The sequence below is a fragment of the Paroedura picta genome, chromosome 7 (assembly GCF_049243985.1).
Source record: "Paroedura picta isolate Pp20150507F chromosome 7, Ppicta_v3.0, whole genome shotgun sequence".
Lineage (NCBI taxonomy): Eukaryota > Metazoa > Chordata > Lepidosauria > Squamata > Gekkonidae > Paroedura > Paroedura picta.
Genome location: NC_135375.1, coordinates 15,516,453 through 15,573,958, shown reverse-complemented (window position 1 = coordinate 15,573,958; position 57,506 = coordinate 15,516,453). Strand labels below are relative to the sequence as shown.

Here is a 57,506-nt window from a genome sequence, read left to right as displayed (position 1 = left end):
TTTTTCATATGTGTTTTTCTGCTGCTTTATATATTATTTTCAGAATGCTTCCCCAAAACAATCAAACTGATGTTTAGTCACGACACCTAAACCTCCCGTTTTGAAACAGCATGTCTCTGAATGTTAAGTGGGGAAGGGGAGAGCACACCCCAAGCGGCGTTGACTTTTGTGCCCATGCTTTTGGTCTTTCAAGAATATCCTGTTGGCCATTGTGGGGGACAGGATGCCCCATTGGGTGGACAACTGATCTAATCCATCAGGGCTTCCATATATTTTCTTAACTAAACAGCAAATAAAACTGGAACGTGCGTAGAAGATTTGCACGCAGAAATGATTCCACATACCGGTCAACGTATGACAAGTTTACTGAGGCCTGGGGGGGGGGTAGTATTTTGCTGAGGGACGTCGCCACTGCCGTCTGAGCCCCTGCTCCACTTGCTTTCCCACTGCTGCTCCTGACTTCCCGCCACCTGCTGGGGGGCGCTGTCAGCAGCAGCTGGCCGTGGGTTAGACACAGCCAAGCCATGTGTCTTTCTTCTTTGCAGTTTTGAGGCCACTGCACAGCGTTATTCTGCAGAGGAAGCTGGCTCTTTTGTCTCCTGTTTCATCTGCACAACAACCCTATGCAGTAGGCCTCAAGTCTTTCAATTCAACAACAACCTGTGTGGGAAGCCTTAAATGTTTCTTCTCTACCACAACTCTGTCCAAAGTCACCCTTTCTGCCTGGGGAGCTGATCTTTATACTCTGCAGGTGAGCTGTAATTCCAGGAGCTCTCCAGGCCACACCTGTAGGTTGGCTACCCCTGGGTTGGAAATATTCCTGGAGGTTTGGAGGTGGGACTTCAAAATCGTACAATGCCTCAGAGTCCAGCCTTCAAATGAGCCATTTTTGCCTGCAGTTGGTAGGGAGTGGTGCAGGAGTGTCCCTCCTGGCCTATAGGTTATGGCCAGCCCTTACCAGCAACTGTTTGTATTCTGGGGCGCAGACCGGCAGACCAGCATCAGTCCTGTGAGTCTGAAAAGTGCAGGAAGATCTAAATAAATATTTACAGCCTGAAACTAAATAGAGAACATGTAAATGTCTGGAGACACATCATCACTGAAATAGTAACTGGCAAATAACCTTGGCCTGGCAAATAAAAAAAACAGTATTAAAAACCTTACTAAGGTCAAGACTGCTGTGCGCAGACAGTCTTCCTCTCAGGGTTGCCAGCTTCCCTGTGAGGCTCGCTACCCCACCTCCCTCATGGGGAGTCTGCTATGGGGAGAGAAGGGGAAGACGATTGGAAAATGCTTTGAGACACCAGAGGCCTGCTGGGTAACTGCGGCTCATTCCCAGTTCTCTCAGATCTCTCACAACCCTACAAACCTCACAGGTTGACTATTGTGGAGAGACAAATGGAAAAGGTGTTTGTAAACCGCTTTGAGACTCCTTTGGGTAGTAAGCAATATGGTACAAAAATCCGTTCTTCTAAGGAGCAATCATGAAAGAAGCATGGGGGCACATAACATTTTACCAACAGTGAAAATATGGGAGACAGAAGGAACAGGGTGGACACCTGTGTACTGTGACTACCCTATGTGTATTAGGGCAGAGGGGCATTTCGGTGAATGTGGCCTAATTCACACAAGAAGGGAAATTACGCAGAACTGGGGGGAATTGGTTGCCATGTAATCTTCCCCTAAGAAGAGTCTCCAGTCTGATTTTCCCTTCACATATCTGAGGACATGGCTCTGGAAAGCTCATCTGTAACCACTATGCCACAATTCCCAAAGGTCAGTCCTCTCCCACAATCAACGAACATTCCACACCACAGGTTCTTGACACCCATATCTCCACACCCATGGCCTCATTTGCCACCATGCCACCACAACCTCCCACACAACACACATGACAACCCCATGCCCTTACAGACTGGACAACTCCTCCCCTTCCTCTTCCCACTGCCAAGCTCTAGCGCCCGTTGTATTCTTGGAGACAACAGGCTTTGCCCATAGTTTATTATAAATTGCACACTGAGATCAAAAACAACATTAAAACCGAAGAATCAGTCTGTGCAATATTTTAATGATACAATATGACAACGAGACCTGGTTGGTGGCATATAAGAATGTGAAAGGCCCAACAATATCTTCAAACTGCTCCTGCCGAGAGGTCTAAATAAAAGAGTAAGAGGTAAAGGGGAGGAGAAAGGGGCGGGCCGCGTCCGTGATAAAAACTCGGAGGGGCCCCTCCGAGTGTCACTCCAGGGCCAAGTAGCCAATTGGGAGCTGTGCGCAGCGCAGCTCCCCATTGGCTTCTTGGCCCATCTTCGGAGCGGCCGGCCAGGGAACCTTTTTTCTAATCCCAGAAAGATGCAGCTGGATCACAGCTAGCCGTAAAACGAAAAATGATTTCTCCATGTTAGGGCTACCAGCCTCCAGGTGGGGCCTGGAGATCTCCCAGAATTACAGCTGATCTCTAGACTGCTTAGATTAGTTCCCCTGGAGGAATGGCTGTTTGGGAGGGGGCTCTATGAAATTTTACCCCATGGCCTCCCCAGGCTCCACCCCTAAATCTCCAGGAATTTCCCAACCTGGAGTTGGCAACCCTACTGCATGGGCTCAAGGCCAGTCTTTTCTCTTTTGCCAGTCACAGGCCTGAGATGCAAACCGGTATTGAGGTGGCTTTAGGTCTGGAGAAGACCAAATCCGCCCTCAGTCATGGCCTTCGTTTCTATTGGGCCGCCATGTTGGCCTGAAGTAGAAGAACAAAGTTTGAATCCAGAGGCCCCTGGAAGAACAACAAAGTTTAATTTCAGCCATCAGGTTTTGTGTGCATTTCTGGAGAGGTGTGTACACGAAAACTCAAGAAAGCTTATACCCAGAATTAAACTTCCCCGGTCTTCCAGGTGCCTTCGGATTCAGACTTTGCTCTGCTGGAAAACCTTCACCAGTTTAAACTACTTCACAGGTCACTGAAAGGGGAACATGGAGCAGAGAACATATGCACTCCTCCTGAGCTCCTTGTAAAAGGGAGGGTGTGTGTGTGTGTGTGTGTGTGTGTGTGTGGAGATAAAAAGGCAGAGCAGTGGCAGAACAGATTCCAGGAGGTCTGAAGCTCTTTCTCATTCCACACCTGTAATTTCTTCTGCAGCATCCCACAGGAGAGGAGCAAGTGAGAACATGTTCATGACCTTTCTAGGCTTGCTTTTGAAGGTAGATGGTTGCAGCACCACCACCACTGAAGTACGTATGCGTGCATTGAGGCTTTTGAACTCTGGTGCTGGAGAAGACTCTTGCGAGTCCCTTGGACTGCAAGGCGAACAAACCGGTCAGTCCTGGAGGAGCTCAGCCCTGACTGCTCCTTAGAAGGCTAGATCCTGAAGATGAAACTCAAATACTTTGGCCACCTCATGAGAAGGAAGGACTCCCTGGAGAAGAGCCTAATGCTGGGAGCGATGGAGGGCAAAAGAAGAAGGGGACGACAGAGAATGAGGTGGCTGGATGGAGTCACTGAAGCAGTAGGTGCAAACTTAAATGGACTCCGGGGAATGGTAGAGGACAGGAAGGCCTGGAGGATCATTGTCCATGGGGTCGCGATGGGTCAGACACGACTTCGCACCTAACAACAATGAATGTACGTATCTGTCTGTCTGTCTGTCTGTCTGTCTGTCTGTCTGTCTGTCTGTCTGTCTATCTATCTATCTATCTATCTATCTATCTATCTATCTATCTATCTATCTATCTATCACATGGCCCATGCCTCCACGAATTTATATCATGCTGTAACTCTCCCCCCCTCCCTCCCTCCCTCCCCCCATGCTGTCAAGTCACAGCTGCCTTAGGACCCGACAAGGTTTTCAAGGCCAGAGAGATCTGCCCGTCCCGGGATAACTCAGCCAGAGTCGCAAGCGCGTTAAGGGATCGCGCCGGCACCTGTCTTCCTAAAGCGCACCGTGCGCTGCGCGACTCCTCCAGACGGCCGGCGCTTTCCCCCGACACGTGTGTGCGAGGACCGCCCGTCAAGCCCCGCCGTCCCGTCCATCCCGGTCGCTGCCACTTGCGCCCCTCCTTGTCCTTGCTTCCCCACGTGGCGCGGCTGTCCCGAAGCGCCCCGATGGCCGCGGCTCGGGCGACCAGGCGGCGGCAGGGCCGGCTCCGCCCCGGCAGGCGAGGGCTGGCCGGGCGGAGAGCGGGGCGGTCTCCAGGGCGCAGCCGGGGCTGGCTGGCTGGCTGGCGGGCGGCCAAGGCGGGGCGGGCGCTGGCCGCTCGCCCGCCCGCCCGGCCCGGCCCAGCTTGCGTGCCGTCATCCTCCTCGCCTGGCTCGGCCGCGCCGCGCGGGCTCTATGACCCCGAGGTTCCGAGCGCCGATGACACGGATTCCGAGGCTCCCTCGCGGAAGCGGCCGCCGACCCCGACCCCGGGCAGCAGCGGCGGCGGCAGCGGGAAGGGAGCTTTGCGCGCGCAGCAGCCCGGACCGGCGCGGGCGGAGGCGGACGGGCGCCCCGACGACGGGCTTTCGCTAGCGGCGGACGCCTCCCTCGGGAGAGCCCCGCGCGCCCGGGGATCCCCGCCGGCAGGCAGGCAGGCAGGCAGGCAGGCCTCGGCCGGCGCGCTCCAAGGGCTCCCGGCATGGAGAAGCGAGGCAAGCGGGTGGACTGCCCGGCGCTGCCCCCCGGCTGGAAGAAGGAGGAGGTCATCCGCAAGTCCGGCCTCAGCGCCGGCAAGAGCGACGTCTACTACTTCAGGTGAGCCTGCGCGGCGGATCCTCTGCCCATGGGCAGAGGGCTTGGTTGGAAACAGTGTCCTCGTTGGGGAAAAGGCTTTCCCCCTTTGCGGCTGGAGAGGAATGGGAAGGCGTTTGTATGCCGCTTGGAGCCTCCTTCCGGTTGGGAAAAGCGGCATATAAGAACCAACTCTTCTTCTTCATGAGGACTAGCGCCTTGGGGAGGCCGCGCTTGGCTGCCCAATCAGCGGTGGCTGCTTAGGCTGGAGCTGCAGGGCTCTTGGTGGCCATGAGAGGTTGCTTTTTGTCAAGATCTAGCTGCCTTATGGGGAGAGAAGGGGTTCAAGGCAAGGGATGTGTGCGCAAGGTGGCTTGCCATTGTCTGCCTCTTTGTAGCCATCCTGGGCTCCTGCCGTGGTCTGCCCCTCCGGCTTGGCCTTTGGCTGCTGGCCAGCTCATGCTAGCAAGGAGCGATATAGGCCAGCCGTGATAGTGTGCCTCACCCGCTCCTCTCCCTGAGCCCTTTGGCTCGGGGACCTGCCACCCCACCCGTCCCCTTCTTTCCAGTACTTCCAGTTTTCTCGCTTTGGGAGAACTGCCTTTTCCGGCTCCCGCTCCTGGAAGCTGGCCTGCTTTGTGGCCTGCCAGCGTGGGCGACCCGCCGGAGGCCTAAGGGCAGGATCCGGGCCCCTGGAGCCCCGTGACCTGACCCCAGAGGGCTTCTCCACCCGTCCGTGTTTGTGCCATTTCCATCACACCCTCCTTTCAAGGCACCGCGGAGCCTCGTGGCAGCCCTGCTTGGCGTGCTAAAACTTTGCTCACAGCTTTATCGGCCAAGCGGAGAAATCACGTTGTTTAAAAGCAAAGCGGCATGGAGAAATGCTCCGCGTCTATGTGCTAGTGTCGTTTGAGGGTGGTGGGGGGGGGGGAGTTTGTGCCTGATGCTCTCGATTGCGCTTTTCTGGATCGTCTGGGCGACACATTGGATCTTCTGATCTGACTCCTTCGAAAGGGGTCAGGATGTGTGATGAGAGGCCAGATTTTCTCTGGAGCACGGTGGCCCCTAAAAATGCCAACTGGCTCTCTCCATGTGCCGTGAAAATGCCCCCTGAAAATGGAGTTGGCTCTCTCCATGCGCATTGTGAGGTAAAAGGTGGGTGGGTGGGTGGGGAACCACAACCCACCCTCTTCTCGTCTCTCCTGCGTGGGAGACTCCAGCCTGGCCCTGCCTGTGTGTCACAAAGAGCTACTATGACATGTCCTCGCTGCCAGAAAGTGGGACGAGGGAGGAAACCGGCTCTCTCCATGCGCTCTGTGAGGGAAAGGTGAAACGAGCCTGAGTACAGGGCTGTTTCCTCCCATCTCCCTGCAAGGCCTCACCTTCATGGAGGGCCTGATGTTTAGACTGAGGAGGTCATCTCCAAATGAGGTCACCCGTGCGCTCGCAGAGACGCACTGGCAGCATCGAAAGAAGTCGACATTCATCGTGCAGCTGTAAAGTTGCGCCATGTCGCCAGGCCACACTGCCCGTCGCTCCCGCTCTGAATTAATATCCTCTATTGTCGTTGGCGAGGCCGGGAGCCATGCTGGGCCGAGCTTCCTGCCCCACCCGGGTTGCCACGAAGAGCCTCGAGAAATGAACCTGCCCGGGTCGTCTCTCAACCCTCACTGTCCGCGCATAGCTGCCTTCCTTCGTTCTGTGCTACCTCCCCGGCTGCTTTCCGTCTTCGAAACGTGGACCCTGCTTTTCAGACCTGGCTCATGGCGAAAAGGTTTAAAACCTGTGTTTTGTGACCTGTCTGTCACGCTTCAGGCCTTGCTTGGAACCCATCCTTCCCGGCCTAGAAGGCACCAGGCGGCTTGACACTGGCTCTTTGGAGTGAAGGGGATCATGTACTCCCAGTGGCGCTCCTCTGTTCTTCCTCAGCCGGTCCCCAGGACAGGCTGTTCCTCCGTCTTTGTATTTCCTGGAAGGGAAAAGGCCTCTCTGATGTCCACGCAAGGGCTCCCTCCTGCGGCTCAGTTATCTCCCGATGCTGCTGCCCGTTCCGCTCCGTCTCCCTCCCGTTCTTGGCCGTCTCCAGGTGACACCGCCCCACACCCCTTTCTTGTTTTCTGCTGCCACGTTGCATTCTTCTCCCACTGTGGCCGTGCGACTGTTTTCACCCATCAACGCTGCTGCGCGGTGCTTCTTGCTAGCTGCCCCGTTCCCCTTTGACGTTCTCCTGGCAGCGCCTTGCGCCTTTGAAGACCAAAGCTGTGCGTTATGCTGGATTCCAAACTTTCGTTTGGCTTTTCTTTAGAGGGAAAGGAACACTTTGGGGCTGCCGTTAGGGACTGAAGGAGGATTAATTGGGGAACGGTGGCTTAACCCCTTGCCGTCTGGTGTCCTTTCAAAATTCCCCCTCCCCGGCGTTCTTCTCCTTTTCCAGGAAAAATAACAAATAAGCAGCTCTCAGTAATTTCCGCTAGAACAAAGTTCATCTGCATGCACAGGTCAGGCCTTCCCTTCCGATGTGCATGTACATGAAAGCTTATACCCAGAATTAAACTTTGTTGGGCTGAAAAATGTCACCAGACTCACACATGGTTCTGTCGCTTAGATCAGGGGTAGTCAACCTGTGGTCCTCCAGATATTCATGGACTACAATTTCCATGAGCAAATGCTGGCAGGGGCCCATGGGAATTGTAGTCCGTGAACATCTGGAGGACCACAGGTTGACTACCCCTGGCTTAGATCACTATGGCTGCCTACCTAAATTATCTGGACAGTCCAGTTTAGCCTAACCTCATCAGATCATGGAATTTAAGTAGAGTCGTCCCAGGTTAGTGCTTCAGTGGGAGACTATGAAGGAAGTCCAGGGCTGGTTCACAGAGTAGGCAATGGCAAACCTCCGCTGCTTGTCTCTTATCTTGAAAACCCTACCCGAGAGCCGGTACGGTGGTATGCTTAAGAGTGGCAGCCTCTAATCTGGAGAGCCAGGTTGGTTCCCCACTTCTCCACATGCTGTCAGTTGGGTGACTTTGGCCTAGTCACAGTCCTGTTAGAGCTGCTCTCACAGAGCAGTTCTTTCAGAGCTCTCTCAGCCTCACCTACCTCACAGGGTGTCCGGGTAGAGAAAAGCGGCATATAAGAACTAATTCTTCTTCAGTAATATCAGGGCTCTCTCAGCCTCATCTCCCTCACAGGGTGTTTGTTGTGGGGAGAGGAAAGGGAAGGCGACTGTAAGCCGCTTTGAGACTCCTTCAGGTAGAGAAAAGTGGCCTTCTGCTGCAGACCCCTGTATAGTACTCATGTGCTTGGCACAAAAGGACTTCTGGCAGGTAGGTGGGCCAATAGACAAACAGACCACACATTGTAAGCCACTTTGAGATTCCTTAGGGGAGAGAAAAGCGGCATACAAAGCCCCAGCTCTTCTTCTTCTAAATCAGCGGTGATTTGACAGCCAAATAAAGAAAGGGGAGAGATTTGGATAGCCCAGGGTAGCCTCATCTCGGAAGCTAAGCATGTTCGTGCTTGGATGGGAGACCACTAAGGAAATCCACGGTTGCTACACAGAGGTAGGCAATGGCAAGCCACCTCTGAATGCCTTTTACCTTGAACCCCCTACGGCAGGGGTAGTCAACCTGTGGTCCTCCAGATGTTCATGGACTACAATTCCCATGAGCCCCTGCCAGCGTTTGCTGGCAGGGGCTCCTGGGAATTGTAGTCCATGAACACCTGGAGGACCACAGGTTGACTACCCCTGCCCTACGGGGTTGCCATGTCAGCTGTGACTTGATGGCAGAAAAAGCCAGGGAGAGGGGAGGGGCCACTCGGAGAAGAAAAATAGCTGGTAGGGAGAACATTTAAGATTCTATCGCTTCCTATTCTAATCAGTCTTCAGTGACTTTTTTTAAAGAGCCGCAAAGCCGAGGAAAGTCACTCAAAGTGCTGTGTTTTCTCCCTTCTTATAATACGGAATTCATATAATAACATGGAATAAAATGTACACAGGTGATCTAACAGAGTTTAGCCTGGCATGGTATTTTTCAGGTTTTGCACACAGAAAGCTGAGTCAGCAACAGGGGGGCTTGACTGACGTGACACAATGGGTGTTAGCAGTGGGGTCCAGGTGCTCTTCTATGGAGCTGCCCATTTCTTTCTTTGTTGCCCCACTTCCTGCAGTCCTGGAAAAGACACCCATATGTGAATTTGTAAATGAAGTTGCATCAGAATTCTGTAAAGTGTACTCCTTGAAGCTCTTGTTATCTGCTTTTTGGAGTTTTATGGTATGGGGAATTTGCGTAATACCCAAGTTGGTCATTTCTGGGTACTCTAGAATTCAGAGGGTTCCCAACCTCCAGAGGTTAGCTGGAGACCTCCCACTATTGCAACCAATCCCCAAGTGACAGAGTTGGTTTTATACTCCGCTTTTCACTACCCGAAGGAGTCTCAAAGCGGCTTGCAATCACCTTCCCTTCCTCTCCCCACACCCTGTGAGGGAAGTGGGGCTGATAGAGCTCTGACAGAAGTGCTCTGTGGGAACAGCCCTAACAGGACTGTGACGAGCCCAAGGTCACCCAGCTGGCTGCATGTGGAGCAGTGGGGAATCAAGCCCGGCCCTCCCCAAGCTCCACCTCCTGAATCTCTAAGCATTTTCCAGCTTGCAGCTGGCAACCCCAAGCACTCATCTTGGCGTCCCGAACTGACTGCAAGTGAGACTTGTGTAACTCGTTTTCCCCTTGGCGTAGGCAGCGGGAGACAGTTGCTGCCCGCGCAGGCGATGTTCAGGGGGAAAGTAACCTGCAAGGGAGCCCAGCAGATCTGCCCATGGTCATTTGGAGGCAGCAATGCAGGTCCCTGTGCAGAACCTGTGATGCCCAGCAGCCATCTTGCTGGCGAGAGGCAGGATCGGACTGCCCCTGTGTTCGTTATTCCAGTTGCGGGGACATTAACGTGAACTTCAGAAAGCTTTCATCGGTCCGGGGGAACGATGCTCTCAAGACCCTCTTCTCGGGCACGGTACGCGGCCGTCACCAATTTCCCCGCGCTCCTTTCAAAAATCCCTTTTGCTGGCATTTGAGAATCAGGCTGCATTTGCTCCTAGCACATTTCATGCTGCTTTAGGAATCAGGGGGGGGGGAGGCCGGTGCTCCTTTGCAGTGGAATTTGGAACTCAGTGGAACTCAGGGACAGAGGCCTTGCTGCCTCTGTCCCTGAGTGACCCACAAAGTGACAGGTGGCAGTTACAGGAAAGGGCGGAGGGAGGAGGAGGAGGAGGAGGAGGAGGAGGAGAAAGAGCCCAGCAAGAGCTGTTCCACCACTACTGCGTGAGGCAAGCAACATGGGTGTGGCTCCTGCAAAAAGGCCTCGACCTGCTGATAGAGCTTTGCTACGTTTGGGCAAAATGCCCAGCAGTACCGGGGTGTATCCAGCCATCTTTGGACTCTGTGGAGTGGCACTTTCCCATGCCCCCTTCCTACTTTAGCACTCCCTCGGGAACAGCATTGGGGGCAAAGGGGGTACGTGTCTGCTCTGCCGAGTGGGGGGATGGACGGAAACCCTCTCTTCTGCGGATGGGAAACACCCTTGTGTCAGAGGAAATGCATGTCTGGATAAACCCCATCTTGTCCATTCAGCATAGTGGGAGGAGTTAGCCCAAAGTGGGAGAGGCAATGCCCCCGGGTGCCATAGTGGAGATAGCTTTTGACCAGTCCTTCTCCCACATTTCAGGGAGCCTCTTGTGGCGCAGAGTGGTAAGGCAGCCGTCTGAAAGCTCTGCCCATGAGGCTGGGAGTTCAATCCCAGCAGCCGGCTCAAGGTCGACTCAGCCTTCCATCCTTCCGAGGTCGGTAAAATGAGTACCCAGCTTGCTGGGGGGTAAACGGTAATGACTGGGGAAGGCACTGGCAAACCACCCCGTATTGAGTCTGCCATGAAAACGCTGGAGGGCGTCACCCCAAGGGTCAGACATGACTCAGTGCTTGCACAGGGGATACCTTTACCTTTACCTTTACCTCTCCCACATTTCACTGTGGGCAGGGTTAGCTTGGCCATCTCCTTGGATATTTTGTAAGACCCAAAGTTGAATAAAATATGACATGGGGAGGAGCTTCCGTGAGTCACTGCTTCATTCTTCAGTAGAAAGGAGCAAGAGTCCTGGAACGCCTCAAAGACTCACCAGATTTGTGGCAGGGGAGGAGCTTTTGAGAGTCACTGCTCAGTTCTTTAGTGACTCCTACCCTGCCATAAATGTTAGTCTATAAGGTGTTATTCTGCACACAATGGATAATGTACTTTCAACCCACTTTTGAAGCAGAGTTTCTGTTTCACACAGGAAATTCCAGCTGCAAAAGCAGGTGCAGAATGAGTTGCTCTTTTCTCCTGGTAGAGAGAGAGATTGAAAAGAAGGAGAGCTGTTTTTTTTTAATCACCCACTTTTCACTACTGGAAGGAGTCCCATAGCAGCCTAGAATCACCTGCCCTTCCTCTCCGCACAGCAGACACCCTGTGAGTTTGGTGGGGCTGAGAGTGCTCTGGACTAGCCCGTGGTCTGTAATTGGGAGAGGGAAGGAGGGTGAATAGAAACCTTTTTGAGACACATGTGGCCTGCTGGGTGACCTTGCGTCCGTCCCAGTTCTTCCAGGGTGTAAACTGCACGGAGCTTTTATTCCAACCCCAGATCGATTCAGTCCCTGCCCTCTACACAGAATGCGATGTCCCTTTGGATTTGGGGCGATTTAAAATTTCCTTCTGCAGCAAGAAGGATTGATCCAGAGTGACCCTACCTTTATTGTGGGATATCTCAGACTGCTGCTAATCCTGAATATATTCAGAAAATCGCATTGTTTTGAATCTGGGCTCTCCTCCGTGGTAGAGGACCCGTGATTGGCTACAGGTGGTCATGTGACAAGCCTGCCTCAAAGGAGAAGCCCCTAATTTCTCTCAACTTCTGTGGCCTTGGATTTTTGTGTGTGCCTTCTTCGTTCCCCCCCCCCCCTTCAAGAAAACAAAGGATTTTTTCCTCCCTCCTCTGACTTCTTGGATCCTCTCCCCCCCTTCCAGAGAAAGAGTCTCCATTTGCCTCCCCCCCACCTTCTGAGCCTCCCTAACCACGTGCAGAAGACTTTCCTATTTCAATGGGGAGGGGGGGGGGAGAGGAAGACCCGAGTTCAAAGCGATCTGAATTCAACAGGATTGACAATGGAATAAACAAAGTAAGTGCAGACTCTGCCCTGGACTCTCTCAGGCTTAGCTGCCTCACAAGGTGTCATGTAGGGAGAGGGAAGGAAGACAATTGTAAGCCTCTTTGAGACTCCTTTGGGTAGTGAGAAGCAAGGTATAAAAACCAACTGTTCTTCTTAGGTGTGGCCCCTTTTCCCTAATACTTCTGCAGCTGTTTAATTAGGGCTAGAAAGAAGTACTTTTCTTCCTTCTCATGGGCACTCAAGGAAATAGAACAAATAAATGGAAGACATTTTTCATCCAAGGAAAAATTGCCATGCGGAACTTACTGTCACAGAAAGTGGTGGCAGCTACAAACTTTGAGAGGGGATTAGATTATCATATGGAGCAGAGGCCCTTGAGTGGCTATCTGCCACAAGGTCTAGATGAAACACTCTGGCTCTGTATTCCTGGTGTTTGGGGGGGCAACAGCTGGCCTGGTCTACAGTCTGAGGGGAACCTGTGTTCCTGGCAAATAAATGGTGACCTGACCCTCACCATCCCCTGCCAGTGGCGGGCCGGAGGGAAGGAATCTGGCCGCTCTACCCGTAGGCCGGGCCGTGGCCCCTGGCCTGCTGGACCGATCTGTGACGTTTCTGCTGCTATTCCGAGAACTGCCTGGGAAACGTGTTTATAAACTCGACAAAGAGCCTCAGAGGTTCGAGAGCGCTTTCCAAATTGCAGCCCACCGGACTGCAAACACTGCGCCGACGGCGGCCGCAGGGCCTGAAAACGCGAGCCCAGAACTCCGCGCTCTGTTCTTCTCTGTACGAATAGAACAATAAAAGCCCCCAAGGCTTTCAAGACCTTTGCCCATTCCCCGGGGCCTTCTCTGACCCAGTTCCTTTGCTCCAGCCCTCACGAAAAGTCCCTCAAGGGCTTTGTTTACTGCTCAACGCAGGCTGCATTTAACAAGCAGAGGCCTTGGGGATCCCGCCTGCATTCCCCCCCCACGCTCCGGCCTCTTGAGAAGGGGGGATGTTTGCATGCATCCTGTCGCAGCTGTCAGGTTCTTTAGCCAGTCCTCCGTGCGCTGGGGATTTCTGCCGGCCCCCTGGCCATTAGAGCTGTTGTAGCAAGCCGACCTCCTGGGATTCAGTCACGGCCACTGCCTGTATTGGACCGGGGTGTGTGTGTGTTTGAGTGTGTGTGTGTGTGGGGGGGGGAGGGCTCCAGCCCTATGCAAATACGGGGCTTATGATTGGTCAATACCCGGCACCACTGCTCGGCCCTGCCTTCGTGACGCAGGCCTGCTGGGAAGGCCGCCTGGAAAATCGGAAATGTTGGGAAACCCACAGATCAGTCGGAAGGGCTGGAGGCGAACGGAAGTTTCCCTTTTATTTGTGGCTGCCTGTTCTCATGCATCAGGCCTTGCATTGCCAGGTGCCTCCCGCCACCCCCCCAGCTGGACTGGAGGTCAATAGGGGTCACTTCCCAAGCACGGGGGATTTTTGCAGGCCTAGATGTAAGAAAGCATCTTCAATTTTCCCTCTCTCCCCCCCCCCCAAAAAAGGCTGAGGAAGAGTTTGGTGCACCTTTAAAGCTATTGGATTAAGAAAAACAAAACACTTGGTGGTTTTAGTCACTAAAATTTAGTGTTGACAACTTTGGGTCGGGAGAATCCTGGAGATTTGGAGGTGGGTAAGGGATGGCATTTGGGAAGGGGACTCGGCAGGGTATGATGCATAGAGCAGGGGTGGGCAAACTGGTTCTTCAGATGTCCATGGACTACAATTCCCATGAGCCCCTGCCAGCATATGCTGGCAGGGGCTCATGGGAATTGTAGTCCATGGACATCTGAAGAACCACAGTTTGCCCACCCCTGCATAGAGTCCAGCATCCAAAGCAGGTATTTTGACCAGGTTGGGATGAGCCCAGGTGGGACCTGTGGGGTCCTCTGGAGTTAATAGTTCATTGCTAGGCAACTGAGAACAGTCCCCCTGGAGAAAATGGCTGCTTTGGAGGAGGGATTCCATAGCACCATACAACACTGAGGTCCTTTCGCTCCCCAAATCCCACCCTCTCCTGGCTCCACCCTCGAAATTTCCAGGTATTTCCAACCCAGAGGTTGATCTTTGTGGCATGGAAATCATCTCTAATTCTGGGAGATGTGCAGGCACCCCCTGGAATTTAGGGGGAATAGAATCGCTACTGTCTAAAGCTATTTTCAGGAAATATTCCTTCAGAAAGATTTCATCTGTGTGAATAACCAAAAATAAGATCTGAACAAATAACATAGTCCTATGGAGATAGAACACAGACCTAACGATTGCTATTCAAAGCATTTTTTGGGAAGGATTCATTAATCTAAACATACCTGAAGCATTTCTGTGAAGACTTTTGGGTCAGAATCAACTACATAATTTACATTCCTTTTCATTGTTTGCCTCTCCTGGGATTTTCTCCAACCACCTGGAGTTTGGCAACCCCTCAGTAGACCTGACTCACACCTGAATTTTGGGTGGGGCGAAATATGATGCAGGAACACCTGAGTGCTGCCAAAATCGGCAGCCTTAGTTCATGCAATACTTAGTTCAACTTCCCTAGGGTTACCAGGTGTCCTCTTTTTAGACGGCATCTCTTTTTGGGTACCCTTCCTCTTTTGGGCTCTTTAAAAAAAATGATTCAATTCAATTTATTTAGTATGGTCATCGACCAGCAATTTTCCAACATGAAACATAAAAAACACATTGGCTTCTGTAGAAGTGAGCAAAAGGCTGGCTAAAACATACTCCCCCCCCCAAAGAAAGAATCTTTAACAGCGGGTCACTGTTAAATAAAAGGCTAAGGCCTAAGTGGGCGGAGAGTGGGCGTGGCCAGTCCGGGTGAGGGCCCAATCAGAAGGCGCAAAGGCTTCTAGGCCCAGACGGAAGGGGGGGGAAGCAGGCCTTCACCCCAGGCCCAAAAGGCCTCCCCCCCCTTTCTGGTGCCCATTGTATTTAAAAGTACAACGGGCTTTAAATCTAGTATTATATAATCTAAACAGTTATACATAAGAGAATGTCAGTTTAACAATGTAGTAAACGAGGGTATAAAATAAAAACGTGACTATAAAACCCACATAATTGCTGGCAGTTGCTCAGTGTTAAAAGCGATCTGCTTTTGCTGATGAAATGTCTTCTTTTTGAGCCGGGTGTTTTGCCCTATAGTCCCCTTGGGGAGGCAAGATTCACCTTAAACAGCAGGGGATTTAAAATGATATTTGTCATAGTGATCAATTGTTCGAAGTAGTCAGTCGGGAAATTATTTAGTTATTAAATTATAGTTGTAGGCTGCCATTCCAGGCCTGCCATCTTGCCGCGGCTAACAACAATAAAATAGACAATAAAATCATATCAAAAAAATTTACACTCTACAACCCCCCCCCCCCTCCACAAGCCTCTCCAGTCTGCCAACCCACCACGCCGGATCCTAAATCAAATCCCAAGTCCCCAGAGGTGATGTTACAAGCCAGTGACCCCAGAGGAAGGGCAAGATCTTTTGTCAGCCTGACCACAGTCAAAGGGCCTAGCAGATGACCTCTGTGTTAAAGGCCCTGAAGAACTGAGTCAGCTCTGACAGGGCCCTTGGCTCTTCTGGAAGCTCATTCTGCCAGGCAGGGGCCAGGACCAAAAAGGCCCTGGTCCTCTTTGAGGCCATGCAAACTTCTCACTTATCGGGGATCACCAGTCTATTTGTGCCCGCAGAGCAAAAAGGGATGGCTTGCTTGGTAACATATGCAGTTATGCAGGACTTTTGGAGTGCTCATACTAAATAGCAGTATTTTTTTTTTTGGCGGAGGGATAGAAATTGGTGCAACTTTGAGTACCAGTACACTTCTTTCTTTCTCTTACCAAAAAACTGATTCTGTGACTCCGATGGCATATGTGGGGAATGTCTTTTTGGCAGAAGAAGAGTTATACCCCGCTTTTCACTTCCCGAAGGAGTCTCAAAGAAGCTTACAGTCCCCTTCCCTTTCCTCTCCCCACAACAGACACCCTGTGAGGTGGGTGAGGCTGAGAGAGCCCTGATATTCCTGCTCGGTCAGAACAGTTTTATCAGTGCTGTGGCGAGCCCAAGGTCACCCAGCTGGCTGCATGGGGAGGAGTGGGGAATCAAGCCCATCTCTCCAGATCAGAAGCCATTGCTTGTAACCATTACACCGAGCTGGAAAGATGTCTCCACGGCCAGTGATGGTTGGTTAGGGCCTGAGGATCTTGAGGCTCTCCATCGACTCACTGTATTCTTCTAACTGCCATTTGCTTTTTATATCTGCCAGTATGGTTTTCGTTGGGCGAGTCCTGTTGCCTAAGTCTGTTGAATAGAAAGTAAGACCATTTGAGAGGTGCTTTCACTTCCCTTTCCAATTATGTGTTTGGTTTTTTTTTATTATTATTATTAATCCTCCCAAAGGGTCACACTTGGGAGAAACTTTCCTCCTCCACATCCTTTCAGCAGTGCCTGGGGGAAGTCCACTCTGCAGCAAAGGTGGTGAGCAGCGCGGGGGTTTGGCACAAAAGGAGTCCCTTCCCTTTTCCTTGCAGTTTCTTTGCCCCACTGCCCGAGAAACATTTGCAGGTTCTTCCTTGCGGTAATGTCTCCTCTGCAAACCTTGATCATATTGATTTCCAGCAGAAGCGCGTGGAACAGAAACTTTGTGTTCTCTCGCAGATGTTTTGGGGTTTTTAACATTTTTTTAACCCACCCTTCCTCCCGGCAGCTTAGGCTTACTGTTCCTTGGACTTCCTTTTAATCCTCACAACAACCCTGCAGTGTAGGTTAGGCCAAGAGTGTGAGTGGACCAAAGTTATCCAAGAGGCTTTGATCTAGGGTTGCCTTTGGAAGTGGAGACTTTGGAAGTGGAGCCGGGTGTGGGTAAGATTCAAGGCAGGGAGGGAGCTCAGTGGAGTATAATGCTATGGAGTCCACCTTCTAAAGCAGCCACTTTCTCCAGGAAAACTGATCTCTGTCCCTTGGAGATGAGCTATAATTCCAGGGGATCCTCAGGTCTCACCTGGGTGTAATCTGCATGGGGTTTCTTACCCACTTCCAGTTCGAATAAATCCCTTCCATCTACAGTGAATTCAATTTCCATTTTGATTTGGGGCGCTTTAAATTTTCCCTCTGCAACATGCATGATCGATCCAGAGTGACCCTACCTTTCCCCTGCGATATTCAGATGTGGATATAACCCTTGATATTTGAAAAAACGGCATCAGGACGTGCAGATTTTTGCTTTTTGCGAATTAACTCCTTTCTCCATGTGTCATAGCAAAGCAGCCTTCCCTGATTGCCCAGGGCGTCAGTTCAAAGACTTCCTGGTTCCCGGTTGCAAGACTTGTCTTAAAGTGACTGTGCTCCAGAAGCCCTACCTTCTTTTAGCAGAGATTTGCCTCTTGGATTTATTTCTCCCCTCCTCTGCTGTCTCCAACCGCCCCCCCCCCCTTGTTCAAGAAAACAAAGAAAGAGACCCCTTGCTGAGCTTGGCTTTTTCTCCTCGTTCTGAGCTTCCCCAATCAAGTGCAGAACACTTTCTGTTTCAATGGGGGGGGGGGGAAATAGAGGGAGACCCGAGTTCAAATTGATCTGAATTCAGCAAGATCCACAATGGAAAAAACATAGTAAGTGCAGAATCAGCCCTGGAGACCAGTATCCCACCTACAGAAAATTGCAATGTTGTAAAATACATTCTTGGCAGAAGATTTCTTTGATATCACTTGCACCCACTGGGCGGCCTTGTAAGTTTGGAAGATGGCATCAAAGATTTGGGCCTGGCACTGATGTGACTCTATCGCAGCGCAATTCCAAACAGAATGAAGCCCCTTTTAAACCCATGGCAACCGCACAAACTATTTCGCTCAAGGAGCTGCTCTTTTGTAAGAACCTAGCCAGACTTCAGAAGATTAGTATGCTGAGATCTGTATCGTGTGCATTTTGGAACTCTTTTCTTTTAGGCTTGGCTGACATAAATTCTTCCAAAGGATTTCATCACGTGGATGTGTTAGGCGGAGCATACAGTCCTAAGGCAATTTAGTGTAGGATAAAATGGAATTTTCCCAGCTTTCGGTAGTAAAATGATGGCTGGTTCTACAGACTTGGCGTATCAAAGGCATTAAAATGCGAGTTTGGAATCCTATCTAAGCAAAGACTCTCCAGATAGTAATCATATGTATTTGTGTTTTCCCTCCTATTGGTTTGATTTTATGTATATACCAGCAAAAAAACTGGTTGTAATTTAAAATATAATGGGAACTAACCTTCTGTCCCCACCCCCCCCCAGGGTGGCCTGGTGAGGCCATGGGGGGGGCTTTTCAGTGTGGGAGGGTAGTGCTGGCGAGGACTCACCTCCTCTCTCCCTCCATGCCCAGGGCAGGTCCGCTGAAGCCTGGAGAGTCCATGGTGGGCCTTTTTGAGGTGGGGAGAGTGCTAGCCTTCCCTGCCCCCCCACTCACCGGTGAGGCTAGGGTTCACCCCTCCCAGGTCCTGGTCCCAGCTGCAGTCCCAGGCCCTCCTCCTTCCTCCCAGCTTGTGCTCGTTGGCAGCATTACCTCTCACAATAAATAAAGTGGAGCAGGATGGCAGTGGAGGGGGATGCAGCCAGGGGTGGGACAGCCTACCCGACTGGCTGTTGGTTGGATGGATGGCCTATCAGGGGTGGGACAGCCTGCTTGATTGGACATTTGTTGGACAGAAGGCCAATCGGGTACATGATGATTCACAACTCTTCCCACCATCCCTGTCCAACTTTATGGTACAGATGCATGTGTGTGTGTGTGTGTATACTTTGTAGTTGTTGACAATAGGAAAGTTTTAAAAATGTGCATGGTTCTCCCATGGAAATCTACTAGATGTAAAAGCAGCTTTTAAAAAGTTTCTCTAAAAGTTGAATTGTGCACCCAAAACATCCATTTATGCTGGTACAGTATTGTGCAATGCGCACCTGTCAAGTCGTATTATTAGGTCATCAGATCTTTTAGCTCATCAGATCTTTTGTTTCTGCATTTGGGGGGAGGCCTCTCATCTCCAGCCAGTTTTTTCTGCTGTCACTCAGCTGGGGGGCCAGGGAAATGGAGGGGGGCATATACAGTAGGGCTGCTTACTTCTAGGAAAGCATTGTCAGGATTTACGAGACCACACATCTATCTATGCAGAAATATTTCTCAGTATGCCTGTAAGAAGAACACCTCCGAACTAATTTTAATGATTCTTACCATATGCGTGTTTTGGTTTGTTTAACGTGGCAGAAATGAAATCTTGCTCCGGGATTCCGTGTGGGAAAACGTCCACAACACACATTGCACCCAGGGCCCTGAGCGATTCTGTGGATTGTCTGCCAAAAAGAAAAAGAATTGGAATGAAATTCAAAACTAGGCACCTCGGGCCTCGTTGCTCGATGTGCACTTCTGTAGAGGCAAGTGTCTCAAGCGTAAGGCCTGATCTTGCAAAAGACTCTGTATATATTCAGTGCTAATTGTTGGTTAACCCAGCGGCAATGAGGAGCAGTGTGAGAAACAGTGGAGGTTACTCCCGGTGTAAACAGTTTGGGGCCAAAGCTTTCAGCTGTTGGAAGCTGCAGCATGGGACTCACTTAATTAAAAATATGTCTGTAGTTTTTTTTTTTTAAACAGGAGTTTGAAAAGCCTTTAGCAAAATATATCCCCCCCCCCCCAATGGAATACAGACACTCCATGCCCTAAAACAGGAAGGCACATAAAAGAATTGTGTTTTCTTCCCTCTCTTCTCACTTGTCTCTCAGACTTGCCTAGGGTTGGGAAATACCTGGAGATCTTTGGGGGTGGAGCCTGAGGAAAGGGAGGGGCTTCAGTGGGGTATCACGCCATTAGGTCCACCATTATCTCCAGGGGAACCACTTCCTGTTGCTTGGAGGTCGGTTGTAATCCCAGGAGATCTCCCTGGAGGCTGGCAACCCTGACCATGTCCAATATAAGAAAAAGTTTTTTTCTAGTATGTTAACAGTTTACATATGTAACGAGGAGCCAAGCCCGTTGCATTCAGGAATACAACGGGTGCTAGATGGGGTGGAGGTGGAAGAACTCCGTGGATGGCCTCTCCCTCTCCCCAGGACCTGGAAAGGCTGCAGGCAGCTGTTAGGGAACTCACCCACAGGGGCAGCTCTCATGCAGCAGGGATCTGCAGCCTCCAAGCCTCAGAGGGAAGTAGGAGGAGGGAGTGGTCAGGGGTGGGGGACGGAATGTGGTTGGCTGGCCACTGGACGGACAGGCAAGCTGGTTGGAGGAAGAGGAACTCAGGGGCGGGACAGCCACCCTGAGTGGGTGTTAAGTGCTGAGTGGCACTTAAGCCATGAGACCAGCTCCTCCTCCTAGGCCTTACCAGAAATATATAGTGGAGCAGATTCTTCTTTTAGGCGTCTCTTAATTGCTATGTTTCCAGTCACTTCATGTGCCAAATTTCAGACCGATGATATTTCCTCTCCTCCGCAATTGTTAAAAGTCCACGAGCGAGGGTTGTGTCATGCTCAAGGCCAAGTGTGAAGAACTGCATTTTTAAATGTGGAGGTTTGAAATGAGCAAAACCTTCACTCTGAATTTTAAAAAAATTATATCTCTCTCTGAGCAGAAAACAGGCAATGTGTGTGTGTGTGTGTGTGGGGGGGGAGTCAGAAAAAAGTCATGGTTCAAACTAAGGAACAAATTACTTGTAAGGCCAATTCTTTATTTATTAAGAAGATACAGGAAAGGAAGGAAGTGTTGGCGGGGGGGGGGAGAATCACTAAGGTAAACTGTTACATAAAATCCCACGTTACCTTTCAGAAGGGAAACCTGAGAATTGGGATGGCCGGCTCCGAATTTGGAAATACCAGGATATTTGGGGGGTGGAGCCTGTAGAGGGCGGAGTTTGAGAAGGGGAGGGGCTTCCGTGGGGTACGCTGCCATAGAATCCTCCTTAAAGTGGCCAGTTGAACCGATCCCTGTAGCTATTACCTTGCAGAGAAGACAGGGCTTAGAACAGAGGGCTCTCTCCCCACAGGGGCTCGGGGCAGTCCACAACAATAACACACATTCGATGAAATCAATCGCAATAATCAAATCACAATTAAATGCATTTTGAAACCCACACTCCCCCGCCTTCCGTCAGCTACCCAAGACTGGACGTGACATCAAATAGGGGGAGCCAAGAAGGCGGAGATGGAGGCAGGCCCATGAAGCTTTGGCCTGCCCTGGTCTCAACCATCGGCCTGGCGGGAAAGTGGCATTTTGAAATTATTTGAAATTATTATATATATTAAAAAGTGGCATTTTACAGGCCCTGCGGAACTTCAGCAGCCCAGTCAGGGCCCAGATAGAAACAGGCCCTGTCTACCAGGTTGGAGCCGGGGCAGAAAGCCCCTTTCTCTAGTTGAGACCAGCCGTGTATAATCTTGGCTAGGGGGCACCAACAAATTGGTGTTTATGGAGCAAATTGCCCTCCAGATGACGGGCGTATTGGGAGAGGTGGTCCTTTAGGGCTGGCTGCTTTCGATGGCGGACTCTGTGTGATTGTATCCCATTGGCCCCTCCCGTTCTCAAGCTCCGCCCTCCTCATCCCACCCTCTCTGTAAACCCCACTGCCCCCAGGCTGCACCATCGAATCTCTAGGTTTTTCCAAAGTTAAGGTTGGCACCCCTAAAGATCAGTGACTGAGGATGATGTCCCTCCCCGCCCCCGGGAGCCACTGCTGTGAGTTCTCAGTTGCAGGCGGGGGAGTCTGAAGCACATTTTTTCATGCTCTTCCCCTGATATCTGTAATCTGAGCCGGGTCTCTGACTGTGTTTTGACTGTTAGGTAATGAGCTTTGGTGGCAGCAAAGAAAAGCTTTAAAGCGCCGTTCTACTTCAGAAAGCTTTCTCTTTCAAGCTCCGTTCCTTCTGACTGAACAAATCCCCCGCTTTTGGGGATTGGGTTGCACTTTTCCTGCTTTCCTCCTCGCGAAGGCGGCCTCTGGAAGCACTTGCCGGCCAGGGGAGGCCTATTAAAAGAACTGTAGGCGTGGAAACAGAGCCTGGCACAATCTCCCTCCCCCTCCCTGTCTCCCTCTCAGTGGACCAGGGGTAGTCAAACTGCGGCCCTCCAGATGTCCATGGACTACAATTCCCAGAAGCGAATGCTGGCAGGGGCTCCTGGGAATTGTAGTCCATGGACATCTGGAGGGCCGCAGTTTGACTACCCCTGCAGTGGACTTTTCTGCTTTCGGTTGCACTGGGGATTGCACAGGCATCTTTAAAGATCCTAGACTGGTCTGCAGTGGGCTTACAGGCAAAAACAAGTCTTCCTCCAGAAAGGGGCCAAGTCTATTTTTGGATTCCAGAAACCCTTCAAGTAGGGTGGCCCTTTTCTCCAGGTCTCGGTCACTTGGTGATGAGTTGTGGTCCCAGGAGATCTCCAGCCACTACTTGGCAACCGTAACTTCAAGTAGAACAAAGAGAGGTTCAAGTGGGGTAGCCGTGTTGGTCTGAAGCAGCACGACAAAACAAAATCAGAGTCCAATGGCATCTTTAAGACTAAGAAAGATTTATTCAAGGCGTGAGCTTTCGAGTGCAAGCCCTCTTCCTCAGACGATGACAGTGGAAATATAAAGTTAATCCTGTTAAATTAGTAAACTGTGTCACGAAATCCAAATACATCTTTAAGATTAACAAAGTTTTATTCAAGGTGTGAGCTTTCGTGGGCATGCTCACTTCCTCAGATGTCATGGGAAGGAAGTAATCCATTCAAACTTCTAGGCAAAGTGTGAGCGTGAATTTACATGCGGCATCATGAGCATGGGTAACAAATTCCAGGGATGAATAGGGAAAAACAAAAATTTGGATTTGTTCACCTTCACTTGAGATGGAATTGCATGGGAAATGTTATGTGTACAACAAAGATGTCCACATTAAGACAATCATGAACAAATATATAATCGGTTGCTGAGAGTGTTAGCTGAGACCTTGCCCTCAAGCCCCCTTCCTGACCCCTCAAGCATGGAAGCATCTTAGGGCATGATCTTCACTGAAGTGGAACATTTGTCTGTCTCAGGAAGGGGGTTCTTTAATCCAGGGGTAGTCAGGATGCTTTGGACTGATCCTACGTTGAGCAGGGGGTTGGAATAGATGGCCTGTATGGCCCCTTCCAACTCTATGATTCTATGATTCTAACCTGTGGTCCTCCAGATGTTAATGGACTACAATTCCCATGAGCCCCTGCCAGCATTTGCTGGCAGGGGCTCATGGGACTTGTAGTCCATTAACATCTGGAGGACCATAGGTTGACTATCCCTGCTTTAAGCGACCACTCTTAAGCGCTACACCTGTCTGGTTTTTTTTGTGTTGGCAAACAACCAAGTAATGAACAAACTGAGCCTTTTCCCCTCTTTGCCAACTAATATGAGTCTATTTCAAGAAACCCCATTCTACATGGGATAGAGTAGAGACGATACTAATCTAGCTAGGAGGGTTAGAGATGCATGAAGCACGTTCCACCCTTATGGTGCCAAGATGGGGAGAAGAAGAGAGGCGTAGTGTGGAGAGAAGGTGCCAAGCCAGAAGGAAGGAGGTTTCTGTAAGAGCAGCAGTCTACAACAGTGATATCATAAGGGCAATAGAAGGGAAAGATTATCATGGTCCTGGCTACAGATACCAGATTCCCACTGGGGCGGAGGGAGTTCCCACTTTGATGTTGCTCCCCCTGCTTTGAAGGTTCTAGAAAGCAGGCAGAAATGTCTCCCCTGAACAGCCCTTTTGCAATGATCCTTCTCCCCCCCCCCCCCCCCGGACCTCTCCCAGGAAAAGGAACAGCGTCCTGACATGCTGACATCACCCAGAAGTGACATCAGCACACTGGGGTCTTAGGGTGTGTGTGTGTGTGACATTTTTTATTTATTTAATGTATATTATATACTGCCAACCCAGTGAGCTGGGCTCAGTAAGCCACCCTACTCAACGAGCCGTTCTAGATTTTGGCCCAAACTCCATTGTTTGAGGCTGATTGTTTTACCATAGAGTTTCCCCAAAAGCGAGAGCATGCCCCTGACGTCTCTGACATCACTTCTGGGTGATGTCAGCATGCCAGGGCACTCTTCTAGGTTCGGGTAAGCGGGTGGGCGATGCTCACGGAGAGCGCCCCTCCCACCGATGGCATGGCATGGCCTGGTGACCATAGCCCTGGCCTATCTATCTCTCTGCCTCTCTATGGTTCCCCTCTGAAGATTATGCTAAGGGACAGTGCAAAGTCCTTCACTTCCAACACACATAACTAGGGTTATCAGGTGGTGACTACAGATCTCCAGAGATTACAACTGATCTCCAAGCAGTCCAGATAATCCCCCCCCCCCCCCCGGGAAAATGATTGCATTGAAAGGCAGACTCTATGGCATTGCATCCCATTGAAGATCCACCCTTCCTGAAGCTCCTCACCCCAAACCTCCTGGAATTTTGCATCCCAGATCTGGCAACCCTGCATGTCACTGTGGGTTATCGGATTGGGGGAAGGCCTGTGGAGCTATAACCCAGATGTGCATATCAGTCAGTACCCCCCTCCCCAATCCCCAAGATTGACTCATACCGTCTTGCCTCGGTTTTAGCCTCTTAATAATGTCGAGCCCTCCGCATACTCATTCGGTCTCCTTAAGTGGTTTTAGTGGATGTCATCACACCGGCGAGAGACGCTTCCGGCTTCCGCTGAGACACACTTTTGCAAAACGCAGCCTCGCTGAGTCAAAGGAAATGACTGTGATCTTTACCCTGGTTTAATCTCTGTGGTGTTCTGCTAGGGAGACCTCCCCGTCCCACACAGATCCCTCCTGTTTCTGCGCCTGTCATAAGTAAGGGAACCAGATCCCAAGCAGTCGGGCAATTAGATCTGTATGCCCAGGTGAATTTGGGCCAGTTACCTTCGCTCAGCCTAACCTACCTCGCAGGGGTGTTGCAAGGATAAAACGGAGGAGAGGAGAATGCTGCAAACCAGGGGTGGGAAAACTGTGGCTCTCCAGATGCCCATGGACTACAATGCACATGAGCCCCTGCTGGCAGGGTCTCTTGGGAATTGTAGTCCATGGAGATCTGGAGAGCCACAGTTGTGTTAGCTTCCCATTAGGGGAAGAAGGCAGGGTTAAGGTGAATTAGATAGGAAAAATAGATGCAAAGGATTTGAATCTGTTCTGATGCAGCAGCTCCTCATGCTGGTGTTGGTAGAGTTTAAATATGCAAAGGGCTAGAGCACCAGGTCGCTTAAAACAATAAAAGAGTTTTATTCAGAAGAGAAACAAGTATGTACAGAAAGAGAGACAGACCTAACTATCTAGTGAACCGTTGTGTGTAGTTCAGTAAGACTTCTGGAGGCAAGCAGAGAGGAAGTGTGCTCAAAAAACAGGAAGTGTCCTGTTGAGCCAATCAGGACACTGGGGGAGAAAACCATCAGGAAGTTCCTATCCTATCTAAGCTAAATATCCATCTCCTCCGATGCCCCCTGCAGGACATCCTGTATATTCTGCTCAGTTATGCACACTGCAGATCTTGCATATTCCTACAACTGCGTCAGGGCTGGTTCCGGAGTTTGGGAGGTCCCTGACAGGCAGTGCCTGGAGGCCTCTGCTTTGAATCTACATGCAAATTCGGACATAAAAAGGTCGCTATTTTTTCAGACACCACTGCATCCCTCCCCCCCCCCCCAAGGTGTATTATGGTTGCTTACATACCAAAATAGACGTGTGTGCCAGGAACTTGGCCAGCTCAGTTTAATTTGGGGCTATTTTAAGTCTGAGCTACTTTCGTTCTGACTCTTCCGTGAGCTTGAAATGCACACAATGCTTTTGCAACGTCGTCCCTCTTCATCCGGACTCCTGAGTACGCGGCTTTGTTGCGAGGTTTGAAACTATGCTGCTGCGGAGAACAGGAAGAAACTCATCTGTCGGGAGTCTGGGCGAGCATTTAAAAAGCCAGACCCCCCCCCTTTATTTATTTTTTGCATTTTGTTGGTAAGAATGTTTCCGAGAACACTTTTGGTGCAGCTGCTACAGTGGTTAAGAGCAAGGGCTTCTAATCTGGCAAACTGGGTATGATTCCCCATTCCTCCACGTGCTGCCAGCTGGGTGACGTTGGGCTAGTCACAGTCCTGTTAGAGCTGTCCTCACAGCTCTCTGGGCCTCCCCTCCCTCAGGCAGTGAAAAGTGGGGTATAAAATCCAACCCCGTTTCAATCCGGTCCTACAGCTATTTACAAGTAGGTCAGTTTGGGCCTGTCTTAGTTCTCTCAGAGCTCTCTCAGCCCCACCTTTCTCGCAGAGGTCCCTGTTGTGGAGAGAGGAAGGGAGGGCAACTGTAAGCTGCTTTGAGACTCCTTCAGCTAGAGAAAAGCAGGGTGAAAAACCCAACTGTTTTTCTTCTACTACTTTCTAAAAACACTTGGGGGCATCAGGTCTCAGCATCCATTGGCTTCTCAGGGGAGGGCAGTAGAGAGTCAGTAGAGAGCGGCTGCTTCTCATAAAATTACCTTTCTGTCACATGACTCTCTAGTCTCTGCTTAAAACCTTCCAAAGAAAAGGAAGAAGAGCTGGTTCTTATATGTTGCTTTCCTCTACCCAAAGTGGTGGTGGTGGGGGACTACATGTGTTCACTCCACATAGAGCAGCAAAATTGGCAACATAACTTCTCCCCAGCACAGTTTTTTTGCACTGAGAACTTAAAAAAAAATTACAAATGTTTTGGCCCATAAAGACACTTTTCTGGGAGTAAGTCCTGGCCAGGGATTCTGGTTGGGGGTGGGGCATCACCTGGGCATGGAATTGGGGTCGTTGTGGGTGGGAAGATAGTTGTAAATTTCATGCATTGTGCAGGGGGTTAGAATAGATGACCCCGGAGGTCCCTGGAGTCCCCACTACCTCTCTCTTTTTTGTCCACCCTGAGAGCCGCTCACGCCTTCTACAATCTCCCTCTATCCTAGCTTAGTCAAATAGCTAGAAGCACCCATTCTGTCTTTCCTATCTAGCGTGCAGTTCTCTTACAATAAAGAATGCCTATTTCTTCTTCCTTTACCTGTCACCGGGTTTTTTGGCATGCTTGTCAGTCCTTCCCACTTCACATGCTCCAAGCAGGAAATGAAACACCAAAGTAAACGCAGGGAAGGCGCACGCTGCCATCAGGAGAGAATCCACCTCCCCAGTATTGTTTGAACACTTACCCAAGTACACCTCGGTAAATATGTTTTGTTTCCAGTAAGGTTGGCTGACTTCCCCATTCTCAGCAGGTGCTCTTATTTTCGAAGACTCAGCCAGGAGCAAGGGAGAGGTAACAACTTTGTGGATGGGTCAGGTGGGTCTATCATAAAGCTGGTGCAGCTTAGCGTTACAATGAGAAGAAGAATTGGTATTTATACCCTGCTTTTCTCTCTCTTATTGAGTCTCAAAGCAGCTTGCAGTCCCTTTCCTCTCCCCATGGCAGGTGGGTCTGAGGGAGTTCTGACAGGACCGCTCTGTGAGAACTGCACTATTAGGGCTGTGACTAGCCTAAGGTCACCTAGCTGGCTGCATGGGAGGGAGCGGGGAATCAAACCCGGCTCTTCAGCTTAGAAGACACCATTTTTAACCACTGTACCATGCCAACCTCCAGGAGATGGGTGCAACAAACAGGGGAGAGTGCGCAAGCTAAGCGGAACTGAACTAAAGGAGCCAGGCAGCGCTGGGACCCAGCGTACTCAAAGTCTGATTAAAATATTTTTAAACTCAACTGTGGAATACTGAATATCTTCTTTTAAATGAGATAACAAGTGTCGCTTAAATTAAAGTTTCACTGGCTGTTGAACAACAGTTTCATGTAACAAAATGTTGATTCTTACAAAACGAAAATTACCAGCCCTGCAGTCCACCCTTATTCATGAACTCAAATCAGTCCTTTAATGAAATCATGCTGCGTCATCCCTCACACCGTGAGGTGGCAGCAGCACAATCTTGTGAAAGGACTGATTAGAACACGTTGAGTTCATAAATTGCGGCGAGCTGAAAGGATGATAATATTTGAAAATATTGCACGTGCAGTCTCAATGGTTGTACATAGTATGACCATAGACCAAAGGCATTTCAACCCTGAGGGTCTCCATCAGTGGTCTAGTATAGCGATCCCCAACCTGTGGGCCATGGACCACATGTGGTCCGTCGACTAATTGGAGGTGGGCTGCAAAGGACGCCTTCTCCCCCCCCCCCCCCGGCCCTTTACAACACACTTTGGGTGTCATTGTCTCCCATCACTCCCAGATGGGACTATCTCGTTGCAGAGAAACAAGCTCAGGGTTCCCATTGATTTGTCATTGTCATGAGTTAAAATTTCCATGAAAATAAAATGTTCCTTATGTTCATTGTTGTGGCGTGTCTGTATCTTATTTTGGAGGGATGTTTAAACATTACCATAGCGATCAGAGAGCGTTAGGGCAGTGGTTGAGAGTAGAGGAGTCAACTACCCCTCCACCGGGCCTCAGTAAAATTGTCAAGCATTGAGTGGTCCCCGGTGATAAAAAGGTTGGGGACCACTGGTCTAGTACAATATTGCAATGCGACCTGGTTGGTGGCATCTACCTACATAAAATCGTGACCGTACACCCTGACGACATGCTGAAGCTCCCAAAGACTCCTGTTGGTGGAATCTCCCCCACTGAGGGCCAATTCCTGCTCTTGCTCAGGATTCCGCACCCCCCTTCCAAGAGCAACACAGGGCAGTCTGTGGGCATCCCATAGAGAGGGGAATTTGGGCTAACAGGGAGGCCACAGGAAAGGTGAATGTTAGCTGCTTTGAGACTACTTCTGGTAGAGAAAAGCGGCATATATAACCATCTCTTCTTCTTCATCATTGGCCTCACCTCCCTCCCAGGGTGTTTGTTGTGGGCAGAGGAAAGGGAAGGTGATTGTAAGTTGCTTTGGGACTCCTTTGGGTAGGGAAAAAGTGGCATATAAGAACCAACTCTTCTTCTTCTTCAGTAACCTCAGGGCTCTCTCAACCTCAACTCCCTCACAGGGTGTCTGTTGTGGGGAGAGGAAAGGGAAGGCAATTGGAAGCCGCTTTGAGACTGCTTCTGGTAGAGAAAAGCGGCACCTAAGAACCAACTCTTCTTCTTCTACAGTGGAAAAAAAGACCTGGGATTTTTTTTGGACACTGTTTTTACTGCCCAAAGGAGTCTCCCAAGTGGTTTGCAATCACCTAACCTTCCTCTCCCCACAACATACATCCTGTGAGGCAGGTGGGGCTGGAGAGATCTGAGAGACCTGAGACCAGCTCAAGGTCACATAGCAGGCCTCATGTATCTCTTCCCTCTCTCCTCTCAACACTCACCCTGTGAGACAGGTGGAGCTGGAAAGCTCTTAGAGAAATGTGACTGCTCCAACATCACACAGAAGGCCTCATGTGCCTCCAAGTATCTTAAAATCACCCTGCCTCCTTCTTCCCACAACAGTCACCCTCTCAGGCAGGTGCAGCTGAGAGAGCTTTGAAAGAACTGACTGGCCCAAGGTCACCCAGATGGTTGCACGTGGAGGAGTGGGGACTCAAACCAGCTTTTAACCACTACACCAAGTTGGTTCCCAGAAACATGTATTGTGGTCCTGATCCTAATTGGGGCCACCTATGTTTGGGAAACAAGTTTCCTCACACTTGAGTTGTGACCATCAAAGTCAGGTGAGAGGACCCCACACATCACATGTTAAAAAACGAAATGTGTCGTTTGAACCTAACGGAAGCCAAAACCTTTCCAACCGGCATCAAACATTTTATTTTTTTAATCTGTAGTCCAAGCGGGAAGAAGTTCCGGAGCAAGCCTCAGCTGGCGAGGTACTTGGGGAACACCGTGGACCTCAGCAGCTTCGACTTCCGGACGGGGAAGATGATGCCCAGCAAGCTACAGAAGAACAAACAGCGGTTACGAAATGATTCGCTCAGTCAAAACAAGGTTTGTCAGCAGCCGTGCTTTATTATCATGCAAGCGCAAAACAAAAGCTGAGATCTTCCTTTTCATAAAAAGTGATAATGAATTCAGCTCCCTTTGCATGTATCTTTGTCACAAGATGTCATAGTCCCATTGTATACAGCACTGGTCGGACCACACCTGGAGTACTGTGTGCAGTTCTGGAGGCCTCACTTCAAGAAGGACGTAGATAAAATTGAAAGGAGAGGGACGAAGATGATCTAGGGCCAAGGGAACAAGCCCTATGAAGATAGGTTGAGGGACTTGGGAATGTTCAGCCTGGAGAAAAGGAGGTTGAGAGGGGACATGATAGCCCTCTTTAAGTATTTGAAAGGTTGTCACTTGGAGGAGGGCAGGATGCTGTTCCTGCTGGCTGCAGAGGAGAGGACGCGCAGTAATGGGTTTAAACTACAAGTACAACGATGTAGGCTAGATATCAGGAAAAAAATTTCACAGTCAGAGTCGTTCAGCAGTGGAATAGGCTACCTAAGGAGGTGGTGAGCTCCCCCTCACTGGCAGTCTTCAAGCAAAGGTTGGATGCACACTTTTCTTGGATGCTTCGGGCTGATCCTGCGTTGAGCAGGGTGTTGGACTAGATGGCCTGTATGGCCCCTTCCAACTCTATGATTCTGTGATTCTGTGATTGTTAGCAGTGGGTTTGTGTTTGTGTGGAGTTTTAGCTGCCAGAATACACAGGGAGAAGTCTGGAGTGTAAGACGCGAAATAATTTTTTAAAATGAGCGTCTGTGCATCATTGGAAGTCATAACATCTAGCGCAGTTACCTTTATGTTCACCGTCCCAGCCAATTATGGGCCTGGAGGGGGTGAGAAGGGGCCCCAGGTGGGCGTATGCACAGCTATGCTGCCCAACTTCTTCACAATTGCGCCACTTCTGGGGTTTCTCAAAGCCTTAATGATAGAATCATAGAACCATAGAGTTGGAAGGGGCCACACAGGCCATCTAGTCCAACCCCCTGCTCAACACAGGATCAGCCCTAAGCATCCTAAAGCATCCAAGAAAAGTGTGTACCTTTGCTTGAAGACTGCCAGTGAGGGGAGCTCATCAACAAGAATGTTCCAGGGGTTTCTCATCAGTAAAAAACGTTGAGAAAGGCTGGATTAAGCAGAAAGCTAAATAGTGACCAGCTGAAGGTCAGTGACTCTCATGGCGGAACCGGGGTTTGCACCGGAGCACCCCAGCCATGCCCGCTGTGCTATGATTGCTTGTCCAAATCAGGGTGGTATTTCATGCACCCATCCAAATTGTGTATGTGAAGGTAGTGGCCTGAAATATTCCTTCAAGGTACCCTGGAATCCGTTTTCATGGCGTTTTTTGTGGCCATTATTTTCTTTCTGCTGCGGCTTGGGTTTCTCTCACTTCAAGCTATCCTAGCCAGTCAGGGGATGAGGGCCTGAACATGAACCGATAACCACATAGAATCATAGAGTTGGAAGGGATCTCATGGGTCATTTAGTCCAACCCCCTACACTATGCAGGACACTCACATCCCAATCGCTCATCTACTGTAACCTGCCACCCCTTTGTCGTTGCCTTCTCCTGAAGAAGGCCCTTGCCCCCCCCCAAAAAAATCAGTATTGCCTATTCAGACTGGCATCAGCTCTCCAGGGTGTCTCAACCCAGAAGGTCTTGAACATCACCTACAACCTGATCCTTACTGGAGAGGCTGGGGATTGAACCTGGGACCTTCTGCATGCCAAAGCAGGTGCTCTGCCCCTGGGCCATGGCCTCTTCCCTTAACGAGATGACTTGACCACTTTGTAGCCAGTCAAGTTCAGGAGTGAGGGTTGTGCTTTCTGGACCAGTCACCCAGGCGGTGCCTGCCAATGGCACCGTTGATTCCCTCGTACTGAATTAGCAAAGTCATTTAATTAATTAATTAAGATTCTTATACCGCCCTCCCATACAACCCTGGGCGGTTTACATAAAAAGTAATGTCGGGACAGCTTTTTGAAGCTGTTTTGGAACATTTGTGTGGGCACGTACGCACTTTTCTCCATTGTCAAGCAAGTTTTCGAAACTTGTTCTCTTCTCAGAATGAGTCTGAAAGCAAAAGCTCCCTATTTCAAAACCTACAGTCTGGTGCCAGGGTTAGGGACCCGGATGCAAGTTATGACTTGTCATGGAACTCGCCAGATGCCTCTGGGCCGGTAGTTTGTAAGCTGCTTCCACGCATACTGAATTGCGCACTTTCAACCTGCTCCCAGTGATCTATGCAACTGGAATCTCCTGTGTGAAACAGAATAATCCATTTGGAGACAATTGCTAAAGCACATTAGACATGCATTATTCAGCATGCATGGAAGCATCTTTTGTCCAATGCAGTGGTCCTCAACCTTTTTATCACCGGGGACCAGTCAACACTTGACAATTTTACTGAGGCCGGGGGGGGGGGGGTAGTCTTTTGCCAAGGGATGTTGCCACCGCCGCCTGAGCCCCTGCTCCACTTGCTTTCCCTCCGGTGCCCCTGACTTCCCGCCGCCCGCTGGGGGGCACTGCTAGCAGCAGCTGCACAGTGCCACAACAAGGGGGAGCCCCAGCCAGGGGGCAGGGCAGCCCCCGAGGCAGCAGCCGGGGAGGAGGACAAGGAGGACCCGCGGCCGGTACCAGCTGATCTACAGACCGGTCCCGGTTCCCAGACCAGGGGTTGGGGACCACTGGTCTAATGTACTTCAAGGGATTGTAATAGGGATAAGTTAAAAAAGAGGGAACCATGTACAACAACGTGGAGCAAAGTTTTCTAGAGACATGGCTGAGTGAGTTGGATGTTGAATGCACAGCGTGTGTCAGACGGCCCACAGAATTGCTGAAAATGTTGTTTCATCAGAATCATAGGATCATAGTTGGAAGGGGCTTTGCAGACCATCTAGTCTGCATAAAGCATCCAGGATATATCCAGCCGCTGCTTGAAGACTGCCAGTAAGGGGCAGGGCCAGATTTATCAATAGGCTGACCAGGCCAAAACCTAGGGCAGGGGTAGTCAAACTGCGGCCCTCCAGATGTCCATGGACTACATTTCCCAGAAGCCCCTGCCAGCATTCGCTGGCAGGGGCTTCTGGGAATTGTAGTCCATGGACATCTGGAGGGCCGCAGTTTGACTACCCCTGACCTAGGGCCTCCAACTCTAGGGGGCCTCCAGCCAAGGTGTATAATGTTTCTGACACTGTCATAATCCTTTCTTACACATGCTGTCATAATAAGGTAAAGGTAAAGGTAAAGGTATCCCCTGTGCAAGCACCGAGTCATGTCTGACCCTTGGGGTGACGCCCTCTAGCGTTTTCTTGGCAGACTCAATACGGGGTGGTTTGCCAGTGCCTTACCCAGTCATTACCATTTACCCCCCAGCAAGCTAGGTACTCATTTTACCGACCTCGGAAGGATGGAAGGAGATGGAGGAAACAGGCTCCACCAGGGGGAGGAGCTCATGGGTATTTAGGCTCCGGGGAACGCCCTGGTTGCCCTAGGCAGGGGGGCATGGCCTGGCTTGGCCACAAGTGAAATTGTGGGAGGCCAGAGGAGCAGCCAAAAAGACGGTGTCTCCTGGAATCACCAAGGGGAGCTCTTGTAAGACCCTTTCTGCAGAGAAGGTCCTGCTTGCCCTAGGCCAGTGGTCCCCAACCTTTTTGAGGCTGGGGACCGGCAGGGCAACTGCCCGCCCGCGCATGCCGTGCATTTTGCGCATGCTTTCGCACATGCGCGATTCGGCCGCGCATGCGCAATGTGCGGGCGCAGCCCTGATTCCCTCTCCCCGCCCTCCCGCAGTAAGAAGCTTCCCGGGCCACAAGCTTGCGGCCTGGGAAGTTTTTTACTGCGGGGGGGGGGCGGGGAGAGGGAGCCGCAGCCCGGCGCCAAGGCCTTCGGGCCGCGGGCCGCGGGTTGGGGACCACTGCCCTAGGCAAAGGGGCATGGCCTGGCTTGGCCACAAGTGAAATTGTGGGAGGCCAGAGGAGCAGCCAAAAAGACGGTGTCTCCTGGAATCACCAAGGGGAACGGTTGCAAGACCCTTTCTGCAGAGAAGGTCCTGGTTGCCCTAGATAGAGGGGCATGGCCTGGCTTGGCCACATACGAAATTGGGGGAGGCTGGAAGAGCAGCCAGCAAGGAGCCTCACCTCCCGAAGTGCAGGAAACAGATGGTGAGACCAGGTTTTGAATGGCAAAGTGAACCTCTCGCCTTCTTCAGTGTAGGGAAAGAGGAAAGCATTTCTTTGCCCTTTTATTTTATGCCCTGTGTGTGTTTAAAAGCGCTGTTATTTTATCTCACGTGGTGTGTGCTGGTGGGATTGTCGATTTACAAATCTTAAAAGTGCAAATTAAAGAAGCTTGAGTTTTTGGTATAAAAAAGTGACTGGTAGTGCCAGCACATTGAGAGGGACCAGGGGAGGAAAACAAGATAAAGCTGGGTGGTTGCCAACTCCCAACATTTCAGTGCTGTTACCCTAAAGCAGGAACCTAGCTGAGGGGCCTCACTGTCCCTCGGGGAAGGCTACTAAAGTGGTGAGTGATGGCAGCAATAAAGGAGAGAGAGGCCCCACCCCAAGAAGGGAGTGGAAGGCTGGAACAGGGCCCACAGGCTTGGCATCAGCCACAACATTCTTGACTCCTTTGTTTTCTTTTTTCTGTCCCTTGCCCCGGAGGGATGGACCAGAACCAATGGGATGAAATTAATTCAAAAGAAATTCCGTCTAAACCTCCGGAAGAAGTTCCTGACAGAGCGGTTTCTCAGTGGAACAGGCTTCCTCGCGAGGTGGTGGGTTCTCCATTTTTGGAAACTTGTAAATAGAGGCTGGATAGCCATCTGACACTGATTCTGTGAAGGTTCAAGGGGGTGGCAGGTGATAGTGGGTGAGCGAGAGGGTTGTGAGTGTCCTGCATAGTGCAGGGGGTTGGACTAGATGACCCAGGAGGTCCCTTCCAACTCTATGATTCTATGACTCATCCATCTTCCTTTAGTTGTCAGGGTGCGTGGGGATTGGGGGGGTGCCCACAAATTGAACAGCCTAAGGCCTTTCTTAATCTAAATCTGGACCTCGTGAGGGGGAGATTGCCAGCTCCTTTGGCAGCCGATTCCATTGCTGAACTACTCTGACTGTGAAAATTTCCCTCCTGATTATCTAGCTGGTACTTTTCTATATGACATTTGAACCTATTACTGCTGGTCTTATCCTTCAGTAATGGGTTTAAACATTATGCACATGTTGGATAATGCATTTCCAATGCACGTTAGATTATCCTGTTCTGCACAGGAAAACCCAGCACACTAAAAGTGCATTATCCTACAAGTGCGTAATGGGCAGAATGGTACTGGCTAGATAACGGCAAAAAGAAGAGCTGGTTTATTGTATCCCGCTATTTACTAACCTGAAGGAGTCTCAAAGTGGTTTACAGTTGCCTTCCTCTTTCCACAACAGATACCCTATGAGGTAGAAGAGGGCTTTTTTTTATACCTTGCTTTTGCTCTACCAGAAGGAGTTTCAAAGCAGTTTACAATCGCCTTCTCTTCCTCTCCCCACAACAGTCACCCTGTGAGGAGTGTGGAGCAGAGAGAGCCCTGATAGTACTGCTCTGTGAGAACAGCACTATCATGATTGCGATGAGCCCAAGGTCAGCCATCCAGCTAGCTGCATGTGGAGAAGCGGGGAATCAAACCTGGGTTACCAGATTAGAAACTGCTGCTCTTAACCACTACCCCATGCCAGCTCTCTGGTGATGCTGAGGGAACTCCGAGAGAACTGTGTCTTGCCCAGGATCACCCAGCTGCTCGAGGAGGAGTGGGGAATCCAACCCAGTTCTCCAGAATAGAGCCTCTCGCTCCTAACCACAACACCACGCTGGCTCTAGATCCATCGCTCGTCGAAGACACGGGCAGAATGTGTGGCCCAGGTGTGAAAAAACCTGATCATTTAACTCTCGGTCCTTTCAGAAGCTCTCCCCTTGATCTCTTCGGTGCAACAGGGATCAATAACATGCCTGCATTTCTCTCCCCCTCCCTCCTTTGAACAGGGCAAACCAGACTTAAACACAACCCTGCCGATTAGACAAACAGCGTCCATTTTCAAACAGCCTGTCACCAAGGTCACCAACCACCCCAGTAACAAGGTGAAGTCGGATCCACAGCGAGTGATCGAACAGCCGAGACAGGTAAGCGGAGGAAGGACAACAGTCCCCTGTCCTGGACGGCCTGGGCTAGGCTGCTCTCATCAGATCTCGGAAGCCAAGCAGGGCTGGCCTTGGATGGGAGACGAACAAGGAAGTCCGGGATTGCTGCACAGAGGCAGGCAATGGGAAACCACCTCCAGACATCTCTCTGTAGGGAGACACTACAGCAGGGGTAGTCAGACTGCGGCCCTCCAGATGTCCATGGACTACAATTCCCAGGAGCCCCTGCCAGCGAATGCTGGCAGGGGCTCCTGGGAATTGTAGTCCATGGACATCTGGAGGGCCGCAGTTTGACTACCCCTGCCCTACAGGATCGCCATAGATCAGCTGAGATTTGACGCCACTTTCTCCCCCCGGAAAAGCAGAAATCAGCAAGCAAGCCTCCACAGGAGCCGTTGCATCACTGCTCAGTTCGGGGCACTGTGGCTCTGTGGTGGAGCATCTGCCCGGCATGCAGGAAGTCCCAGGTTCCATCTTTGGCATCTCCAGCGTAAAAGGATCAGGTGTAAGGGGATGTGAAAGATCTTTCCCTGAGACCCTGGAGAGCCACTGCCAGTCTGACTAGGTGGACCAAGGGTCTGACTCAGAGAAAGGCAGCTTCCAAAATGAGTTGGGGTTTTTTAAATGACATGAAGATTTTGGCACTTTCCCCATGAGCACGTGCAGCTATGAAGATAGGTTGAGCGACTTGGGGATGTTCAGCCTGGAGAAAAGGAGGTTGAGAGGGGACATGATAGCCCTCTTTAAGTATTTGAAAGGTTGTCACTTGGAGGAGGGCAGGATGCTGTTTCTGTTGGCTGCAGAGGAGAGGACACGCAGTAATGGGTTTAAACTTCAAGTACAACGATATAGGCTAGATATCAGGAAAAAAAATTTCACAGAGTAGTTCAGCAGTGGAATAGGCTGCCTAAGGAGGTGGTGAGCTCCCCCTCACTGGCAGTCTTCAAGCAAAGGTTGGATACACACTTTTCTTGGATGCTTTAGGATGCTTTGGGCTGATCCTGCGTTGAGCAGGGGGTTGGACTAGATGGCCTCTATGGCCCCTTCCAACTCTATGATTCTGTGATTCTGCAGCTGCCTTATACTGAATCCATCCAAATCAGTATTATCTACTCAGATCGGCAGCAGCTCTCCAGGGTCCAAGGTCGAAAGCTTTTGCATGATGACTGCCTGTTTCTTTGCAAATTGGGGATGCCGAAGGCTGAACCAGGGACCACCATCTTCGTAATACCAACCGTCATGAAACCCTGGACTTGATTACTGGGGGATTTGCGGGGTTTAAGATGTTTGTAAGATGAAGACTTTTTCTAAATGCACATTTCCTCCTCTGTCTTCCAGATGTGTAGTTGTAAGTTCATCTTTTTTTTTTTACTAGCCTTTCCTCTTAGACCAGGGGTAGTCAAACTGTGGCCCTCCAGATGTCCATGGACTACAATTCCCATGAGCCCCTGCCATCATTCGCTGGCAGGGGCTCGTGGGAATTGTAGTCCATGGACATCTAGAGGGCCGCAGTTTGACTACCCTTGGATTAGACCCTCCTAAAATAAGCTTATCCTCCTGGGTGACCTTGAACTCTCAATGCAGAAGCCCTGGTCGGTTCCCAAAATAAATAATCTGCTTGGAAGAGACCCAAGAGTTACCTGTAATCACAGATGTTCCTGGGAACCAGATGTTTTCCTCCTATATTTCTGCAGCCCCTTTCACATGAAGTTGCTTTTACTGCAAGTAACGGACACAAGGTGGTGCTGCGAATCTTTGCTCAGCACTAGCATTCCCCCCCCCCCCCCGGAAACATGGACGGACTCGGATGGATTTGCAACATTTCAGTTGTTATTCTGAAAAACCAACAAAACAGGCTTCAAGTTGGCTTAAAATAACCTTCATTTTCTTCCGGCCTGTTAAATTTTAAAACATGGGGGGGGGGAGACACACCTGTGCCCCTGCTTTAAAAGTAAATATTTATCGTATGACGTTTGTCGTGTAACCAGGAAATCTGAGGATTGCCTGGAAGCCAGGAAAGGAACTTTTGGAGGGGGTTTGCCATTTCTTGCCTCCATGTCATGACCCCTCGTGGTATTTGGGGAAACTCCATCCAAATCCTTGGCAGTCTGCCACCCAAATACAAACCAGATGTCAGCCCTGCTTAGCTTCTGAGATCTGTAAAAGTAAAGTTTGCCATCTTGTCACAATGAACGTATGGCAACCTGCCTTGGGGTTTTTAAAGCATGTGACAGTCAGATGTGGATTGCCATGGCCTGCCTCTGCATAGGAACCCTGAACAGGCTTGGTGGTCTCCCATTCAAGTACTAACATGGACTGAATCCATTAAGCTTCCGGGCTCTGATGAGATCTGGACAGCCAGAACGGGTGAGGACAAACGTGATGCCTGTGGACGGGCAATTCGGCTCGGATAAGCTTGAAAATACTCCAGTCAGTGCTGATTGGAGTATTTTCGGGCTTACCTGCTGGATCACACAGCCTATCAGTTTTAATTGGGCAAATCAGACAAGCCCAAATCAATTTGGCTGATTCGAGATTCAGCTGAGAGCCCCCCAAACAGCTGAGCCTGAGGCTCAGCTGTTTGGTGGGCTCTTTAAATGCCCCCTCCCTCTCCAGGCAGTGCAGAGATGGCTGAGGGAGGGAAGAGCCCACCAAACAGGGAGGGAAGGTTTTGCAGGAGAGAAGAACCAACCAACCACCAAACCTGAAGCCTGAGGTTCAGCTGTTTGGTGGATTCTTTAAATGCCCCCTCCCTGCCTCCCCAGGCAGTGCAGAGATGGCTGAGGGAGGGAAGGATTTGAGGAGAGAAGAGCCTGCCAACCACCGAACCTGAGGCCTCAGGCTTAGTGGTTTGGTGGGTTCTTTAAATGCCCTCTCCCTCCCCAGGCAGTGCAGAGATGGCTGAGGGAGGGAAGAGCCCACCAAACAGGGAGGGAGGGTTTGCAGGAGAGAAGAACCAACCAACCACCAAACCTGAGGCCTGAGGCTCAGCTGTTTGGTGGGTTCTTTAAATGCCCCCTCCCTCCCCAGGCAGTGCAGAGATGGCCGAGGGAGGGAAGGATTTGAGGGAGAGGAGAGCCCACCAACCACCGAACCTGAGGCCTAAGGCTCAGCTGTTTGATGAGCTCTTTAAATGCCCCTCCCTCAGAGTCCTCTGAAACTTGCAAACCCGGATAAGCTAGCTGTCAGACTATGTGAGGGATAGATGGTTTGAATCCCTCCTCCTGCAAAGCCCAAGCTGATCCAGAGAGAGAAGCCTCTCCCCAAATCAGCTGGCTGTTAAGCAGTTTAACAGCCTTCCCCCACCTGACATACCTTTTATCTCTCTGAGAGACTTCTCTCAATGTCATCAGCTGTTGGGCAAGCTCCCAGGCATTTATGGGGATATCCCTTTAAATGCTTCAGAGCCTGAACTGATTCAGCTGTACCCAAATCACCTGAATCTGAATGCCTTTGCTGATACTGTGGTTCAGGTGATTCAGGTATACCCAAATCATTTCCTGCCAAATCTAAACCGCACTGAATTTTCCTTTGGTGTAAGTCCCTAGAGATGCCTAGACATACAGTGAGATCTTAATCTGTATTGTGTATTCAGGCTGGCAGTGGCTCCCAGGGTCTTTCAACCTCATCTGCTACCGGATCTATTTAACTTGAGATGCCAGGAATAGAACCTGGGACCTTCTGCGTGCCAAGCAGATGCTCTACCCCTGAGCCTCAGGCCCTGACAAATCCTGTTAAGAATTGAGTCGTAGTAAAAGATGTACAGGGCTTTAGCCTGACGCTCTGGACTTGTGAAGCCCTTCCAAGTAGACAGTACTGACCTCGTGTCCAGTTCTGGGTGCCTTAGTTGAAGAAGGATATGGACCAGTTGGAGCATGTTCAGAGACGGGTGACTAGGACGGTTCAGGGGTTGGAATCCAGGCCTTATGAAGAGAGGTTGAGAGAGTTGGAAATATTTAGGAGGTGGTGGAGTCTCCTCAGTTGGAAATATTTAGGAGGAGCTTGAATGGGCAGCTGTCGGGCTGGACTGGATGACCCTTTGTGGTCTCTTCCACGGCTCGGTGTGATTCTTTAACAGACCACTGCGTTGGCTCAATAGAGGGCAGCTTCCTAAGGCACACGTATTTTTGTAGTCTTAAAAAAAATCAGTTCTCAACCTTGTTCACAATCGTCTTGTTGTACAGCAATTTTTTTTTCATTGCCAAAGCAGAACAGGAGTGCTAAATTTATTAGTTCCTTAATTTTTTACAGTATGCAAATGTCCTTTCGGCCCCCTTTTGGATGCCACACACAAATGGCGCATGCTAGAGGTTTCCGAAACACGCCAACTTGTTTTTCTCTTTTTGGCGCTTCCTCAAATTTGTCGCATCGCCTCTTAGATAACAAAATCTACTTTCTGACTGAGCCCTATTAAAAAACACCCTTCCGTCCCCCTACTTGTACGTTGCCCTGATAAGACCTAGGAATAGTGAGATTTGGGGAGGAGAGGGTCTTCAATGGAGGCAGAATGTCACAGGGGCCACCTTCCAAATGAGCCACTTTCTCCAGGTGCCCATTTTGTGGAGAGAGGTCCAGAGGTAATAGTAAGGTACCTGGAATGTCCCAGGCTCAACCTTCACATCTCCCTTCCCAGTCTGAGATCTAGAAGAGCTCTTCTCGTTCCAAATCGACCTCTTTAGTAACGCAGATTTCGGATGTGATGTTTAGCCCATGAAATCTTGGGGAGACTGACGACACAATCATTACAAATGTAAAAGCAGTATTATCCCAGTTCAGTTGTCCCTCAGTCAAACCGTTGATGTCCTACAAGCTGCCAGAGCAAGCTCAGCTTGCAGTACACATTTGCAAAAGGCAATGCAATGATTGGCTGGCTGGTGCAGGCTTTTATTTCAATTACCGTATATACCCTCATATAAGCCAAGGAGGGCCTTTTCAGTGTGAAAAAGTGCTGCAAAACTAGGCTTATACGTGAGTATATAGGGAAGAAAAAACCCCCAACCCTAGCTATAATTTGAAAAACCCAAGGGACCCTGATATGCTGCAATCCTTACAGTGGTTCACAATTAACCACTTGAGAAGTTTCTGCACACCATACAAATGCTCTGTCATCGCTGAGTGGTGTCCAGGAGACCAACCTTAACTGTCTGCTAATGTAGCCCTCCATTAATATTTAGGACCGATGAAGGGGATGGAGCCATTACATAATTGAGTTGCCCTCCAACACGTGTAAACAAGCGAATGAAAGCCGCACGACCCAAGCGGTCACTTGTCACGAGAACCTGTCTTAAAATTAATCTTAATTGGACATCAAAATATTAATGGCCTGTGTGGGAAACACTGAAATTAAGCAATTACAGTGATGCGCAAAGCTCATCCATCACATCGTCAACCCGAGCATGCTCGGCGGGAATCACCTACCTCGGCTGACATAATTGTAACCTAAATTGATTTAAAACCAGCTCGAACGAGGGGAGCATTGATGGGGTCCTTCCGCTAACGATGCGCATGAAAGCGACTGAGCAATTTAGGTCCCATTACATCCAGCTTAAATAATGTTAAAAAATTTACTGTCGTCTCCTTACGAACTGCCAGGGGGGGGCCTCATTTCTCACAAAGAGCCGTTACGTTGGAGATGCTTTGACTCTCAAGGGAAGAACATGATTCAGAGTGATTTGATTAGATGCCATAGTCCCCTTCAGTCGCAAATATTTATGTGCTTAGTCACCAGGGTGTCTTCGTCAACGCATAACGTACAGTTTCCCCCTTCCCTTTTTAAAATTTTTGAGTTGCGTGATCCTTTTTGGTTTGTCCGCTGTCGTTCCTGCTTGTTCCCTCGATTTAAAAACATCAGAAGAGCCCAGCTGGATCAGACCCGTGGTGCATCTAGTCCAGCATCCCGTCCTACAAGGTGGCCCACCAGTTCCTCTGGACGGCAACCAATAGGGTCCACATGCTGATCCTATGCCAACCGTATATTACTCAAAAGCTCCTGCATACCCCTAAGCCAGCCCTTCACGAAAGCCTGGGGTTTCTTGACGGCCCAGGAAGGGTTTTTTGAATGGGCGGGAGTTAATTAATTTTTAATATATTTCTCAAATGTGTCAAACATTTATTGGGTGATAGGACTCTCTGTGGTCATGTTGACCAGCCCCCCTTCCAAAATGGCCAGTGAGGGGCCTGGAGGGAGTGGAAGAGGAGGGGTCTTGGGTGGTCATGTCCACAGCTATGCTTCCCAATCATATTCTGCATCATCCGACCACTTGGGGGGCTTCTCGGAGCCTGAAGGTTTCTGGGGTTTCTCAATGGTCAAGAACAGGGGTAGTCAAACTGCGGCCCTCCAGATGTCCATGGACTCCAATTCCCAGGAGCCCCTGCCAGCTGGCAGGGGCTCCTGGGAATTGTAGTCCATGGACATCTGGAGGGCCGCAGTTTGACTACCCCTGGTCAAGAAAGTCGAGCGAGGCTGCCCTAAGTGAACCCAGCAGTGCTGCAGACAGTCAAAGTGAACGCCGAAGATGAATATTCCATCTTTCCCGCCGCGCGTTGCCATTTCTGATATTAATCAGGGCCTTTCGATCTTTCAGCTTTTCTGGGAGAAGCGGCTGCAAGGCTTGAGCGCCTCCGATGTGAGTGAGCAGATCATAAAGTCCATGGAGCTACCGAAAGGCCTTCAAGGTACCCTTTGCCTCAGTGACGTTTGACGCGCTCTGACAAACTGGCGGCTTTCAAACCGGGGCCTGCAGAAACGGGGACCGGCCTGCACCTGAACAGGTGTTGCTCGCATCCTTCTTGTTTGACTGAACGTGGGGATGGCATCCTCAGCTTGGCTCACTCCATCCCATTGGAGAGCGGGAGATGAGGGGCATCTCCAGCTAGATTACAGTACTGCTGTTGGTGGCTAGGTCCAACCGGAGTGTATGGACCCAGATCCGCCATGATCTGGCCAACTGCAGTATGCGAATAAATAACAGGCATGATTTGTGTGGGGTGACCAGATACTTTGAACCAGCCCCGTTCCCATCTATGAATCCTCACAATGGTTCTCGCATGCCATAAGGTAGGCCATACTAGGAAAGCTAAAATGGTCAATCTTGTTCAGGGTGCTGGTTATCCCTTGGAGGATAGGTCTATCCATGGCTACTCACCATGAGGACTGATGGGAACCTCCAGGTGAAGAATCCTAGGGGGAAGGCCTTGGCCTCTGTGCCCTGTTGTGGGCCATCCAGAGGAACTGGCTGGTCACCTTGTGAGACAGGATGCTGGGTCATGGTCTGATCCAGCAGGGCTCTTCTTATGTTCTTGTAAAGGCCTCAGACACTATGTTGTTGGCCGTCCAGAGGAACTGGTTGGTCATTGTGTGAGATAGATGCTAGTCTAGATGGAACACGTCTGATTTAGCAAGGCTCTTCTTACGTTCTTTGAAGGCCTTGGTTCTGGGGCCTGTTGTTGGCCTTCAAGGACTGGTTGGCCACTGTGAGAGAGAGGATGCTGGATCAGATGGACCACTGGTCTGACTCAGCAGGGCTCTTCTTGTGTTCTTTGAAGGTCTTGGCCTCTGGGCTCTTTGGTTGGCCTTTAAGAGGAACTGGTTGGCCACTGTGAGAGAGAATGCTGGACTAGATGGACCACTGGTCTGATCCAACAAGGTTATTCTTATGTTCTTACGGAAGTCTCAGCCTCTGTGCCCTATTGTTGGCCATCCAGAGGAACTGGTTGTCCACAGTGTGGGAGAGGATGCTGTATCACATGGACTATTTGTCGTATCCAGCAGGGTGGCCCACCAGTAGCCTTTAACAAGCAAGTGGGTGCATGTGAATAATCCAACATTGTGTAGTGGCCAGAGTGTTAGACCAAGAGACCCCAGTTAAATCTGTGCTCAAACACTGGATTCCCCTGAGCTGGTCATGGTCTCACGTTATAAAGTCCATGTTCCCCTTTTGGATCTCAGACAGATGCGTTCTGGGAGTTCCTGCCTGGGAACCTAAATCTCAGGCAACAGGGACCCAAAGAAGGAGTCTTAAGCCTCCTCCTCTCACTCTCAAACTGCTCTAGGGACCTTACCTGGGGAGAGGCTGTGGTTCAGTTGGCAGAGCATCTGCTTGGCACACAGAAGGTTGCAGGTTCAACACCCGGCATATGCCCTGTAAAAGGTCAGGTAAAAGGTGAGGTGAAAGCCCTCGGCCTAAGACCCCGGAGAGAGCCATTGCTGGGCTGAATAAAGACTGACACGATGGACCAAGGGCCTGATTCAGCTTCATGTTGGTTTCCTCAGTGGGATAAATAATGGCTTGCTGGGGCAGTTTCCACAGCATGGAAGGGATAGTTGAAACCCCTTCTCCTTGCAGCTCCAATGAGGCCTGTGCACATCTGGGAATTGAGTTCTCCTCATGGAATTCCAGACATACCTTTAACTCAGGGTTTCCCAGCTGTGGGACCATGGTACCAGATGGTAGCCCAAAGACCCCTCAGTGCTACCGTGGCATGGGAGTTTTCAAAATGGCGGTTAGGTAGAGCCCTCCCACCCGGTGCCTGCCTTTTCCAGCTCTGAGAAAAGATGAAAGAAAAAGTTTCTTTATTAATTATTAAATTTATATTCTAAAAATTATTATTATTGTGATTCTTGATTGGTTTTAATGTACCGCCCTCCTGGCACACAGGTTCAGGGTGGTTTACAACGTGTGTCAAATGTCAACTGACCCACCCCCTCCCAAAGTGGGGGGCTTGGAGTCAGTGGGGGGGCATTTAAACCTTCGCCAGCCAAGTCTCCTCTCACTTCCGGGGTGTGTGGCAGAGAAGTGTGCCCAGCTGACCTCACTTCCCCGTACTTTGAAGCCTGAAAAATATTTGAGCGGTATTTCCACGGTCAAAAGATTGAAAAAGGCTGCTTGAACCCAAAGTCCTTCTACCCCAAGTCCACAATTGTTCTGTGGATTTTGTAACATATAAATCATCCCTCATCTTAACTTACCTGGCAGGATAAGGGGAGGCACCTAGGCCAGGGGTAGTCAACCTGTGGTCCTCCAGATGTCCACGGACTACAATTCCCATGAGCCCCTGCCAGCGTTTGCTGGCAGGGGCTCATGGGAATTGTAGTCCACAAACATCTGGAGGACCACAGGTTGACCATCTTGGCCATCTTGAACACCTTGGAGAAGCCAAAGAGACTCCTCACAACCAAGTAGTTAAAACCTTCCTTAGTGGGAAATTAGTATTTTCGACTAGGCTGATGAGGGAGCCTCTCAGAGCATTATATCATGGCCTCTGCTTTCTGCTCTGCCATCTAACATGGCTCACTGGCTGGAGCGATCTGCGAGGATCTCAGGCACACACTGAATGGTGCCTCTTGGACTCCCCTCGATTTATTTTTAGATAAAGCTAGGGGTGGCAGCAGGTCCTGCCTTTGAAACCAGATCGGTCGCTCTTCCCCGTCTCATTCCAAAGCAGATGGCCTTTGAACAGGCGAGTGTTGTGCTCCCGTTTCAGGTGTCGGCCCAGGGAACAACGACAACACCCTTTTGTCAGCCGTCGCCAGCGCACTGCACACCAGTTCGGCGCCCATCACGGGGCAACTGTCCGCCGCTGTCGAAAAGAACCCAGCCGTGTGGCTCAATACGTCTCAGCCGCTCTGCAAAGCTTTCATCGTGACGGATGAGGATATTAGGTAAGTCTCACTTTCAATACAGTGCTCCCAATACATAGAATAGAATAGAATCATAGAGTTGGAAGGGGCCATACAGGCCATAGAATCATATTGGAAGGGGCCATACAGGCCATAGAATCATAGAATCATAAAGTTGGAAGGGGCCATATAGGCCATGTAGTCCAACCCCCTGCTCAACACAGGATCAGCCCAAAGCATCCTAAAGCATCCAAGAAAAGTGTGTATCCAGCCTTTGCTTGAAGACGGCCAGTGAGGGGGAGCTCACCACCTCCTTAGGCAGCCTATTCCACTGCTGAACTATTCTCCACCACAGAGAAGACCTCCCTAATTTCTACTCATTCCACCTCTCTCTTCAATACACAAAGATACTTTCCAGTTTTGTATGTACAATACAGTACATACCTTTACTGGTTTTAGTTATGTTTCGGTTCGTATTCCGCCCTGGCACAGTTCCGCAGGGCCTGCAAGATGGAGCTCTTCCACCAAGCCTTTGGCAAGGGGGCAGTGACCTTGTAACATCTATGGGCCCTCCCTGACAAAACGCCCTCCCCACAGCCTGGAAGCGATCCATTGACAGAGTCCCCTTTCTGGGAAACGGAGCAAGAATTGATGTTGCCATTGGCTATCGATGTTGCCGAAAGAATTAAACTGTTTTAACTGTTTTATCAGTAGCTCTAATTACTGGTTAGCTGTTGATTGTACGATGGACACCGCCCTGAGCCGGTTCCGGGAGGGCAGTATAGAAATTTAATTTAATACTAATGCTAACAATAAAAGACCGGGGGTGGATGCACCAATGGTCTGATTCGGTCGAAGGAGAAAACTCCCTAGTCCGAGCTGGAGACAGAGGGGGGAAAGAAGTACTGGGGTGCTCTGGAATGTCCCTTTCTCATTCTGGTCAAATCGGTTTGCATTCTTGGTAAGCAGGGTGCTGCTTCAAAGCCACTTCAACCAGAAGGAGAAGAAGAGCTGGTTTTCCATACCCTGGTTTTCTGTACCCAAAGGAGTCTCAAAGCGGCTTGCAATCGCCTTCCCTTTCCTCTCCCCACGACAGACACCCTGTGAGGTAGGTGAGGATGAGAGAGCTCTGAGAGAGTTCTGAGGGAACTGGGACAGGCCCAAGGTCATCCAGCAGGCCTCACGTGTCACAAAGGGGCTCCCGATTGCCTCCCCTTCCTCTCTCCACAACAGGCACCTTTGTGAGGCAGGTGTAGCCGAAAGATCTCGGAGAGAGCTGGGACTTCTGCAAGGCCACGCAGTTGGCTGCATGTGGAGGAGTGGGGAATCAAACCCAGTTCTCCAGATTTGAGACTGCTGCGCTTAACCACAGCACCACGCTGGCATAGGTGAAAGAAATGAAGCCACCTTATCTCTGTCAACCATCCTGGAACTCTCTTCGGAAGTCTTTTCTCTCTTGTGCATTTTACTGGGGTAACAAACTATCAAAGTTGCTTGCTTCTGGATACCACAATGTTATGGGGGCAGCATGAAGATGCAGGCATCCAGACTTCCAGCTGTGCTCCCGTGGCTCTGGCTGGCTTGCCAGATGTTCCTTGACCCCAATTCGCTTGATAATCTCCGGTCCAGACTGGAAATGACCGCAGGTGACTGAAACAAGGAGTCCTGTTCTAATCCCCTTTTCCAACTCATTGTAAGCCACAGTTTGGGGGATATGCTCGTGACAACAAATTCAGAAACGTTACGCGAAGAGGTGTGGGGCCGAGAGGGTTGTTTCTGGTAACAGGATTAAGGAATTTAGTTGCTTTAGTCTGTATGCTGTAGGAAATCTCCCCCCCCCCTCCCCGATCTTGCCAGAGATGGTAAATTTGTGTCTGGGTCATGCATCTTCAGGCTACAGGGAAAAGCAGAGTACACTGTTAGGGACCCGACAGGAATCCCTCCCTTTGTAACTTGCTCCTAATATCTGAGACTTTCTGCTTGGAAGTTCCATAGTTACGATTAATCCAGAATACCATTATGGATGCCCTTCCGGGAACTCATCCCCCCCCCCCACACACAAATCCTTCCTGAGTGGTGTTCGCTTTGTTCTGAATTGGGACAAACCGTGAGAAGAAGAGGAGTTGGCTTTTATACTCCACTTCGTACTACCCGAGGGAGTCTCAAAGCGCCTTACAGTCGCCTTCCCTCCTTCTCCCCACAACAGACACCCTGGGAGGCAGGTGGGGCTGAGAGAGCTCTGATAGGACTGCTGCGGGAGAACAGCTCTAAGAGGACCGGGACGAGTCCAAAGTCACCCAAGCTGGCTGCATGTGGAGGAGGAGCAGGGAATCAAATGCTGCCACTCTCCAGAGTCAAACGCTGCCACTCTCAACCCCCCCCTCCCCCGCAGCCCAAAATGGAACAGTCCCGGAACAACTTTATCACACCACGTTCTCTTCCCATAGACCAGGCCTCTCGCGTTTTATCTCTCTCTGCAAAAAGCTCTCGGAAGCCGTGTGCTTAATCCGAATAAAGGGAGAGAGCTTGCCTAAACATATTTTAACGACGTAGGTAAAAGTTTTGTTGAATATTGAACAGGCTTAGAAGTGTTTGAACTTGGGGGGGGGGAGGGGGAGGGGGAGGCAGCTTTTGATGTCCTAAATCCCCAAATCATTCTCTTTCCCCTTGAAAGTTATTTTGGTAATAATAGGCTCCGGCATCTTTTTAAAGTTCAGCGCTAAGCATTTTTTTTTCAGCGCCGCTCTGTCCTGTACAGTGTAATAGAAACATAAAAAGTTAACACAGCATGGTTCCCCCCCCTTATTACTTATGCCTCCCAGCAGCAACCAGAGAACTCATAAAATCCAATGGCGGGTGGATGAATGGTTGAAGTGCCCGACCACCGCCAGCAGAGGGCAGTCTGGAATCACAGTCCTCTGTCGCTTTCTGCAGATGCCTAATACTGATTAATCAAAAAGAGTTTCCAAGGTTTAGTTTCTTTGGAAAATCAGCTTTCCTAGGGGCTCTGATCATCCTCTCTGTCTATCAGTACGGCATGGCACCGACAGGGACCACGGTTGACTGAGTTGCCTATCCTGGCAGTTCTGTCCCTCCGTGCGGTCTTTGACGCTTAGCCTACGAAATCAAGCTAAACACTTGAATGGGAAAGTCACTGACTTCAGGCCCACAGTTCTTATTTAGCTCGCTGTATTATCAGCCTTAATACAAAGTGTCGGCTAGTCCACGCCCTTGTCTTCCCCATAACAACCTATGGATGTGAATGCTGGACTCTGAAGAAGGAAGACAGGAGGAGAATAGACGCTTTCCAATTATGGTGTTGGAGACGAAGCCTGCGAGTACCATGGACAGCTGAAGTTACCAACAAGATAGTTTTAGAGAGGAACAAACCAGCTATGTCATCAGAAGGGAAGATATTACGGCTAAAGCTCACTTTGGACCCATCCTGCGATCAAACTCGCTAGAAAAATCATTAATACTCAGCATGGTCAGTGGCAAAAGGAAATGAGGTCAGCAAAGGATCTGCTGGCTCGACACGATCAAAGCCGATACAGGGATGACCATGAACCAACTAAAAGAAGCAGTCAGAGACAGGGGCGAGTGGCGAAGACTTCCCTATAGAATCGCTGAGGGTCGGACATGACTGAACGGATGACATAATTCTGCTTAAACATAGTTCCTTTGAGTGCAAGTCGATCATTGCAGTTTTTTGTCTTGGGTCCGGGGGAACCCTGGGGTTACGTAAGAGCTCCCCAGGGCCTAGACGGCCTTTCCCAGATGTTCAGATGGCCAATGACATCTCTAGACGTCACTGGAACTCACTTCCCCTGTTGCACTAATGCAGCCTTTCTCAACTTTTTGCCACTGTGAAACCCCTGAAACATTCTTCATGCTTTAAGAAACCCCTAGAAGTGGTATGATATTCTGCCGAATATGCTTAGGAAGCAAGGCTATATACACCCCCACCCAGGGGCCCTCCCCTTGCCACCCCCTCCAGGCCCATCACTGGACATTTGGAAGGGATCTCCAGGGTCATCTAGTCCAACCCCTGCACAATGCAGGAACTCACAGCTACCTGCTTACTCACAGTGACCCCAATTTCATGCCCAAGTGATCCCTCCGCCGAAAATCTCGAGAAGCCAGCCTGACCTGGAGGAAATTCACCTACCATCCCACAGTGGTGATCAGCCCTGAGTCTTCAAGGAAGGGCCACAAGAGACAAACACTGGCGCATCTCTCCCTGTCTACCCACTCACCATCTGCCTAAGTTCATAAAATCAGCATTTCTTTCCATGCGGCTCTGATGGCAGCATCTGTTGACATTAGCCACACCTTACCGGGGGGAAGTCAACCTGTGGTCCTCCAGATGTCCATGGTCTACAATTCCCATGAGCCCCTGCCAGCGAACGCTGGCAGGGGCTCATGGGAATTGTAGACCATGGACATCTGGAGGACCACAGGTTGACTACCCTCGCCTTACTGCACCCTGTTCAAAAGGCTGCACATGACAGAGACCCTTGCTCATCCCATTCATTGGGTTGCGTGAGCAAGAGATCTGCTGTTCCTTGCATCCTTAAGCTCCCTGCGCAAAAGCCAGCAAACAATTTGGAAACCCCTTGTACGGCTTCGGCGTCCGGCGCTCTTCCCCTCCCCCTGGGGTGGCTCCTCTTTGTGTTTCCCCCAAGGTGGCCTGGAGAATCTATTCTCCTGCCTCCCTGCTGCTTAAAGCTCCATCTCCTTTGTCAGCCCCGACATTTCCTTGCGAGCCCCCGCCAAAGCCTCGCTCAGCGTCACACTCCACATGCAAAGCTGAAGCAAGATCTCAGTCAACTGGCAAATAAGCCTCCTTCATTATTTAGCGAGGGGCTTTTCCGCCGGCATCTTCACAGCCTCGGCGCAAGATCAGCCCCGGGAGCTTTGGAAATCATCCAATCCCCCGGCATCGTCCTGGCTGGGATGCAGCTGTGGTTGTTTCCGAGGCATTACCTTCCCCGTAGCCTTTAAGACGCTTGACATTTTGAGAGACCGTTTGGGAGCTTATCCCGGAGCGGCGCAGAGACGGACGCGATGACGCAGGAGAAGGAGGAGAAAGTTTGGCCAGATCCGACTCTCGGCTGCAACCTCCGACTCACTGATGCCACGGGATCTCGGTCCCCGCAAGGGTGGCGTTTTGAATCACTGGCGGCACACACGGGACGGGAAGCAGGGTGTCAGGAATGGGATTCACGGCATGCTGAGCGGGTCACACGAGCAGGCACTTCCCCCTGGGGAGGTATCCAGAAGACCGTTTTATCTACGGGGAAGAGGAAAATGTTGTAAGCCACTTTGGATGCCCCTTTGGGGAGAAAAGTGGCAGATAAATCTAAGTAAGCAAATAAGTGCCCTGGCCTTCATGGCCTAGGGTATCCTGTCTTGCGAGAAAGGGAGAAAAGTACTTCTTTTCTCTATGCTGTCAACCTCTCTGTGAAGGCTCAAGGGGGTGGCAGGTTACAGTGGACGAGCGATACGGATGTGAGTGTCCTGCATAGTGCAGGGGGTTGGGACTAGATGATCCAGGAGGCCCCTTCCAAATCTATTATTCTATGATTCTTACAGCCTTTATCAACTTTTGCTGATTGAGAACCCCCTGGAACATTCTTCAGGCTCTGCGTAACCCCAGAATTGGCACGATTGTGTAGAATATGGTTGGGAAGCCTAGTTCTTGCCCACCCAAGGCTCCGCCCCTTCCAAGACCCTCAATCGCCATTTGGGGAAGGGGGTGGGTGGGCCAACATGACCATATTTGGTCATAGCATCCAATAAATATTTAACACCTTTAAAAATATATACAAAATTGACTCCCACCCATTTGGGAAACCCTTCCGGGGCTGTCAAGAAACCCGAGGTTTTCACGAAACGCAGGTTGGGAAAGCCTGATCTATCATGTTACTTTTCGGTCATCCGTTCTCCAAGATCAAGAGTCTGAGCCTCTTTAACCTTTCTTCATAGGGATGGTGCTCCCATAGTGGCCCCTTTCCAAAGTCTCTTTTGAGGTGCAGTGACCAGAACTCCATTAGGAGAAGTCTTAGCGGTGGGATAATCATTCGGTCCAACTCATTGTGTGTAATCCTGATGGTCATTTGAGGCAGGTGGGCAGATGGCTGTCTGCTCATAAGTTCCTTTCCAGCCATTGACTTCTCTGTCGAGGCTTACACGGCCAGCAGGTTCAGTGGATAGTCCAATGAGAGAAAAGTAAAAAAAAAAAAAATTGAGTGGCCTACGAAGAGGAAGTCTATATTTTTTGCCTCAGTTGGAAATGTGGGTTTTAATACCTACTTCCAACGTGGGTTTCATGAGGTGGAAAATCTTTTCTTGTGACTATATTGTTGTCACAGGACAATCTGGGTTTCATGAGGTGGAAGCTCCTTTCTTGTGACTCTGGGCCGCTGTTCGGTAAAAGCCAACTGGAAATTATGCCACCCAACGAAAGAGTGTCAATGTTCAGAATCTCAGACTTCTGCAGGTGGACCCCATCTTCATAGAATCTTGGAATCATAGAGTTTCAAGGGACCTCCTGGGTCATCTAGTCCAACCCCCCGTATCATGCAGGACACTCACAACCCTATCGCTCCTCCACTGTAACCTGCCACCCCCTTGAGTCTTCATAGAATCGGCCTCTCTGTCAGATGGTTCTCCAGCCTCTGTTTAAAAATCTCCAAAGATGGAGAATCCACCACCTTCCGAGGAAGCCTGTTCCACTGGGAAACCACACTAACAGTGGCCCATCTTCAAATCGTATGGCAAGGAAACAGTCACAAGAAAGGAGCTTCCACCTCATGACACCCACATTGTCCTGTGACAACGAAATAGTCAAAAGAAAGGAATTTCCACCTCATGAAACCCACGTTGGAAATAGGTATCAAAACCCACATGTCCAGCTGAGGCAAAATACAGACTTCCTTTGAGGAGCCTCTGAGAGCCAGTTTAGTGTAGTGGTTAGGAGTGCGGACTTCTAATCTGGCATGCTGGGTTCGATTCTGCACTCCCCCACATGCAGCCACCTGGGTGACCTTGGGCTCGCCACGGCACTGATAAAACTGTTCTGACCAAGCAGAAATATCAGGGCTCTCTCAGCCTCACCCACCCCACAGGGTGTCATCGTCGTCGCCTTCTCCTCCTCCTCCTCCTCCCCCCGTTGTGGTCACCCCTTCAAGTACTGACCAGGGTTACACATTACACTTAATCTTAACTTGAGTGCTAGCACGGTGTCGTGGTTAAGAGCAGCAGCTTTTAATTTCTTACTCCTCCACATACAGCCAGCTGGCCGACCGTGGGCCAGTCACAGTCTTGATAGAGCTGCTTTCACAGAAGTGTTCTCTCAGAGCTCTCTCAGCCCCACATACCTCCCAGGGTGTCTGTTGTCGGGAGAGGAAAGGTGGTGGTAAGCCATTTTGAGACTCCTTCGGGTAGAGAAAAGTGGCATATATGAACCAACTCTTCTTCTTCAGGAATCTCAGGGCTCTCTCAGTCTCACCTCCCTCACAGGGGGTCTATTGTGGGGAGAGGAAAGAGAAGGCGACTGTAAGCTGCTTTGAGACTCCTTCTGCTAGAGAAAAGGGGCATATAAGAACCAAGTCTTCTTCTTCAGTAATCTCAGGGCTCTCTCAGCCTCATCTCCCTCACAGGGTGCCGGTTGTGGGGAGAGGAAGGGAAGGTGATGGTAAGCTGCTTTGAGTCTCCTTCAGGCCATGAAAAGAGAGGTGTAAAAGCCAGCTCTCCTTCCTCTTCTAACCCAAAGGCCAAGAAGTGGTGTTCTCAGTCCCCAGCTGCATATTTTTATCATTTCATCGTCTTGTATCAACCCACATATGCTATCAAGAACTAATGCCCTACCTTCTGCCGTGTTGCATGGGAGATTTCGACAAATCCCATTTCCAGCTAGGCTTCTGCCTCTGTGGACAGCACTGCACAGAACCAAGTGCAGGTGGGTGTTTTAACTGTCCATTTGATTTTGCTAAATTCCTTCACCCGCGGCTATGCGAAAGAGAACAAGGGATAAGCAGGGCCACAGCGGATAGATAACAAATGCCAACAGCACAGCAGTTCCCGTGTAAACAAGAACAAATACAATTCAACCATGACAATAACTGAGAGTCTCCGTCCAAGCAACCTTGCTTCACATAGCATAAAGCCCAGTGGTTCCAGATCAATAGCCAACCATGGCTAGAAGATACATGAAAGCGTAAATAATTCAGAAAAAGCCACCGGTTCAACCTAATTTTTGGCCACAGCCTTCTTCAGAAATTCACTCCAAGAAATTATGCAGGTGGGAGCTGCGAATGGCTGCCAAGGCTTTTGACTGGCTCCTAGCGGATGAATTTAAGATTCCGTTTCTCTTGAGACCCCAAGAATTGTGATTGAACGGGTCACTAAGTTTGTATAACTTGCCATGAGCTGTTCTAAATGTACTCTGCAGGGGTGGCCAATCTGAGGCTCTCCAGAAGTCCATGGACTACAATTCCCATGAGCCCATGTCAGCATATGCAAGGGTGGCTCTCCAGATGTCCATGGACTACAATTCCCATGGACCCCTGCCAACATGTGCACGGGTGGCCAAACTGAGGCTCTCCAGATGTCCGTGGATTACAATTCCCATGAGCCCCTGTCAGCATATGCAAGGGTGGCTCTCCAGATGTCCATGGACTACAATTCACATGAACCCCTGTCAGCATATGCAAGGGTGGCTCTCCAGATGTCCATGGACTACAATTCACATGAACCCCTGTCAGCATGTGCACGGGTGGCCAAACTGAGGCTCTCCAGATGTCCATGGATTACAATTCCCATGAGCCCCTGCCAGCATGTGCACAAGTGGCCAAACTGAGGCTCTCCAGATGTCGGTGGACTACAATTCCCATGAGCCCCTGCCAGCATGTGTATGGGTGGCCAAACTGCCTCTCCAGATGTCCATGGACTACAATTCCCATGAGCCCTTGCCAGCATGAGCAGGGGTGGCCAAACGGAGGCTCTCCAGATGTCTATGGACTATATGCTGGCAGGGGTTCATGGGAATTGTAGTCCTTGGAAATGGACTACAATGACACTTTGTTGCCTTTGTTGCTGTACTAACCAGGGTTGACCCTGCTTAGCTTCCGAGATCTGTTGAGATCAGCCTAGCTCGGGCCATCTGGGTCAGGGCTGCCAAATCTTAACTCGTTGTTTCTTAAAACAGAAGCGTTAATGTTTTCACCTGTGGGCTTTTGAATGCCTCCCCAGGAAGCAAGAGGAGCGGGTACAGCAGGTGCGCAGGAAACTGGAGGAGGCGCTGATGGCGGACATCTTGTCGCGAGCCGCAGACACGGCTAACTTAGAGGAGGTCGAGATGGACCACGGAGAAGAAGAATAGGAAATCAGGAATCAGGTGCGGCCCTGGCTCCAGACTTTCCCAATGACAACGATTTCTTTTTAAAATCGTAATCCCTGCTGGTAAATTGCCGAGGAAGGTGTTAGTTGTTCAGTGGGGCGGAGGATTCCTCCGTCGCGAGGAGAGTGAGATGAGGAGGAACTGCAGACGAGGCGTTCTTAGGACAAGGAGATCGCTAGGCGTGACTTGAAGCTGCTGAGAGCCAATTCAGACCTCTCACTGCAGTCAAGAGTGGCCATGCTGACTTCCCAGCTTTTTCTGTGCCCTGGGACAGCACTGCATTAGAAATGGCTCAGCGTTGGAATTGGTTGTCCAGGGATATGGTAGGTTCTCCGTTCGTGGTGATGGTGAAGACCATAAGAACGTGATTGTGTTTTTTTTTAATTTATCGTGCAGTGTGTGTGTGTCGCATAGCCAGGAGATCTGGCAGCCAGGCAAGGGACATTTGGAGGTGATTTGCCATTGGCTGCCTCTGTGTCATGGCGCCTGGGCTGATTCTGCACTTACTTTGTTTTTCCGTTGTGGATCCTGCTGAATTCAGATCAATTTGGAATCAGGTCTTCCTCTGTCTCCTTCCCTCCCCGCATTGAAACAGAAAAGTCTTCTGCACGTCATTAGGGAAGCTCAGAGGGGTGGGGGTACCAAGCACAGCAGGAGCCTCTTTTCTTGAAAGGGGGAGAGGATTGGAGACAGCAGAGGAGGGGGAATAAATCCAAGAGGAAAATCTCTGCAGAGAAGTTAGGGCTTCCCCTTTAAGGGAAACCTTCCAGCCTGGGAACAAGTGGGAACAACTGACGCCTCTACAGTGTCAGAGGCTCGAGGCAGCTAGTTAGTTTGGAACAAACAGAGAGCTGCACCTTTACCCATGCCAATTTTTCAAATATTGAAGTTTATATCCACTCCAGGATATTGCGGGGAAAAGGTAGGGTCACTCCGGGTCAATCCAGCTTGTTACATTGGGAAAATTTAAATTGGCAAAAATCAAAATGGAAATTGCATTCAGTGTAGATGGGAGGGACTGAATCATCCTGGGATTGGAATAAATATCCGTGCAGATTCAGCCCTAGTGCTCCTTGGAGGAACTCCATCCAAATCCTCAGAGGTCTCCTGTTAAATCCGTGGGTTCGAAGGAAGCCAGGCACACAGGGAGTTCAATCAGCTCTTCATTGTGACCAAGGGACTTCTGAAGGCTTTGATTTCAGGCACCATTCTGAATCCTGGGCAGAGATGAACTGTAAAAAAATTAAAATGTACAATATTTTCCACGCACAGACTTTCTCAACCTTTCCCTCTGTCTTACAGGTACTTAAGCAGAATTATTCCCGGAAGAGCCCGGAAGCTGGAGCACTTCCATTGCACCCCACTGATTCCCCATCGCTAAGAAGAGGACTCATGCACATTTATATAGCTTTCTAATAGCATTAAAAATCAAGGCCTTTTTTTGGGCTCTTATTTTTTTATGTTTATCTCCTTCAAAAGAAAAAAAAAGAGGAAAACTCAAAACTTTTATTTTGTATCTTGACAACTTTAAAAGTCTGTCTCTTTTTGGATGATGTCCGACACTTTCCTAAAAAAAAAGAAAAACACAAACCAAAGTGGAGTTTTATTGGATGCCAAATTGCAGTCCTGCTGGAACATTGTGGCTAGCACTAAATATTTTGTTGTTTTTTTTGTGTATGTATGTGTGCACGAGTGTGTGCTTGTAATTATGGATCTGGAAGGTTTCCCTGATTTTAAAAAATTATGACATAACGTATGGGTGTGTGTAAATATATACATATATAAATATATATAAACAGATTTTATACTGCACTTGAGGGAAAGCATCTGTACATTGTCCCATTGTCATTCTTGGAAAGAGAAATAAATAATTGTATTTGGAGCTACTACATTTTTAATCGGTGATGCACTAGAATAAAATACATGTTGGCGGGTGCCGCATGCCCAGATTATAGTGACATTGATCATGGACACAAACAGTGTTAAATCTAGCAAGCAGTAAGGGGGCAAGAGTCCTGGGTTCCAGATCATGGTCCGAATACGTCTTGAGTTCTATTTAAAAAGCAAAAAACCATGACCTTCCCTGTTAAATTCAGCGAGAAACTCAATGCAATGTGGATGGGCACCCATGGAGTGTGAGGTTCTCCCATGCTGGATTTGGCCAATGGTCTTCCGATCTCAATTCTCCATTTGTTGAAATGGACACGAGCGACCTACCTCACAGGGTTGTTGTGAGGATGAACCTAATAAAGAGCGTAAAGCACTTTGTAAACGACACGTGATCAATGACCAAGGGAAGGGGGAAGTGAGGTCCCTGGTGTCCCAACAGGTGTGAATAACGCAACTTTTGTTTGCTCTCGGATCCCGCTTAGCCCTGGCGAGGCAGCAGCACATTACAGCGCTGAAAAAGAGGCAACAAAAGGGAACTTTAAATGATCAGAATGATGAGGAAAGCTAAAATGTTTGGCGCTTTAAAG

General features: G+C 50.0%; 1 protein-coding gene across 1 annotated transcript; it reads left to right on the top strand.

The window, feature by feature from the left end:
* Window positions 1-4,272: 4,272 nt before the first annotated feature.
* Window positions 4,273-57,301, top strand: MBD2 (methyl-CpG binding domain protein 2). Its single transcript, XM_077346798.1, has 7 exons — window positions 4,273-4,730; window positions 29,658-29,817; window positions 35,852-35,989; window positions 42,592-42,682; window positions 45,491-45,668; window positions 54,882-55,026; window positions 56,332-57,301. The coding sequence occupies exons 1-6, from the start codon at window positions 4,615-4,617 to the stop codon at window positions 55,009-55,011; spliced, it is 813 nt and encodes a 270-aa protein (XP_077202913.1). The 5' UTR covers window positions 4,273-4,614; the 3' UTR covers window positions 55,012-55,026; window positions 56,332-57,301.
* Window positions 57,302-57,506: the final 205 nt, after the last annotated feature.

Coding starts and splice junctions, on each gene's coding strand:
- MBD2 (XM_077346798.1), top strand. CDS start 4,615: ATGGAGAAGCGAGGCAAGCGGGTGGACTGCCCGGCGCTGCCCCCCGGC. Junction 4,731..29,657: donor AGCGACGTCTACTACTTCAG/GTGAGCCTGCGC, acceptor TTTAATCTGTAG/TCCAAGCGGGAAGAAGTTCC. Junction 35,990..42,591: donor TGATCGAACAGCCGAGACAG/GTAAGCGGAGGA, acceptor TCGATCTTTCAG/CTTTTCTGGGAGAAGCGGCT.